We start from the raw sequence: 72,089 nt of genomic DNA on the forward strand, positions 1-72,089 counted from the left end.
ATTATAGATATACATGTAAAAATAATATTGAAAATATTTAGAAATAGCATTTATATCAAATATTAATATCATTAAATGGGTGAATTGGAAAAGATAGTTGCTCAACACATTAATTATGCAATAGAAAACACAAAAAGTCTAGACATTAATATGAAAGATAAAATACTGACAGAATATCAATCTTTTACGTCTAGAGTTTTCATAGGATTAAAGACACTATCTAGTTTACTTGTATTTTGGGACACTGGATTTGGAAAAACTTTATTAGGATTATATATAATTAAGAATATCACATACATATATCCTTCGTGGAGAATATTTATATTTGTAAAAGCTAGTTTACACAAAATTTGGGAGGAAGGAGTATCTGATTATTGTAATAAGAAAGTTGAGATACTACATTATGATGATAATAACGTTTTTTTAAAATTTAAAGGAAAATTAGAAAATTATAAGAACAAAAGAGACAGAGTATTAATTATAATTGACGAAGCGCACAATTTCATACTACGAAATAAAGAAAAGGATTACGACAACAAAGAGAGAAAAATAAACAGATTATACAGACTTATAAGTAATGTTTGTAATCAAAAATACAATAAACTACTTCTAATGTCTGCAACTCCGGTTGTAAACGATATAAAAGAGTTTAATATTCTTGTAAATTTCTTAGAAAAAATATTGTGTGTGTGTGTAAATTGTGACGAAAGATATTTTGATGACGAAAAGATAGTTAACAGAAATAGGTTGAAGAACAGACTACTTTCAATAGTTTCGTATCAAAAAGTTGAAAACAATTCGTTAACAAATACAATTGAAAATGATAATTTTGCATCTAAACGCATTCACATATACAAAATACTAATGACAGATTATCAAGAATCATTTTACAACGAGGCAGAAAAATATGAGTCCTTGAACAAAGATTTGTATAAATTGAAACCTATAAGGAGAATGGTTTCAACATTTGTATACGACGGTTTAAAGATCAGAGAGAAAATGACAGAAGAGGAATTTAATAACTTTATAAAATCAAAACTTTCTTTTTTTAGACGCAGTATAGAAAATATGAGTTTTGATGATAAAATTATCCAGAAATTTATAAATAATGATGATGACAATATAAACGATGAAAATTTTCATAAACTAAAACAATATTCATGTAAATACATAGAAGCATGTAGACTTATATTAAAGTCAAAAGGTAAATGTTTAATATATGAACCATTCGTAAGTTACGAAGGAATATCCACACACACACACACACACACACACTTAAGGAATATTTAAAATTATTTAAAATTAGTTTTATAGAATATTCCAAATTATCAAATATTAGGGAAAGAAACTTATCAGAGTTTAATCACATTAATAACGACAGTGGAAAATACGTAAAATGTTGTATTTTTACTAATGCTGGTAGTGAAGGAGTGTCTTTTACATGTGTTAATGATCTTGTTGTTTTGGATATACCGTGGTCAGAATCTCAATTAAGACAAATTATAGGAAGATCGTTGAGATATGGATCTCATTATAATATAGATAGAAAGTATGTAAATGTTCATATAATATTAGCATTTACAAAAAATGGAAAATCTTCTGATAACGAAATGTTTCAACTTATAAAAAGAAAATTAAATAGAATAACTCAATTGTACTCTCTTCTCAAAGAGTCGTCAATTGAATTTATTTATAACAAGTACAATACATTAGAACCTATAAACGAAGAATATATTTTCGATACTATAAAAAATAATAAAATAGAATATGTAAATGAATCTAAAACATATAAGATCAAAAAAGTTATCAAAATAAAGTACGTTATTTCAGATATTATTGAAGACGGATATTTTGATTCTGAATCAAAGTATATATATGACAAAGATATGAATTTAGTTTGTAAGGCTAAAGAAACTAATGGTATTTTGGATTTGTTCGTTAGAAATGGAGAATTGATTTATAATGTTGATAACTTATAAATAATGAAGAAATCACATTTTTGGAATAAATATAAGTTCAAAAATGTTGATGGTATTATAGATACAAATGATCCTTTAATTAAAACAGATAATAAAAATTTTATAGTTGAATTAGCATCTATTAATGATTATGTATGTATTTATTTATTTATGAAATACAACTATCCTATATTGTATGACGAGATATATTTTATGAATTTTCTTAAGTCAGAACATAACTTAGTACTAAAATTAAAACATAATAATAATATAATTGGAATTATAACTGGTAAATTGTGTAATCTTAATATCGGTAAATCATATATAATTAATCATTTATGTATTAAGAAAGAATACAGGAACATGGATCTCTGTACTATATTAATAAGCAAAATATCACGAATTATATATTTGAAAAAAAAATTTATCATTCAATATTTTCGTGTGAAAATCAAATATTTAATTTAAAGTCTTTTTCTATAAAATCGAATTATATATTCGTAATAAAAAAGATTAAATTAAATAGTAAAACAATTTGTTTATCACAAAAAGATAAAAAATTTAATTATAAATTATTAAATAAGATAATTTCAAAAAAATATAGTATAAATTTATATGATAGGAATTGTTTAAATGATATTCATAAAGAAAATATCATAAAAAATTATAAAAAAGAATGTAAGAACAAAAATTTATATTTAAAATTTGAAAGTTTTGAAGATCTAGACTTTGAATTTAAAGATTGTATATTATTATTTGATAATCGATATAACTTTATTTATTTATCTTTTAATACTATTAAGGATATCAGGAGGTGTTTTGCATCAATTTTTTACATAGATCATTTCACGTTTATAAATAAAGTAATATATCATTTAAACATTAATAACGTGTGTGATATTCTACAGTTCAATATTAAAGAAGATGAAAAATTAATGAAATATTTCATAAAGTTGGAAAGTGAATTATACTATTACTTCTACAATTATAATATGACATGTGAAGTACACGACAATATATATATAACGTAATTACAGTGGCATCTAATAATCTCAAGGATTGTAAAGTACTTGTTTTTTGAAAGAAGTACAAAGACTTTAATAATATTAATTTCTTATAAATTGTATTTATATACAGGGTGTCTGGCAATAATCGCCCCACCGGTCATATACAGGTAGAGGAGGTCAAATCGAGTAGAAAAGTCCTTTACCATTTTTTAATTTTCATAATAAGTACTGAGTAATTAACGAAAAAAGATCGGCGAATCCGCGCGATACCAGTAAAGCACGCGCGGTGAGAAGGACGTCCCACTGCTACGCGATCACTAGGACACAAGGATCTAGCGTTACGCGCCGCTCGTATGTTGCCATTGTCATTTGTAGAGCGCTCCTCCCAACGCTTCATCGCGCGCCTAGTGATCGCATAGCAGTGGGATGTCCTTCTCGCTGCGCGCGCTTTACTTGCACGGATTCACCAATCTTTTTTCGTTAATTACTTAGTACTTATTACAAAAATCAAAAAATGGTAAAGGACTTTTCTACTCGATTTGACCTCCTCTACCTGTATATGACCGGTGGGGCGATTATTGCCAGACACCCTGTATATATTTTAAAAGAACAACGAAAGTAATAACTTTGCCTAATAACGCAATAAAGCCCTTAAAAAACAAATGGGGCTAATTTAAAAATTTACTGGTTAATAAAAATTTTTTAATATATATTTATAAAAATGGAGAACGTGTGGAATATGGAAACGCGCATAAGCATAGCAATACATATGTTACCGTCTGCGACGAAGCAACAAATATAGGCCGTTCGAGAATCGCGCAATCGCAATCGAGACGCATCCTGGCAGATGGATTGGACACTAATAGCGAATTATTATATAACAATTAAAAATGAAATGCAAACAGGCGCACGCTTTCGATTGATTGCGCGATTGTGCGGCCGACAATAACCATAAGCGAACAACGGAAACTTCGAGCCGCTTGACATAAAATAATTCAGTGCTTAACAAGCCGAAAAAAAGAAACACTAATTATATCTTCACATAAATATCCTATAATATATTCAAAACCAAAGCATTGTAACCTTCTAGAGGCAAAGAAGAAATAGAAAAGTACCTAATCTTGTATGGTTTAGTTCGACCACTGATTTGTCCGTGTGTGTTCGTTACTAAAATATGTTTCTTTAGTAAAAAAATTTTGAAAAATTTTTATCAACGTGTTTTAGATTTTCCAGTTTAATGTTCCTCAATCCTTTCTTTGTTATGCAAATTTATATAAAAACAGATGGCAAATTGTTAATAAAGATTGAAGTTTATCTAACAAATAAAACTAAAATTGTAATTAATGAACGACAATTATTAAAATTAAATATTAGCAAAGAAATATAAGATATTTATATGTACCAGTTCTGGCCATTATATTTATAACTATTTAAAAAATTATTTTTTTTATAGTTGGAGATTGAAATATGTCTAGCCATTGAGACATTTATCTTATTACATTTTCTTTTAACAACAATTTAACAAATAAAATTTGAAAAAAATCTTTTAAGATGATGTTTCTTATATGCAAGAAACTTCTTCCACTCTCACAAAAGAGAATCTTGCTGAGAATCTTTACCTACCCACAGTCATTATTTTTGTCAATAAACTGCAATCTAACTGCCAAAGCAGAAGTTCCAAAGTTTATCGACAGCAAAAAATAAAAAAAAAATATAGAAATAATAAAAAGTTTTTAAATTCTTATATGCAAGGAACATCCGCTCTCGCGGAAAAAATCTTGCTGTTTGCCCACCCAAAGTTATGTCATTATCTTTGTTATCAATAAACTGCAAACTAACTGCCAAAGCAGAAGTTCCAAACTTTATCGACAGCAAAGAATTAAAAAAAAGAAGTGATAAAAATTTTTTAAATCCAAACTATCTGAAAATTCTAATGGAAAATCCTACCTAATAGAAATTCTACCTAACACAAAAACTTATCTATAAAAAAATTCTATACCTAGGAGTTCGTAAGAAACTATAAACCGACAAAGTTTAAGTTAGTAATTGTTCTAAAAAAATAAACCGGTTATTTTAACCGCTTTGATAGTTCTAGTTCTGTTAAGCCATAGGACCACGGATGCATGGGTAGGCTAGGAAAGATTACGAAGAAATTGGCGTATAGCAAGAATACAAGAATAAATATATTTCAAAATTCTTAATAAAAAATGTGCTCCTTTTTTTTAATTGATAAATTGTTTCAAATATACCATAATTTATCAGTATATTTACGTTTGTGTAAAAGAATTCTTTTTTTCATTTTTAATTTATATTTGTGATACGTACATATGTATGTATTTAAAAATTTTCTCATTTTTGCTTTTCAACGCCAATTTATATATTTAACCCTGGAAATATATAAAAAGATAAACCACTTACCGTAAGGAAGGAAGAAAAAAAGTACACATTTACACAGAAAAAAAGAATTTTGCTATTGCAATAAAATAATCGTTGCTATTGCATGTTAAATATGTTAGCAATAAAATTTCGCTATTGTAACTACTTTTACAGATTATTCGATATGCAACAAATCTGTTTCGTTCGATAAAATCGACAAATTTTAAAATGAGAAACAAGTTAAAATTTGCTGTTACAACAAAATAAGTTATTTTTAATAAATTTATTTTACTGTTGCAATGAAATTGTCGTCACTAATACAAATTTTGACAATAAGATAAAAATAAATTTTTTATTATACATATATTAGCAATATAAATTGCAGATTTAACAAAACTAATTTCGGTAAATAAAATTATTATCTATAACAAATCTCTTTGCTGTTCAAATAATAATTAACTGTAAGAAATTTTGCTACGATAGCTTATATAAAATTTACTGCGGCATCAAATACTTTTTTTCCATGTTTAACAAGTTTTTTTCTTTAATTTTATGTATAATCTTTTTTTAAATATTTTTTTTTCTATTTTTTCTCATATAAAAAAATATAAATAAATATATAAACAAACATAAGTACATTATTCAGAATAAAAATATATTGGGTTATTTAGAAAATTTGATATAATTTTTATAAAAAAATTGAAAACAATTTTTATATGTTTAGAGTCATCTTTGTCTGTAATATATGCACCATTATATTCGACAACTTTTGGCCATCTTAAACAACTTGTGCATACATTATTAAATAAAGATATATAAACATATAAAAATTGTTTTCAATTCTGTCATAAAAAAATTCTACAAACTCTCTGAATAATTCAATATATTATGTTCTGATCTGTCAATCATGAAATACATTTAGGAAATATTCCAGGATTAAATATTCATTAACGCATCTAAGTCCTAGCTTATCCATTTTAAGATAATGAATCGAAGAAATAGTGTACTTTTCATAATTTTATTCAAAGTATTCTGGTGTACGATTATATTTTTAATATTATATGATTAATATTTAATATATATGGATTCAAAGGGTTATTAGGCTGATGAAAGTTGTTTCAACTTCGGGCTTAATCAAAATCAAAATTAGAAACACTTTGTTTCTTTTTAATGTACAACGCATTTTGCAGGTTACATATTTTTTAATAATTTTTATAATTATAATCTAATATAACATGTATCTTTTCTAGATATATATAATAATATTGGTAACACATAATTAAATTTAATATAAATTAACTAAAAAAATAAGTACTTCGTTCTTTTAAAAACAAATACACGCACAACTCCAAATACTTTTAAAAAATACGAGAGAATAAAATTTTGATATAATTACTATAAGACAATAAAAATTATACGACCTGCAAAGTGTCTCGCGTCTATATATCTTCACACTATTATTCGATCCATTATCTTAATAATAGAAGACAAATTAAATTAACTCACCGATTGATGCGCAGCAGCGGAGTTGTCGTTCTGTTGATCTGCATAGTTGATCTGTAAAACACGAAATAAATCAAAATTATAGCAGCGTTCACAATACAAAATATTTGTAAAATCATAAAAAATATTGAGTACATTGAACTTTTAATTCGTTTTCTAAGCAAATATGTAATAAAAGAATTATTAAAAAAGTTTAATTATTTAAATAAAAAGTAAAAAAATATGCGAATAAATTCTAATAATGATAAAAATTAACTAATGTAAATATTTTGTCTTTCAAATATTTTAATGTACAATATTTTCAACAAATAAATGAATTATTGCTTACCGTAAAGTAGCTCCGCCGGCGCCCGATGCTTCTCCTGAGCCTCCTCCTCCTCTCAGTGGTCTATCGAAGCACTCACATTGAATCTCACGCGTTCGCGGCGCATGCATTGCTCGCATGCGTACCTGAATACGAAAATCGCGCGATACTTAAAACGGCACTCCCGACATCACAGGCGAATCGAACCGAATTGTCCAAGCTGTGACGTTACGCGCGAATTCCGTCCGCGTTTTAGACGACCACATTTACCAATTGGGGCACGATTCTCTCAAAACAGAAGGCAAAGATAAGCTCGAAGAAGATGAGGTGATTAGTCATCCAATCAACCGACTAGATACAAGACATCTGAAAAGCAATCGGTAGCGTTTGACTAACTCCGGTAGCCGTCCTCGACTACCTTCGACAGTCCGGCTATCTGTACAACTAGCGCGCTGCACGTAGAACCGAAGATTGCCCTGCCGTAGTGGAGATTTTATGATTGAAACCGACCTTTCCCTCCCCCGAGCCAAGCCTAAAGTAAAAAAAAATCGTGTCCCAATATTTGTCATACAGTAAAAATGCGTTCATCTATAGATTCGCTATAACTCTCGGTAAAAGTCTATAACTCCTCCTCCTCTCAGTGGTCTATAAAGTATTTACACGCGATCGCGACGCGAATATGAAAAGCGCACGTCACTTTAAACGGCACTCCGCGTTTTATATTACTGCGAAATTACAGCGGAACAATGTTACAATAATCATACGATATTTTAGCCGACACTCCCGACGCGTATTTTGTCATATTAGAATGAAATTTAAACTCGAATATCGCTCATTGCACGGAATACGCGTTCAACACGCTGCCATGTACGCAACAGGTAATGGTAGAAAGGGGGAGGAAGGTGAAAGACTGTGAAAAGTAATAAGAATTGGTGGTAGTTGAGGGGGGAGGGGGGAATAACGCGCCGATACGCTAACGGTCTGCCTCGCTCAAGTCCCGCCGTGCGAATAGTAACAATTCATAGGCAAGGATTCATTCGTATAAGGTCGTGTCCAGTGATGCCAATTCGAGCTTGCTGGTACCATGGGTACCGTAGTGGAGGGGATACGCACCGTGTGCTCGCCGAGCAACACGGACATGTGACGTCAGCGATTTCGCTTGTGTGGGTATCCCCTCTTCTACGGTACCCATGGTACCAGCGAGCTCGAATTGGCATCACTGGTCGTGTCGAAGGATTCAAGTGTGATTTAGGAGTAGGGAAAAGGAATGTGCGTGCCGATACGCGTGCGAGAGAGAAAAAGCGTGGAAGTGAGGGAGAGAGGACATAGAGCACATAGGCTACAGAGCGTATGTAAACAACCCCACCAAACCTTCCCTTGCCGTGAGTGAAAGAAATTCCTAATATGATATATAATATTTTGCACATTACAAGATATTCTTTTTGCATTCAGAATTTTAATTTCGTTAAATAATTTACTATTTTATTTTTCGCCTTCTATCGTATTTCGTGTCGTATTTTTTAAATTTTGTTTGTAGATTTGTCAGCGTGATCTAATATAAAAATTAATTTTACTTGATAAAAATTCTGTGTTTTAAAGCTTTTTGAGCGCTTTTCAATTCCATATTGTAGTACAAATAAATAAATATACGAGTAAAAATTAAAGATAAATACTCACGTAAAATAAATAAATGTTACAAAATACAAAATATCGTTTTACGTGAACACTGCTGCTCGCGCAATGAATTTCGATCGAAATAAACCTTTCAAAATACGCGATGTAATCGATGTACATTCCCGATGCGTCCCGACTTACATAAGAACAAAGACTATATAGTTTTTGGTATCACACGAATACACTCGGCATTCTGTAGAAAACAACAAAGGGTAGTTGTAAGAAATAATTGTATCTCATCAAGATAGAGGGAGTAATTTCGGAGGTTAACTGTAATGAGAAAGATACAAGGATGACCAGAATTATTACTGTCGTCAGCATTATTGCCCGCCGGAAAACTACTCAATCTAAGAATAATTGTCGAGAGCTTCTTGATATGTGTGGCATAAGATTTAAGAAAAAATGAAATTGCAAACACGCATAAATCAATTTGAAATCATTTACAATTTGTTAAGCGTCAATCCTAGAGCCCGTTGAACAAGCGATGTTACGTTTTATTTTACGTAATAAATTTATTTTTTATTATAAAACACAAATTTATAAAAACATACGTATCATTATCGACATAAAAAATAAATTCTATCATTACATTATTATGATGGCAGAAGGAAAACAAATTAATAGTAATAAATTGACATATTTATAAAAAAGAATATAATTTTAAATAAGTGTTCCGAATTAATTCAGCATCTGTATCTATATTCGTCATTAGTACCTGTGTTTTATTCCTCATCAAGTGCGCCGTTACAGCTACGGTTAATGCAACCAAGCGCATTAGAAATTGTGCTGCCGAAGTAATAAGTAAGTTCCTCTGTCATAAGAATATCGATTACTTAATGTTCAAACCTCATGAATTTTATAACAAACTATTATAAAATATATATATATATATTACTTATACAAAATATTGGTTTCTCTATATTTATAGATATTGTATTGAATTACGTATCACATGATTGGATATTTCTCAAATAATTTATTGCAAATAAAAATTATTGCTTTTATTGCACTTATGAGTGTGTCACATCGCCTGATTTGCATTACGTTAGAATGATGTTACAAGTGATTGATTTCGATATATTTGGAAACTCAATATTACTACTCAATAAATATTTTTTAACTCTTAATATTTTTTACCAACAAATTTTATTAGACAGAATAAATGTATAAAAATATTCATTTTTAATAATCTCTATCGCAATATATATAATTTTATTTAATTGTTTCTTTTCTTCGTTTAATTTCCATTAATTCCAAATTTTAACGTAACTTACAAGACATTACGAATATGCATAAACGGCAATTTTATATACCAACAATAATTATCCACATTTTGAAATTAAATTATTGAAAATTAAACTTTTACGTTTCCGATCAATGTTACATATTATACATATTAGTGATAAATTACATTTTATAAACTTAGATCTTATACCGTTATCGTAAATACTACATCTAAACTTTTAAAACATAAATATGGATTTTAAAACATAAATATTTATACATATACATGTAGCAAAGAGAGAATGTGTTATAAATGTCACATGACACAAAGGATATTCCTCATACGCCAGTTCGTGTTTCATACGCCATCATATCAGATATAACGAACTCGACAGTGCAAATGCGTGTGTGTAAATTATTTAATTAATTGCTTGAAACTGAAAAACTTATAAAATAACATGTTCTTTATATCGAAATTTGTGATAATAATCTTATTAAATAAAACTTACGCACATCTCACGCGAGATATGGAAACAATATTACTGCCAACATTAAGTCCGACAGGAGTAAAGGAGGTACGTACGTTTTGCAGTTATTATTCCATTTATTACTCGATCGTCGTTATTTAAGAATTTTAAAATTTTTTTCTTAATTGTTATCTATTTTACAGATATCTATAACACTAAAAGTTTTTGGACGATTGATTCAACTGAATCTGCATGGAAGTGATAGAGTTGTACCGCCTGCATTCGAAGGATGGAAATATAATGTTAAAAACGTTACAGAAAAATTGTTGGAATTAAACGTATCAAGTCATTGCTATTATTATCATGAAGATCATATCAGCTCTGCGGCCATCGACTTTTGTCATGAACATGGATTGGTCAGTAATATTACAAAAAAAACAAACTGTTTTAAAATTTTTATGTTTTTACTTGTATACTGCATTATACTTTTCGTTTTAAATACAAATATAACATGTAAAAAAAATATATCTTCTTAAAATTAGGAAGGACTTGTTTTTTTATGGAAAACAACACAATAGAGATTCGGCCCTTGCGGAACGAGTTTACGCCTATGTGCTTAATCGACGATTTTAGAGGACAATCAAATCTTTCATTTGGCAAACCTTATGTTATCAAAAGATCACTGCAATATTTTGCTGATTCAAAACTTTACCACCGGGACATGTTTAAACTGAAGCGACGTCACGTACGCAATGCTCGACCAAATTTAACTATAGAACTGGCCGTTTTTTTCGACGAAGCAGCATATCATATGTACATGCCTATTCTGGACAATGATGAGGATAAGTTACGCAATATGATATTAGCATACGTGAACCAAATTCAAGCCTTGTTGCATCATTCAAGTTTCGGTGCTCCTGTTGATATTTCATTGGTAAAGTTGGTAATAATGGATAAACAGCTGTCAAATTTGTCTGCTTTCGACGGTGACCATAAAAAGATGATCAATTCATTTTGCGATTACGTGAATTTTTTGTATTCTGAATACGGGATTGATTCGCTTCAGTGGGACATTGGCCTTTACCTGACCGGAATAAATCTATATGAGTCAGAAAAGGAACAAAAGCATTATGGTGTTGTAGGAAGTTCTTTCTTTAATTCCTCGTGTACACAGAATTCATCGTGCGCCTTAGTAGAAATCGGTTCTACCGGTCCTTACGCAGTCTCGGGTTTTGCGACGTCTCGTATTGCTGCTCATGAGATCGGTCATCTGTAAGTGTATGTATACTTTTTTTATACAATTAGGTATATGATATTTATTAAAAGAATTTTTATATTTGTGCAATTGAAAGATAAAACTGCTCAGAGTTTTTAAGAGATTTAGTTTTTTAAAGTGTAAAACTTTTGAGTAACAACAAAGTATTAAAAATATTGCAGATAAGGCATATTTTCAAACGTAATAATTTAATTGTTCAAAAGATTAGGAATGGAACACGATAATGGCTCTATCGATTCGACGTGTCCGAATGGCAAATACATAATGTCAGATTGGCAATATCTACGGGGACAAGTAACATGGTCCGCATGTAGTCGTAACATTACGAAAAATCTGTGGAAAGAAAAACCGTGTCTTTTTGATCACACGAGACGAGAAGAGACCGATGATCCATATGTACTGGGCCATTCACGTTATCACGATTTACCTGGAAGGGAATGGACTGCCAAAGCACAATGTGAATTATTTTTACGCGACAAAGATGCAAACGTAGTCACGTTGCATGATGTATGTCAAGTCTTACAATGCGAAACGCCTGACAGAAATAGGAATTTCTTCGCGGGACCTGCGTTGGATGGTATGTCTTTTTTGTAATTAGAAACTTTAATTAAAATTTTGAACTAAATTTTTTTCAGGAACTAATTGTGCACTCGGAAAGGAATGTCGCGGTGGAAAATGCATGGCCGTTATTACACCACCATACATTTTTTCGTATTGTGAAGACGATAATTGGAGTGAATGGAAAGAAGACTCTTGTAAAAGCAATTGCTTGACGAAATCTAAAGGCGTGGTAATCAAACGACGTTTTTGCAAACATGGTATTTACAAAACGGCTAGTTGTGATGGGCCATATTACGACGTGGTTCTGTGTAATGACTCCAGCCTTTGCACTGAAGAACGCTTTACGATTGCCGAATATACTGCTCTAAAATGTACTGAACTTAGCCTAAAAATAAAAAGACAGGGCAAAGAATATTTCAAGTACGAACCGTTAAATGAGCCAGGAAAGCAGGCCTCCCATGTCGTCGAGGAACCGTGGAGAGCCTGTACCATACACTGCCTACGTGAAGAAGAAATATCTGCTAATTACAGTCTGTTTTTTTCCTATGCACCACGCCAGGAAATGCTCGACTTAAAAATTGAACCATACTTTCCAGATGGAACGTGGTGTCACGAGAAAGATGGGCAAAATTATTATTGCCGCCAGCATTATTGTCTGCCGGAAAACAATTCAATCGAAGAATAATTACCGAAAGCTTCTCGACATGTGTGGGCAAGGATCTAAGAAAAAATAAAATTGCAAAACAAAAGTAATTCAATTTAGAAATATTTAGTATTTGTTCAGTATAAAATCTAGGATCCATTAAATTATCGTCGTTACTTTCTATTTTAAGCAGTAAATCCATTTTTTGTTAGCATATAGTAAATTTATACGAGAAGAAATACGTCGAATTATCGACATGAAAAATTCCATCCAAAATTTAAATAACTTAATAGTTAGTAATTGCATAAAGAAAAAAATAAATATTTGTTAGTTGACAGGGATTTGAAAAAAATATAATGATAAATCAATGCTCAGAATTAGTTAAGCATCTGAATCGATTTTCGTCATTGGTACCTGCTTTCCTTCTTCGTCGGACGCGCCGTTACAGCTACAGCCAATGCATTACATGTTGCTATCGAATTAATTAGTAGATTTTTCTTCCATAAGAAGATCGACTACGTAAACTTTAAATCTCGTGAAATTTAGAATATACTACTTAAATATATATGTATATTACTTAAACAAAGTGTTGCTTTCTCTATAGTTATACTTGTATATATATTTATAATTGTATTGTACAACGTATCACATGATTGGATATTTCTCAAATTATTCATTGCCAATAAAGAATCCCTTATTGCACTTATGAGCGTGTCACATTGTTAAATTTACATTACGTTAGAATGATGTTACAAATAATTGATTTCGATATATTTATTAACTGAATATTACTACTCAATATATATTTTTAACTTTTAATATTTTTTACCAACAAATTTTATTCGACAGAATAATTGTATAAGAATATTAATTCTTAACAATGTCTGTTGCAATATGTATATATTTATTTAATTGTTTCTTTTCTTTGATTTCTATTGATCCTGAATTTTAACGTAACTTACAAGATATTACGAATACGCATAAACGACAATTTTATATACCAACAATAATTATCAACATTTTAAAATCAAATTATTAAAAATTAAACTTTTACGTGTCCGATCAATGTTACATATTATACATATTAGTGATAAATTACATTTTATAAACCTACATTTTATACCGTCATCGTAAATACTACATTTAAACTTTTGGATTTAAAAACATAAATATTTATACATATACATGTAGCAAAGAGAGAATATACAATAGGTGTCACACTACACGAAAAATATTCCTCATACGCCAGTTCGGGTTTCATTCGTGATCATATCAGGTATAACGAACGCGACAGTGCTAGTGCGAGTATATAAATTATTTGATTAATAGTTTAATAGTTTGAAATTGAACGAGAACTTAAGAAAATAAAATGTTTTTTTTATTGAAATATATGATAATAATTTTACTAAATGAAACGTACGCGCAAATTACGCATGATATTGAAACAATATTACTGCCGGCATCGAATCCGACAGGCGCAATAAAGGTACGTGCGTTTTACAGTATAATTCTATTTGTTGCTCGTTATTCGAGAATTATCAAATTTCTTTTTTAATTGTCATTCAAATTACAGATACCAATAACACTGAAAGTTTTCGGACGATTGATTCAACTGAATCTGCGTAGAAGTGATCGAATTGTATTGTCTGCGTTCAAAGAATGGAAATATAATGCGAAAGGCGTGACAGAGAAATTGTTTAAATTAAACGTATCAAGTCATTGCTTTTATTATCATGAAGATCATATCAGCTCTGCGGTTATCAACTTTTGTCATGAACATGGATTGGTCAGTAATATCACATAAAAAACAAACAGTTTTTAAATTTTTATGTGATTACTTGTGACCTTTATTATTTTTCGTTTTATATACAATGACACATAAAGAATAAATATATCTTTTTAAAAGCAGGAAGGATTTGTTTTTGTGGAGAACAACACGTTAGAGATACAGCCTTTGCGGAACGATTTCATGCCTATGTGTTTAATCTACGATTTTAGAGGACAATCTAATCTTTCACTTGGCAAACTTTATGTTATTAAAAAATCAATAGAATATTTTGCTGATTCAAGTCTTTACCACTGGGACATGTTTAAACTAAAGCGACGTCACGTGCGCAATGCGCAACAAAATTTAACTGTGGAACTTGCCGTTTTCTATGACGAAGCAGCATATAATACGTCCATGTCAATTTTGAACAATGATAAGGATAAGTTACACAATATGATATTAGACTATGTAAATCGTATCCAAAATGCTTTCAGTCGTCCGAGTTTGGATGCCTTTTTCAATATTACGTTAATAAGTTTAAAATATCTGAAAGAACAGCAGTTAGATTTGCCAATTTCTGATGGCGACGCTAAAGAATTGCTCAATTCTTTTTGCACATACGTGAATTTTCTTAATCCTTCGGACGATAATGATCCGCGTCACTGGGACATTGGCCTTTACTTAACCGGAATAAATCTTTATGAATATATTCACGTATTGCAACCGTATTACAGAACCGAAAAGAATTATGATATTAAGGGAAGAACCTACCAAGATGGCGCATGCAATCCGCTTTTATCTTGCGCAATAGTAGAATTCCGTGATTCATCTGAAATCACATCATCTCTTGAAGCTATTTATAAGATCGGAAATCTGTAAGTTTTTGTATATTAGTTTTACGTATAGAGAATAAATTACATTTTATAATAAAATTTATTTAATTGTACAATTGCACAATAAAATCAACAAGTAAACAGTCATTATTAAAAAAATTTATTCTTTAATTGTTTACCATGTTAACTATTACTAAATCATAAGATAAATACGAATATTTCAATCAAATAATGCAAAGTAAAACATATATTTAAAATTAATAATTTATCTGATCAACAGTTTAGGATTAACACAAGAGCAAAGTTCTAGCGATTCGCAAAAGTACGTAACATGGTCTAAGAATAGTAACAAAATTGAAAAACTCTGGGAAACAAAAACGTGTCTTAGAGATCAAGCAAAAACAATGATTTCCAAACCGGAAAACATCAATAATGACAATGCGGGACAGAACTTAACCATAGAACTTGCCGTTTTTATCGACGAAGCAGCATATAATAAGTCCATGTCTATTTTGGACAATGATGAGGATAAGTTACACAATATTATATTAGCGTACGTGAATCGCATCCAGGCTGCCTTTAATCGTCCGAGTTTGGATGTTTTTATGAATATTACGTTAATACGTTTAATTATGCTAAGAGAACAGCCGTCAAATTTGCCAATTTCTGACGGCAATGCTGGCAAATTGCTCTTTTCGTTCTGCACATACGCGGATTCTCTAAATTTTCCGAACGATAATAATCCGCATCACTGGGATATTGCCCTTTACTTAACCGGAATAAAACTTTATGAAAATGTTATGGTAAAATTTAAAACGCATGACAGAGATGAGAAGAATTTTCAGATTACGGGATATACTTACTTCGATAGCGTATGTAAGCCGCTTCTCTCATGCGCGATAGCAGAATTCCGTGACAAATCTGAAGTCGAATACCCTCTTACTGCTATTAAGATGATCGGAGAGCTGTAAGTTTTTAAGAACTAGTTTTACGTATAAATTGAAAATAAATAACATTATATAATGGAATTTATTTAATTGTAGAATTGTACAATAAAATCAACAAGTAAACAATCATTTTAAAAAAATTTCATTCTTTAATTGTTTGTTATATAAACTATTAATAAACTAAAAGATATTTAAGAATATTTTAATTAAACAATGCAAAGTAAAGCATATACTTAAAATTAATAATTTATCTGTTTTACAGTTTAGGATTAATACCAGAGCAAAGTTCTAGCAATTTGGAAAGGAATATAACATGGCCCGAGTATAATCGTAATAAAATGGAAACACTATGGGAAAGAAAAACATGTCTTAGGGATCAAGCAAAAAGGATGAACTTTAAAAAGGAAAACATTGATAATACGCAAAAGAAATTGATCATAGAACTTGCCGTTTTTTTCGACGAAGCAGCATATCATATGTACATGCCTATTCTGGACAATGATGAGGATAAGTTACGCGATATGATACTAGCATACGTGAACCAAATTCAAGCTTTGTTGCATCATTCAAGTTTTGGTGTTCTTGTTGATATTTCATTGGTAAAGTTGGTAATAATGGATAAACAGCTATCAAATTTGTCTACTTCGACGGTAACCATACAAAGATGATCAATTCATTCTGCGATTACTTGAATTTTTTGTATCCTAAAGACGGGATTGATTCGCTTCAGTGGGACATTGGCCTTTACCTGACCGGAATAAATCTATATGAGTCAGAAAAGGAACGAAAGCATTATAGTGTTGTAGGAAGTTCTTTCGTCAATTACTCGTGTACCGAGATTTTATCGTGCGCTTTAGTAGAAATCAGTTCTACCGGTCCTAACGCAGTCTCGGGTTTTGCGACGTCTCGTGCTGCTGCTCATGAAATCGGCCATCTGTAAGTTTATGTATACTTTTTTATACAAATTAAGTATATAATATTTATTAGAAGAATTTTCATATTTGTTCAATTATAAGATAAAACTACTCAGAGTTTTAAAGAGATATAGTTTTTTAAGGTGTAAAACTTCTTAGTAATTACAAAGTATTTAAAAATATTGCAGATAAGGCATATTTTCGAAAGTAATAATTTAATTGTTCAAAAGATTAGGAATGAAACACGATAATGACTTCATCAATTCGACGTGTGCGAAAAGCAGATACATAATGACAGATTTTCAATATTTGCGGGGACAAGTAACATGGTCCGAGTGTAGTCGTAACATTACAAAAAATCTCAGGAAAAGAAAACCGTGTCTTCTCGATCATACAAGACGAGAAGAGACCGAAAATCCATATGCACTGGGCCATTCGCGTTATCACGATTTGCCAGGAAGAGAATGGACCGCCAAAGAGCAATGTGAATTATTTTTACGCGACAAAGATGCAAACGTAGTCACGTTGCATGATATATGTCAAGTCTTACAATGCGAAACGCCTCGCAAAAATGAGTATTTCTTTGCCGGACCTGCGTTGGATGGTATGTCTTTTTTGTAATTAAGGAGTTCAATCTAAAGTTTTGAACTAAATTTTTTTTAGGAACACGTTGTGCACTCGAGAAAGAATGTCGCGGCGGAGAATGCGGGGCCGTTATCGAACCACCATACATTTTTCCGTATTGTGAAGACAATAATTGGAGTGAATGGAAAGAAGACTCCTGTAAAAGCAGTTGCTTGACGCAATCCAAAGGCGTGGTAATCAAACGACGTTTTTGCACACATGGTACTTACAAAACGGCTAGTTGTAATGGGCCATATTACGACGTGGTTCTTTGCAATGACTCAAGACTTTGCACTGGAAAACGCAAAAGAATTACCGAATATGCTACCATAAAATGCACCGAATACAATTTAAAGGTGAAAAAGGGAGGCGGAAAATATTTCAACTATGATCCAGAAAATGGGCCGGGATGGAAGGTCATTCATGATAAGACGAAACCGTGGATAGCCTGTACCGTATATTGCCGACGAATTGTATCTGCTGCAAAAAAGCAATATGAATATGTGGCACGCCTGGAAATGCTCGACTTAGATATCGACCCATACTTTCCAGATGGGACACGGTGTCACTACGAAGATGGCCAGAATTATTACTGCCTCCAGCATTACTGTCTACCGGAAAACTACTCAATCCAAGAATAATTGTCGAGAGCTTCTTGATATGTGTAGAGTAGGATTTAAGAAAAAATAAAATTGCAAATACGCATAAATCAATTTGAAATCATTTACAATTTGTTAAGCATCAATTCTAGAGCCCGTTGAACAAGCGATGTTACTTTTTATTTTACGTAAGAAATCTATTTTTTGTTACAAAAATCAAATTTATAAAAAATACGTAACATTATCAACATAAAAAATAAATTCTATCAATTACATTGTTATGATTGCAGAAGGAAAACAAATTAATAGTTATAAATTGACATATTTATGAAAAAAGAATATAATTTTAAATAAGTGTTCCGAATTAATTTAGCATCTGTATCTATATTCGTCATTAGTACCTGTGTTTTATTCCTCATCAAGTGCGCCGTTACAGCTACGGCTAATGCAACCAAGCGCATTAGAAGTAGCGTTATCGAATTATAAGTTGGTTGTTCTTTCATAAAAACATCGATTACTTAATGTTCAAACCTCATAAATTTTATAACGAACTATTAAAATATATACAGGGTGTCTGGCAATAATCGCCCCACCGGTCATATACAGGTAGAGGAGGTCAAATCGAGTAGAAAAGTCCTTTACCATTTTTTAATTTTCATAATAAGTACTGAGTAATTAACGAAAAAAGATCGGCGAATCCGCGCGAGTAAAGCGCGCGCGGTGAGAAGGACGTCCCACTGCTACGCGATCACTAGGACACAAGGATCTAGCGTTACTCTGCAAATCCAAGTGTGTAATAAGTACACACATATATGTGTAAAATAACACATTTATGTGTGTAATTTAGTTTGGCGTGTAAAAATAACACACTATACTGTGTAAAAAAATAAATTTATACATTTAAACGTATAGTTTAACACGTTTTGCTTTGTATAATATGATATATAATATTAAATGTGGAAACGTGTACTTCTAAATAATTCAAATGTGTAAAAAGCACACACATAAAATAACTGTACACATTTAGATCTTCTTACACACGAGTTTCATGTGCAATTATGAGAAAATGTTTATTAGGTTAGGAAGAAAATTCTTAGCGTTTTTTAAATAGTTGAGCAAAAACACTACGGATTTTCTACTTAAATCTATAATATCTCGTTTATAATGTTCTCTATAATTAAAGAACACTGAATCTTCTAAATATTAATTACACAAATAACATGAATTTATAATACAATAAGTTTATTATTGCATACATTTATTATTACATTATTTGGATAATTACATTTAGAAAAAGATATTTTATCCATAAAATTCAATACGTTCATGATTTATCAACGGTACATATTTTCTATTTTTTGTTTGAAAAGATGAAAGTGGATAAGGAAACATTAAATCTTTGACATTTTTCACGAAATTTTGTACATTGCAAGTTTGCGTAACTTTATATGAATTTATTGTAAAGTCAAAATATTCAGTTTGCAATGTTGAAATAACTAATAAGATTTCTTTGTTAAAAATAAATATTTCATCCACTTCTCCAAATACTGGTAAATCATCTTCATCACATTCAAGCAAAATTATACTTTTACAATGATATGTGCTGCCATGCACTATTACTTTTGGTGATCGCATTATTTGGCAAGTCAGCCATTCAGATTCATTAATAATTCTATGAAATATTTTTGCATAAGGCAAATTACACAGAAGGACAGATACTCCAAGTGCTATATAATCCCCTTCATAGAGAAATTTTTTTGAATCGGTACCAGGATATGAAGCTAACATGGAACATAGGCGTGACTGATGTCTGTATGACATTGTAAGAGCCATATTTTTGAAATTACGCACAATCGGCACAAGTGATTTAAAATATGCATGACATGCTTCAAATCTAAAGCACCACTGTTGCTTGGTGGTCCAAACAATTTGATGTATCTTGGAACATGAATTAAAAAGTGAAACTTTGGTACAATGGAATCTGGATATAAATTAATAAATCGTGTAATGTATACTTCAATCATTCGACTCAATAATTCAATTGATTCTTCGTGTATCTCATAAGCAAGACAAACATTCATGATTTGCAATAGCATAATATAACAATTTATGTGCTCAATGAGATGTGGATTTTCACATTGTATCCAATTTGCAATTAACAAAGGCAACATGTGTGCTAGAGTGAATATTTGTGCTGCACTTTGTCGTAAGCTACCATCAACAAGATGATCACGAAGAATTAGAGCAGGTTTATCTTTCTTAAAATGACCATAATCAAAATGAATAATACGTTTATTGAATTGTTCAAGTGTAAACAACTGCAGTTCAAAAATGCAATACTTTAATAAACGACGAATGGCAATTTCTACAGGGCCTTCGATGAGAATATGCATACAATCTTGAGGCAGACATAGTGTCACATCTACATTAGGACTTTGCAACAGAGGACTCTTATTCATCACTCCATATGTTTTTTGCCAAAATTTTTTCGCTGCCTTTGTTAATGTACAGTCAGTTACAATTTCGATATGATTGTTGTGAATTGTTTTATTACGAATCATAAAACTATCATTACGAAAATGATTTTTATACTCTTCAGATGTCGTCAAACAGGAACGACAAAACCGATAAGCTGAAACCGATTCTTTAAAGCCACCTAGTAATGCAGCAGCAGGAGTATCTCCTGCGCAAAATAATAATGAGCCTTTAAAATTCTTTGTTTCTGTTCCAACGTTTATAGTAATACCCTCATTTTCTAATTTTACAATGTCTTTTATAAATGGCTCTAAAACCTTCTTCAAAGCTCCTGGTTTTTTCAAATATTCTGTTTTTAAAATCGCATATAATTGAATGGCATTCTTTGACGATCTAAATTCAGGATATATGTTCCCTAATGTCCAGTAAAATACTGACAATTTTTGACTCTTTGAGGCTGCACCCAAAGGATTGGCAATACCGAGATCATCATAATAAAAAATTATAGCTAACGCATTATTATGATTGCGAAAAAAGTCATTCTCTCGATAGTAACTTCCATCCAATACTGTCCGATAGATTCCCGATTTATGTGGCTTTGGATTCTCGATATTTGATCTGATTTCATCGTTTTCCAACAAATTTTTCAAATTTTTGAAAAAAGGCACGATGTAAGCATCACAAGTAGTTTCACAAATCTCTGTTACTTTTCCAATGGAACGTTTCTTCTTTTTCCAAACAAGCTTTGTATCAAGTATATATTTTTCTGCTGATACCATATTAAATTTTTGTATTAATATTTTATCTAGAGCTTTTTTCGATTGGACAGATGAAAATAGTGAGGATGGTGGATGTTTCTCAGTATATATCTTCTTAATATCTTGAAAATTCACTAAATTTGTATCAGAATCCATTGTGTTTTGAATTTCTTGCTGAAAAAATGATATAAATATTGAGTTTTATCTAGAAATATATAAAAGAAATAGATCATTCAAGATAATAATTATAACCAACTACTATAATCGCTGAATACATGTCCAATAAATGAGTTATTGTATCCATGATGTGCTCAATAGCCGTATGAGACATTTTACATTTTTCTCGAATGTTTACAAGAAAATGTGCGACGTGCCATTGTAAACGTTCTGTAGCTGTTTCTAATGTTGGTTCTTGACTTTCATCTAAGTGACAAAAATTAAAAACATATAGAATGATACTAAAATATTTAAATCTCTAATAATTCTCAAAGCTAAAGATATAATAATAGTAATCACAATAACAATCATTGAAATAAGAGTAAGCATTTTCAATATCTTGTATATAATTTATTAATTTAATGTGAAGAAGCTATTCTTGATATTATGTTAATATAAAAATAATGATAAATAATAATTAATCAAATTATGGAGATTTCAAAGTTACATTTCTTACCTTCAAATGATTCATCATGTATTATACTGGCATGACTTAACTGATTTTCATCTTCAATTTGCTGGGTTACCTCATTTAAAGTGGGAGATGCAGTAGGATGTTTTCTAAATAAATGCTGGCGAAAAGATTTCCATTTCTTAAATGTAGCACCGCAACCAGGTTGAACACATGTAATCCTGAAGTATGGGTCTTGTTTATGATTGCGAATGTAATGTTGCATTAATCGATAATACGAAATACATTTGAACAAACACATGTCACACTGAAATGTATTTCCATTCTCATAATTTTCCATCTTTATATAGAATTGGTATTGTATACGAGAATTTTCGCTAAATTTTAATAATTATGTACGAGTTCCAAGCGCGTGCGCGAAAAAACCATTCCGTTTAGCAACAGTTGATTGTGGCATCGGACTTCGATTGTTTCATCAATTGTTTCGACTGGGCGTAAATCGTGTGTGGATCGTACGTTGTACAAAATATCACAAATTTCAATATCACAAAAATATCACAGAGGAAATTCATTATTCGCAAATTTTAAGAAAAAATCGATTAGATTGACAATGGAAAAAAAGTATATTGTTTAATTGAAGGCCGTTGCAAATGCATTAAGTTTATGCCTGAAGAAAACACATCAGAAATTGAGATTATCCGACGCAAACTGAAGGAAGCCAGTAAAACTGACAATGTCCTTAATATGATGCTGCAACAAAAAATGATAATTTTACAAAAACCTGATCCAGATCGAGATAACAAGTTGTGTGATTTGGAAGACAACGACGAAGTTGCTGACAAAAGTGAGATTACAGTGCTACTGATACCAGTGCGTGCAAACACTACAACAGAATTAATAGACTCTTTTTCTTCCGTTCATAAAGATAATGAGTCTATCGTAAAAATATTATATACAGAGCCTATTGATGATGGTAATAGTTCGTCTAATCTAGTAGATATTCAACAATCAGCCTGCTACTCGGTAAGTTGTAATAAAATCTTATCATAAAAATCAGATTATATATATTTACTTTTTGCTTATAAATTCAAATTTGGTATAAAATTTAATTAGGATATAAAAGAAGAAAATGAAAAGGAAAAAGTAGATAAGCTTCTAATCGATTGTCCAAGCAGTTCAAAACGATCTAAAACTGAAGACAACATGATACATTCAGTAAAGCCACAAGTGACAGGACCTGGTTCCATTCGTTATCCAATAATTTTACCATCTATTACATCAGATTTGCAAAAAAAATTGGACAATATTGGATTATTAAAGGCTCAGAAGAACTTTATAGCATTCTGGGCTGCACATTTGTCTTATGTGACAAATCAGTGGCCGACAAAGTCGGATTATCAAAATTTTGCTCAAAGTATTGTTGCAGCTTATCCTGCACTTGCAGATATCGGTGGTGGCTGTGTAATATATATACTTATTTTTTCCATTATGACTTTTGCAATCTTCTTTTTGTTATATTTTTAAAATATTTTGTTTCTGTATTTTAAATATATCCATCTTTTCTTTTATATAGACCCTAGTCAAAAGTCAATTAAGTGTTTGGATTAGGAATCATCGGGCGCTAGAAAAACGACAATCTCAAAAGAGAAAGAAAGATGAGGAGGGAGAAATTCCATTTGTAATTGTTCAAGCTAGTATTGCTAAAAATGTTGATTGGTTAGAAAATAATTACATCTTTTACATTAATAAATTTGAGACAAAAAATCATACATAATATAATTAAAAAAATTTTTTTTATAGAGCGACCGATTATGTTACCAACACAGATATACAAAATGCTTTAAAAGAACTAGAGAAAAAATGTGTTGAGAAACAAAAACATTTCTCACATGAAGCATCTCCTCAAGATAACAATATCTCATCGAAGGCCATGGATTGATGAAGCGAAACGAATAGTTGACATTGTGCATAAGTATCCTCAATTAAACAATTATGAGCTGGTATGTTTTGTATAACATATATTTATTTATCAAATTCTTAATTGAATATTATTTATTTATATACTTTTTTCTATTATTGTGTACAGATACTTTTGGAATTTTTAGAGTTAAAAAATATTACAGAAAAAGCGCTGTTTGACGAAATTGAAAAAATGATTGAGAAATTGACGAAATATTACTTAATAAAAAAACCAAACCAAACTAATAATAATAAAGTCTTTATCATGCAAAATTTATGTGCTGATTTCACAAAGAGAAACAAAAACTTTCCTGCTTTATTTACTGTAAAAGACGTTAGTATTGATTATATATAGTATTGATTACTGTTATATGCTTTTTTTATGAAAAATAATTATTTAATAAAATATTTAACTTTAAACAAATTTGTTCTCAGGTATTGGGAGATATAAATAATTTAACTACAAATGAAGGCGATGCACCTCGTGTAGTTATGTACACAGATGGTCAAGATATTATAATTGCCTACTTGATAGCAGATGCTGAAATAAAAATACAAATTCCTCAACCTACAATAGAAAAAATCATCGCTGGATTGTTTGCTTCTTACTATGTGTGGAACAGGAAATTTCCGGCAGCTTATGTAAATGTTTTAAATTTTATAAGTTATGAGCTTTTGAAGTCTCCGCTGCCAACTACTACTACTACTATTCAAAAGTTTATTCGTTCTCGCGATAATATTTTAAAAGATTTAGGCACTATAGATAACTCACAAAATACCTCTTAACTTATGAGTTACCATATTATATATATTATTACTTATTCTTCATTTACCATTAATTTTTTTACCAAAGACTACAATAAAAAATCTAAGTCATTCTTGTGTGTACGATAAGATCATAACAAACAGTATTGTTTTTTTTTTGTTTTCTTTTTTTCTATATTATGTGAAAGAATTTGTTTTCAGATGTTCTTTATATATTTTAATTTCACATACATATAACATATAAAAGACATTATTTTATATATATATAATAAAAAGATATTAAATAAATAATTTATAAAAATTAATAACGGTTATTAATTTACAAAATTAATAATAAATAATTAATCAATTAACACATTAAGTTATATATTTAAAATGTGTAATTTTTTGATATTAGGAATACACTTATTGTCGTTATAATTTATAAAAAATTATTATGTTTTTATAAATTATAACGACAATAAGTGACCTATTTCTAATATCAAAAAATTACACATTTTAAATATATAATTTAATGTGTAAGCGTGTGAAAAATACGCATTTAACTGTGTAAAATTACACAGATAAAACGTGTAAAAAAATAACACGCGTACAAATGCGTAATAAGTGACTACATGATTTTACACACTTTAAGTGTGTATTTTTTACACACTTGGATTTGCAGTGTACGCGCCGCTCGTATGTTGCCATTGTCATTTGTAGAGCGCTCCTCCCAACGCTTCATCGCGCGCCTAGTGATCGCGTAGCAGTAGGATGTCCTTCTCACCGCGCGCGCTTTACTCGCGCGGATTCGCCGATCTTTTTTCATTAATTACTCAGTACTTATTATGAAAATTAAAAAATGGTAAAGGACTTTTCTACTCGATTTGACCTCCTCTACCTGTATATGACCGGTGGGGCGATTATTGCCAGACACCCTGTATAATATTAAATAAAACTCTGCTTCCAATTATTATGGAATAATACCCCAATAAATAATTTTTAAAAATGTTGGAATCAGTTTTACCTAAAAAAAAAAAAATAAAATACAATTAATTTTCATGAACAAAAAAATCCAATAAAAACTTTAATTAAAATTATAAATGAAAAAATTTTTGATAATTTTTTTTTATTTAAATACATAAATATTAACCCTAAAATTCATATTCCAAAAATATTTATGTGTTTGAATAAAAAGGAATTCATCAAAGATATTTTAATTTATAATTTTAATGAAAGTTTTTATTGGATTTTTTTGTTCATTAAAATTAATTGTATTTTATTTTTTTTTTTGAGGTAAAACTGATTCTGACATTTTTAAAAATTATTTATTGGGGTATTATTTTAGAATAATTGGAAGCAGAGTTTTATTTAATATTATATATATTATTTATTTTTTTGCTTTTATTAATTTTTTTTTTAATTTTTTTTTTTTTTTTTTTTATATTTTAATATTTTAATTTAAATTTAATAATATTTAATAATATATTATAATATATTATAATATATTATAATATATTATAATATATTATATTATATGAATAATTAAATATTTAAAAATTCTTATTAAATAATTATTTATATAATATATAATTGAATTTATATAAAAGATTTAAATCTATAAAATAATCAAAAAAAATAAATCAATAAAAGCAAAAAAATAAATAATATATATAATATTAAATAAAACTCTGCTTCCAATTATTCTGGAATAATACCCCAATAAATAATTTTTAAAAATGTCAGAATCAGTTTTACCTCAAAAAAAAAAATAAAATACAATTAATTTTAATGAACAAAAAAATCCAATAAAAACTTTCATTAAAATTATAAATAAAAATATCTTTGATAATTTCTTTTTATTCAAACACATAAATATTTTTGGAATATGAATTTTAGGGTTAATATTTATGTATTTAAATAAAAAAAAATTATCAAAAATTTTTTCATTTATAATTTTAATGAAAGTTTTCATTGGATTTTTTTGTTCATGAAAATTAATTGTATATTATTTTTTTTTTTTTTTTGAGGTAAAACTAATTCTGACATTTTTAAAAATTATTTATTGGGGTATTATTCCAGAATAATTGGAAGCAGAGTTTTATTTAATATTGTATATATTATTTATTTTTTTGCTTTTATGTATTGTAACTCTAATATTTTCAAAATAAGCTCTATTTTGTAGTTTTATACTATAATATATACCATATCCTATTTTTCTCTCTAAAATATCAATCATATAATCAGAAAATAAATACAATATCGAAATATTAGAAAGTTCTTTAATTATATCAAAAGGAGATATATGTAAATTATGATCATGAAAGATAAAATTTTGATTTAATGATGGTATAGATATATTATTGTTGTAAGTTGTTACAAACATTCTATTAACAAGTTTGTCACATTGGATTTTAAGTACATCAACAAACGACATTAAGCCATTAGATTTTTGTTCTTTAATCTCATTAAATATCGGTAAACACGCGGATTCCATATTTATTAATATTTGAACATATAAATGCTTTCTTTATACTTTACAGTATTTTTTTTCATAATAATTTTTAATTTACTATTGTCACACATATTAAGTAGACAGAAAGTTAATAACTTAATATTTAAAAAAGCTGAAGAGGCTGGATTAACTACAATCAATTGTAAATATGGAGCATGGTTTATCGTTAGTAAAAACTTAAGACATTTAGATATAGAATTTATTAAAAGAGACAATGATATTTTAGATTGTGAAAAACACAATCCATCAAAATCTGATAGGTATATATCATGCGGAAATAATGGTCTTTATAATAATAAAAATCATATATGTTATAGTATGATGTCAGAATTACTATTTAATTTATAAATGAAATTTTATAATTATAAAATTGATATCAAAATGAATTCAAAAATTAATGATTTAAAATTTATTAGAGAAATATTAAATGACGAAAACCGTTTTAAATCAATACTTTTGACAAGAAATTTTGACAAATATACATATTTAAGACAAATGGCATTTAATGATTATAATGCAAATAAAGAAACAATAAAACATTATATAGAATATGTTTTATCGCAACTTAACGATTTCGAATCCGATACACTTTACGGAAATATCATGTATTATAATGATAATTATATAATTTTAAAAAATATAGTTAAAAAAGAAGACATATTACTAAACAGAAGATATATAACCATACGAGAATTATTCAATAACATTTTTGAAATCAAAAAATTATAATATGGTTATATTATAAAAAAATATAATATAATTTTAATATATTATTTTAATATATATATATATAATATTGTGATAATGTAAATGTGATAACTGCAAAAAAATGATTTCTTAGAATATAGGTATATTTTATTTTTATTAAATGAAAGAACTGAATAAACTAATAGACTTGTTACTTAAAAATATACCAAATTCAAATAATGTAGATTATATTAGAAACAATTACAATTCATTAAAAAAATTACAATAATATATTAAAATTGACAAGATAGTTCCAAAGATAAGTGAAATATCAGAAAATAATATACTTAAATAAATATGACATTAAGGATAATTGATAGTCATAAGAATATAGGAGAAATATTAAATGAGCATATTAATAAAAATTATAGACATGTAATTTTTCTAGATTGGGACGATACTGTTATAAGTACAAGTTCACTAAATAATTATAAGTTTGAATTTCGAAATCAAAGAGAAAAATTTGATATAATTGAAACATTTAAAGCTTTTTATATAAATGATTCGTGCCTTGCATTATATATATTGACATACAGACAGAATCCATACGATGTTCAAGGAGAAGCTACAGAATTAAAAATAATGGAATATTTAAAATCAGATTATAAATGTAGAAGAACAGATACATATAATAGAATAGGTCCTATAATTTCTGTAGACTATGGATGTCCTAAAATAAACGTAATTCAAGAAATCATTAATGAAGATTTTAATAAAATAACTAATAATGTTCTTTTATATTTTGTAGATGATAACTATAAAAATATAGTAGGATGTTTATTATCAAGTAAATACGAAGATAACATGTTTATCTATTTTTTTCCAGACTCAAATGAAGACCTAACAATATCAAGAAATATAAACAAAAAAGCTAAAGAAATATTAAAATATTTAAAATAAAAATATATTAAAATCTATTGAAATTTAGTACATTGTTTTACAATCATTCCTAAGATATTTTCAAATTCTTCTATTATCATCTTTTCAAATTGATAACTTTCGTCTTTAAACTGTTTTAATTCAAAATTATCATTTTTATATACTATATTATTGATTGATTTTATTTTTAGATTTTTCTTCGGATTTGGTATCAACATGAAATTTCTTCCTATAATATATTCCATTACTGCTGTAGTACTATCAATAGATTCGATCTTATCGTCATTTTTCTCTTTTTTTACAGGCTTAAAAAATTTCAAGTTAGAATTAACTTTAAAGAATATAACAATGGGTCTATTTTTTTCACTGAATACAGTCGTTTTACTTCTCACAATTCTTTTTTTTCCTTTTGTATTGATTTGTTTGAGATATATTATATTTTTATTGTCTGTATTTCCAAAAATCAATGGGATATAATCCCCGTTAAATATATATTCAGAGATATGCTTTTCAGTTAACTGTTCCTGAGACAATTTAGCTTTGACTAAATTACTGTCGATAATAGCTGCCATTACAATATCCTTGCCACTAGGTTTAATACTTTCAAACTTATAGTTTTTAAAATTTTTCTTAAACGTAGGATTTTTCTTTATTTTATTAATAAAAGTCTTTACTATATCAAATTTATAACCTCCCTGTAGACATTCCGAATCTGATGTGTCGTCAACAGAATCTACAGAAAAAGAATTGTGATATAAAATATTCTTTTTTTTCTATCATTTTTTTTCTTTAATATGTTGCTTATCTTAATATCTTCAATTAAAATACTATCGTCTGATTCTGAAGTATATTCCTTCATAATTCTATTTAAATGCGAATATTTTTATAAAATCTTCTAGTAAAATTAGTTCCTATAGATCCGTTACTTGATTTGTATATAACACCAAATATATCATTATATCTCTCTTTAGTATAAAATATTTTAATCTCTTTATCATCGTCAATATCTTTTTTAAATACCGTTTTTACTGATTTTTTTAGTGAATTTACTATTCCTTCCATTTTTTGCTTATCCATTAATATAAACGTATTATTTCCTATATTTGATATGTAATTAAACGAAAGTTCTCTCTCATAAAATATATTTAACTCGTGTGTTTTTGTATCTTTCTTTGACAAATTTGCCTTAGATGTTAATATAATAGGTTCTGGATATACGTTTTTTCCAAATTCTAAATTATTTAAGCCTGTAACTTTATCTATAAATACATAATATATATATTCAAAATCTTTACAACGTGTAATTATTTTATAACACGTGTTCAATTTCTCTTTTTCATAAGTCATATCCGTAATAGTATCTTTATTGTACATAATAGTACTCAGTTTATCTCACATTATATCCCTTTATAATTTTAGTTTTTATTAATAAAATATCAATTAAATTATTTAGCAAATGTTTATTAACTTCCATACTAAAAACAGTTCAATTTAATAATTTATATTTCATATTTTATTTAAACTATAAAAAATCGGGATACAATATTTTCTCTTTCACAATTTTTGGTATTATAATTTTTCCCTTGCAATTTAAAGATTGTAAGAATACTTTACATGCATATGTAAAATTAAACTTATTCAATTCTGGAGAGTAACCCAAATTTTCACATCTGGTACACTTCCATCTAGAATAGTCAGGATTACTCTCATGAGTTGCGAAATCTCCGCATCTAGTACATATAAACGATTCAATTCTGTCTTCCACTGAATCTGATAGTAAAGAGAGTAATACATCTGAAGCTCCATGGCACGCAATTCCGTCTCCCTCCATTTCTCCGAATCTTATTCCTCCTTGTCTTTTTTTTCCACTAGGTGCTTGAAGTAATTTTGTCTTCTTTCCTCTGTTTCTCACTGTTATTTTCTCAATAGCCATCTGAGTGAGTAATAGGTAATACTCCATACCCATAAAATGTTTATTTCCACCATCACATTTTATCAATTCGTGTGTATAAGGATTGTATAGATCAACCAAACAAGATGCCTTTTCATCATACTCCTCGTCTGTAAGATTATCATTATATCTCTTGTATCTATTTATTATTTGAGAATGATAAGAATCTAATCCTGTATTTGTCAAAGGTTGATAATTTATAAGTTTAATACTTCCCTCGTTGTCTCCGAAAGGATTCGAAGAATAACTACTGGTAAGTTTTATCTGATTGTAGAAATTAAATGTTTTCCTAGATATAATAGAAACGCTGTTTATAATTATATCCGGAGTTACCCCATTAATAGTATGAGGCAACATATCGTTATCAATAATACATCCTATAGTACCTTTTTGGGCTGCCTGGTTTGTCATTTTATCTCCTATCTCTTTATATCTGAAACTACTCAAGAGATATTTTATAACTATATTACTGTTTCCTTCTTTCCTTATTCGTTCTACTCTAACAGGATAATTTGTAGATAATCCATCTGACACATCAAACGATATATTTGACTTGATGTTGAAATTTTCAGCACTTTTAAATCTACAATCTATATGTTTGTGCATAGCATCATCTTTCTCAAGTATAGTTCCAATCCTAGGGAGCCCGGTTGCTTCAAGTTTCTTGTGAGAATGAATCAATCTTGAAGGAAGAGGGGAATTTAAACCTAGAACAGGGACTTCTGATCTATACTTTGTGGTTGAAATCACGCTTAATTTTCCCGATTTGTAACAACTCGAGCTTAATATGATAGAATCTTCCAAATTCATAGCTTTCCATGACATAACAGCTACCATTAGATGAACTCCAAATCCTCTGTGGATTAAATTTGAAAGCTGCAAAGTATCGTTGGTTATACACGGAATTTCAAACGGAAGAGATAAATTCAATGTATTATCAAATTTATTGAAGTTGTCTCTAGACATTCCTGATAACGTATGCTTCTGTTGAGCGTCTCCCAATGTAACTCTTGCTCCTGCCATTCTCCCTATATCGGTTAGATAAGATGTTAAATGACTTACTTTTGATAATGACGATAAATCTATATAATTTATTTTTAATTTATCGTTATTGTTCATAGAATAAAACTTTTCTACGCTTGGACATATATTTGAATACAAACTTTGTTCGACGTCAATAAATTCTACAACATGCGGATATTTCTGCATGAATAAGTAAAAGTCATTAAGCACTTCTTTGTCGTTCATAATATCATTGTAATATTCTTGGCACACTATGGATCCTTTTTCTACTACCATAACAGGTCGTACCAACCTCTCTATTCCTAATGTAATTCTTATCTGTAAATACATATCATCTACAGGATAAAACAACAAGGTAACTTTGTCTCTTTTGTGCATTGGTATAACACTGATTCCAAAATCGTAAGACGAGAAACAATTTTCTCTCTTTAATTTTCTTAATTTCTTAACAAACGTCTTAACATATGTCTTACATATAGAATTTATATAAAATTCAGAGTGATCAACAATAGAGACAATAACTCCATTTTCAATATCAGTATGTTTTTTTGTATCGTCTTTAATAAACTTCTCTAATTCGTTAAAAATTTTTTCATGCAAACTTCTTGTATAATGCGTTACACTTACTCCGACATTCAAGGATTTTATGAGGCCAACATTTGGACCATGATCTGTTGTATTGCTAGGATCAAGCCATCCGTTTGTTGATGGATGAACATTTCTCATTTCTAAAGACTTACTCATTACGTCTCCAAAAAACGAGTACAATCTATCGAAGTAGATTTCTACCACGTTATAACATTTGTTGTTATAACATATTTTAATTGTTGCTTTATCCGACTCCATTTATTACAAATTATTTTATTCTTTATTATTAATTTCTTCAAATTCTTTTAAATATCTCTTGACATAATGTCTTAATTTTCTTTTTAAATGAGAATCTGTGTAATAGCAAAATGGTGTATTTATTATTGTTGATAATCCGTTTCTTTCTATATAATATATACTTTTATCATAAGATATGACAGCATATCTCTCTTTAGACAGAATATCACTTACAATTGAGTTTAAATTTTTTGAATCATATTTTCTTTTAAATGATTCAGTTATAACGTTGATATCTGTTAGAAAAACATAATGAACGGATGAACAATCAAATAAGTGATTTGTTTCATGAAGTAAAATTATATTACTTATACCTAAGTGTCTGCAATTTTGCAAGAGTCCTCCGTAATAGTCTTTATTTCTTTTTCCCAAATCATCCGATAATATTAAAATTTTTGATTTATTACATTTGTCTCTAATAAATTCTCCGATTTCATTTGCTTTTTCCTCAATTAAGTTTTTAGATTTTGATTTTTGTTCTAATTGTTGTCTAGTAAATATATGGTTTAAAGGTACATAAGGACTATAATTTTTTGCGTTATTTTCGTTATTTATGAAAAGAAAGACATAGTGAAATACATCTTTAAATTTTTCCAGCATATTGTTGGACAGTACTGTTTTTCCTGAACCAGATCCTCCTATTATAACTGAATTAAAACATCCTATCTCATCTATTTTTTTAATCATTTCGTTGAAATCAAACTCATCTCTTGTAAAGTTAAAATCAGGCATTGTAATTATTTACAGTATAAATATTTAAATAGTTAAATAATTTTTAATATGGATATTAAAAAATATTACGAAAATAAAATTTACAATGTATTATGTAACAAAAATAACTTTAGTGATATAAAAATGAAGATCACTACAATAATTAATAAAATTATTGACGATATATATGTAAATAAGTCTGTATCTAATTTATTCAGTGATAAATTTAGTGATTTTTACTTTGATAAGTACGAAAGAATAAAGCACTATTACAATTTAAATAATTATCTTTATTTAATAAATTCTGGTGGTTATGGAATAGTTTTAAGATGTGATAATAATTATTGTATTAAGTTGATATTTGAATATAACGAGGTTAGTTATACACACGAGTATGATATACCTATAACTATTAAAGAAAGATTAATAAAAAATAATCTTGGTAAGTACAACGAGTTTATATCTATTCCAGAGTTGCTTATAAAAGGTCTAGTTTGTAAAAATTTAAAACTTGTAATATCTATATATTCTTTCTTGATTATAACGTGCAAGAATGTACTCGAGAAAGATTTGGAATTGTCAAAGCTACAATCTGTGTCATTAGAAAAGCAGATATCTGATTTCAACTCTATATCAAATATATATAACAAATATAAGAACAACAGTAAGTTTTATATTGTATTTAGTAATTTATATAAAAAATATGTTAATGATCATATTAATATAGTTTTATTAAATAACTATAATAATTTAATGAAATTTTTGGATAATAATAGAGTTAATTTTAAAAAACCGTTGAAAGACAACATTTTAAAATCCAATGTATTGATAGAAAGATTAGCTTTGGAAACTTCAGATGGGTTGAGACTAGATAATTGTGGAGATATATCATCTTTTGGATCAAAAGCATACGAAAGAGATGTAGATTATTTGAGAATGTTGACGTTACAAGTTTTGTTGTTTGTGTTAAATGTTAATAAATGCTTTAAATTTTTCGTGCATAATGATTTGAAAATGAATAACATATTAGTATTTAATAAGGAATATCCTTTGATTATAGATTATAAGTAAAATAAAAGAATGTCTATAGAATTTTGTGTGTGTGTGTGTGTGTGTGTGTGTGTGTGTGTGTGTGTGTGTGTGTGTGTGTGTGTGTGTGTGTGTGTGTGTGAGAGATATATTTTTAAATCGAATGATTTTGATTTTTCCAATTTTGACTCATATAATAATACTAAGATAGAACATAGTAAATTTGCAAACAATGATCATTGGATTTATGATGTACATTTTTTTGTACATTCTATGATAGTGTTTATAACTGAAGAGAAATTAATGAAGATAGACAGTGTATTATTTAATAATCTAAAAAAGTATTTTTTATTTGGATGTACAGTAAAAAAAATAAGATGTAATAATAAAAATTTAGAAAAAAAAGATTTATCATATTTGGAGGATTTTATTTTTGGTAGTATGATTTTTAGTAAGTGGATTAAAAATTCTAAATAAATGGAAAATAATAACGAACAACATGTAAATAATAAAGATAGCTACAAAAAAAAATGATAATTATAAAAAAGACGACAATTATAAAAATATATATACTGATAAACTTGATATCTTAAGTAAAATAGAAAAAAATATTTCTCCATTTTCGAAATTTGCTAACTACAACGAAGAAAGGATAGCAATAGGTAAATTATGTCAAAAATATCTTGTCAGAGAAGATTTAAATCTCATATATTCATGTTATACCACAGATTTGTTCAACGCAAGAATATTTACAAAAAATTACATGAGTAATATAATAGTAAAATATTGGTTAAAATTTTCATCAAATGTTATAACAAATAGGTCTATAGGATTTCCTATTGTTTTTAAATTAATGGATGACGGTAACAAGTGTATCTTACTTTATGAAAATTTAAAAAAATATCTTTATAAAATAACTAGTAATGACTTTATTTTAAATAAAGATATATCAGATCAAATTATGTGTTTCAGAAACTTTTTATAATATATCAGATGTACTTGAACAACTGTTATTCAGACTGTTATCTTTTCATATATATATAATATTCCGAGAACTAAAATTATTTTTAAGGTAAAGGATATTTTTTTTGAATTTACTGTAACAAGACTTGTAATATTATCTGAAAATACAAATTTTGTAATACAGACGAATGTATCTGAAGATGTTTATATAAGTAAAGTATCAGATAGTGATTATACTCTACATGAAAATAATAGTTTTATTAAAATGTTCCTGTACACATTCAAGAATTATATCTCTTTCTTTTATATTTTATCAAAAATTCCTCCTATAATAGAAGAACAAAGACTAATGTCTTTTATTCCAGGAGAATATGCGTGTTTAAAAGTAAGGGATAATGTTATAAGTGTTATAATATTAAGTCATTTCGATGATCTGTGTGAAGTTATACAGCTGTCTCAGAGAATGCTCACATAATAATGAATGTTAATAAAGATCAATTAATAAGAAAACCGAAAACCATTTATAATAGAATGTCTAAAAATATATTAAATTATATCATAGGAGACGAAAATTATTAAATTATAGTTTAAAAAAATTTTAGATTAAATGGCTATCAAATCTATAGATAACGAAAAAACAATAAATTTCAATCCTACATTTATCTTTTATGAACTTTATAGTATTATCGGTTCAGATTCTGTATTAATATTATTATTAAATCTAATTCTTTTTGGATTTATAATTTTAATATTATATTTCTTTTTTCATATAGAAGTAATATATATATACAAATTAATATTCAATAAAATAGATGAAACAGATAAGGAAAAAAAATATAAAATAGAATATACAAAAAAAATTGAAGATTTGTTTACTTCTAAAATTGAATGTTTAAATGGAGTTGCAACAATATTCAAAGCAGACGGAACAAGATCTGAAGCAAGAAATTTAAAAGGAGATATAATAAGATATCCTTTTTGTAAAGATTAGTCGAGTTGTATTAATGGTTCATAAATATCATCTATAAGTGTTTTAGTTGAAGTTTCACCTTTAAGTCCCAAATTCCTTTTCAAGTCTTCGAATCTTTTTTTCAATAGTTTATTTTTTTTATACAGAGATTTTTGTAAAAATGTTATATCAATATCCTTTATATTTTCTCTAGTAACTTTTTTTTCAACTATGGATATACCGTAATTTGGAAGTATTGTTAAAAAATTTCTAATTACGTCTATTAGATTTAAATGCTGGTACAACGACAAAGTATGAAAATATATTTTTTCTATAACATCTGAAATATCGTCGTCAAAACCTTCGACAGTGATGTCTTTTTGTTTTAAAGAATGAATTTTATTTGAAAGACTGGATATATCATACATTAATCTATTAAGTTCTTTTTCATCTCTATCGTTCGTAATGCTATTTAACATTAATAACTTTTTCTTAAGAATATTAATATCGCAAACATTTAACGAGTCGCTAGTTAGGATACTACTAATAATATTTCTTATCATATTTTGTTGATCAATATCTTGTGTTTCCGTCAATTCTGTTAATAGTTCTCCAACATTATCATATACGTCTTTCAACCCTCCTTTTGGATTATCATCAATGTATTTCAGGAAATCAGATAAAGTCTCGTACACTTTTTTTCCTCCGTTGTTTTTTATTTTTTCATTCAGTTTATTTGTAAATTTCTTCTTGTAATATATATTTAGTGGAACTATATCAGATATAGTATCTATATTAATATTATCTGATTCATTGAGGTATTTTAGACCTTTATAAAAATCAATATCTTCAGATGCAAAAAAATTATATTTTCCTAAATCATCATCATTTATAAAATTATTGATATCTTTATGATTCAGATCATTATATAATGATATTGGATCATGACTTTCGTTAAAATGTAATTCTTCGCAAGTTTTATTTCCTCCTTTTTCTTCTTCTATAGTAGAAAAACTATTAATAAAATTTATCAAAGGACCCAATTTTTTTATACTATTGTTAATATCTGGAACATTTTTTTTGCAGATAAAATGTTTTTAAAGCAAGTTACATTTGGCAGTGGACTGACATCCAATTTGACTACTTCCTTGTTACATCTTATCATTTTAGTAGATTTAACTTTAAATCCAAGTTTTCTAAGTATAAATTCTATAAATCTTTGTTTTTCAACATTATTGCTGAATATTTCGTCGTTATTTACATTTTGATAATCATCGAATAAATATAGATATATATTTAGTATTTGGTAAGGAGATTTTAAAAGTTTTGCATTTTCTATAAATTTTATAGAACCTTTCTTATCAAGACCAAAGTTGTTTTTCGTACCGCACTTTATCTCAACAGGCTTTTCGATCTTGTCATCATATTTGTATTTTAAATTTTTAAAGAAATCAAACATTGTAATTTTATCATCGAATGGAATTGGAATTATAGATATTAGTTTAATATCATTTTCATCGCCTATCCTATCAAGTATATCAGAAAGAGGATATGTGTACGTAGAGCCTTTATGATTAAAAATAGCAAATACATAATTTACATTTTCTAAAAAATATCTAGTAAATAATATCTAATTTTTTATAGTCAGAATACTTCATTGTAGTCTGATTTAAAGTTGATGCTTTTCCAATATCGTCTCCTTCTATTTCCATACTGTATAAAAATCTTAACGGATCTATATATTCAAACATTTCACTTATATTCCTATCGTCAATATTTTTATAACTTTCGTATTTAATATTTGATCTATTATTCCTAATTAAATTTATAATATCGTCATTAACATTCAAATTATTGAAATGTTTTGACAACACTTCTCTCAATAAATATTTATCATTGTCTGACGTGGTAATATTAACACAATTATTAACATCATTTTTTTATTATTTTTTATATTCTGTATTTCCAATTTCGTTTTCGTGTTTGTTAAATATATTTTTTATGAAAAGAGAAAATAAATAAAAATCAGGATTTTCCTTTATATTATTAAATTTTGGATCAGTAATATATGACGTGATATTTTTTAAAACTTCTATGTTTACAGGTGCTAAATAATAGTTATCAGATATCATATCAAGAATAGATGTTTTCTTACTATCGAAAAAATTGAAATTCGGAATGATCTCTGGAAAAAGATCTTTTAAACATTTTCCGTCTGAATTATTTTCTCCCCAAGCAATTCTAGATATAGATTCAGGATATGTTGTTCTTACAAACTTTAAAAAGTTATTTGTATTTTCATCCAACAGTGTGTAGTTATCATCATGTTTTTTGTAAGGATTTATTATAGATAAGTCTGGATTTAACTTTATTCCTCCTCCTAATTTAATTTTGTACGGAAATATATTTTTAACATAAAATGATAGTGTGTTAGATACTAAGTTAGCTAATCCTACGTCATCTTTGTTATCCTCTGGATGACAATTGTTTTCATTTAACTTTAATAACTTTTCTATTTCATCAAGTTCGTTCCTTTTATAATTATACGATAATAAATTTATTTTATCACATATAAAATCTAGTTTTATTTTTTCTAGTTTACCCATTTAGTAAAGAAAAAAATACTAAATAAATAATTTATATATCAATATGTTGGACAAAGATAGTTATATCAATTCTGATTCTATAGATAATAAGACTTTATTGAAAGCTCATGATTTCAAAAGAGATGAAAATCCATTCAAATTGAATAAATATGATGTGGTTTACGGATCTCTTGATTATGAATATGTAAAGAATTGTATTGAAAATTCTTCAGACAATAACGAAGATCGATTAATTGGAAGAGATATGATAAGAAATTTATTTTTCAATTTTTATTTTTTATTCGGACTTGAAGAAAAGAATATCTTACGAGTCAAAGACTTATTTGATATATGTGAGATAAATACGGAACATGGTACTGAAAACAATAAGGTTCTTGATAATATAATCGATGATAGTATAACTGATGATAATATAGCCGATGATGATATAATAGATAATATAATTTTAGATTATAAAAATGAAGGAAAGGATTGTACGTTAGATTTTAGTGTATTGGAAGACATAGATGAGATAAGTAGGTTGTACGATGAAGATATAGTTGATAAAGTAATTGAAAAAAATGTTCAAATGATCGAATACAAAAATACTCCAAAGATAGAACAAAATGTCGATCCAGAAGCTTATATTAAGATTCAACGTAAGTATAAAAGCGATAAACTGAATAAATTAACAGAACTTTTAGAAAATCAAAGTATTTCTGAAGTTATAAGAAAGAAAAGAGATATTGTATATTTCTGCAAGAACAATAATCGTAATATGGAAATGTGTGATTTGGATGATCTATCAAATTCTGATATTAATAATATATACAACAAAATCTCAGAAAGCGAATCATCTGATCTTACAACCATATTAATAATAGGATCGATAAACTTGTTAGAGTTTATAGCTGTAAAAGTATTTAAGATAGAAAGTCTTAATGGATTTACAAACGACGAGTTCCTTAAAGAGACAAATAAATTTAGAACAAAATTTAAATCGACAGTTAATTATATAGATGATAAGGTAGGAAATCCTAATAGACCTGGGATGGATATAATTATATATATAGGTTTCAGAATTCTACAGAGACTAACGATAAAGTAATTGTTTACTTTTTTTTGTATTCCTTTTTCCTCCCCAGCTATCGATGTCTTCAACTCCATCTATTTCGTCTAGTACATCTGATTTTTTTGAAACTTTTAATCCTCCGTTATTTTCTGAATTTGGATGCTGTATTAGATCGCTAGTGATTATATATTTAGTACCGGAATTAGTTTTGTCCTCGTAGTACGAAAAATATTTGTCTGTACCTTTAACATGTCCCCATTTTATTTCTTTTCCAAATCCTTTGTTTCCTCCTTTTGTGAAGTTCATTTTTTCACGAAAAGCAGGCATCTCTGCTATAACGTTCAATCTCTTAATGGCCAATGATTGTTTGTCTATTTTTTCTTCCATTTATATATATTAAATAAGTTAATATTTAACTAGTCTCTCTTAAAATAATTTCTTCTTTCACAATCTTATTTACAGATGATAGAATTTCTTCTTTCATACTATTGATTTTTTCATTAATATCTTTTATCTCTTTTACAATATTTATATTAATCTCTTTCTTTAAACTATCTAGTTTATCATCCATATCTGACTCCTTGCTGCAGTCACTAATGTACTTTTCGTAAAGTTTGGGATTTTCTTTGAAAAATTCTTTTGTATGAACAAAATTATCTTGAACATTTATAATATTTCTTGATGTAATCTTGATATACAAGAATAAAATCACTGTTATTAGCACAACAATAGATACAATTAGTAAAATGCTCATTTATATAAATGAATAATTACAAAAGCTTATTTTTCCTCTAAAATTTTTCTTTTAAGCACATTAATATCGTCATTCTTTTCATTTATTTTAATTTCTATATCATTAACTTTTTTTTCTACATCATTTATTTTATTTGACACTTGTGTTATTTGAGATGTTAAATCTAGAGATAATTCATTTAAATCTTTAACCAAATCTTCCAATTCTTCTATATTTTCAACTTTAAAGTCAAATATTTGTGTCTCTTTTTGTCTTAAATCCTTAAAATATTCGTCGTTAAATTTATCTATTTCCTTTCTAGTTTCTTTCATAATAAGATGTTCATTATAATTAAAAAGAAATATTATAATAATTATGACTATGATTACTACAGAAGTTATTGGAATAAAAAAATTTTCATTCATATTATTTATATAAATAATAAGCTTCTACATTTTTACAGATCCGTATCCTATGCATAAATTAACGAACAAGAACATACATAATATTACTGATAATATATCAAAGTATGTGGCTCCTAAGAGATAATTATCTCCATTTTCAACATATTTATCGCATATTGCCATTATGAGTGTTATAAATATAGCTAAAATAATAATTCCTAATGTAATCCATCTTGTGTTTTCGCGTAAAAAATTTGATGATTTTTTTACATTATCAGATATAGCACTAGAGTACTTATCCATTTATATGATAACAAATTAGATTGATGTCATTCATTTACTGTATATCATAGGTACAATTTTATCATATTCTTTAACAATATCTAACTCTATTCTAGTCCCGTTTATTGTAAATATAACATTATCACCTACAATATCCATTTTACCATCAGAACTATGTATATTATCATTACTACTAAAAACTGTAAATTTTTTGACAATGGGTAGATTATATTTTTTGTTTATCTTATTATCCATATTCATAACAACAGATCTTACTACAAGTTCATAAATACTTAGTGGATATACACTAAGTATAATGAATATTATAGATATACATGTAAAAATAATATTGAAAATATTTAGAAATAGCATTTATATCAAATATTAATATCATTAAATGGGTGAATTGGAAAAGATAGTTGCTCAACACATTAATTATGCAATAGAAAACACAAAAAGTCTAGACATTAATATGAAAGATAAAATACTGACAGAATATCAATCATTTACGTCTAGAGTTTTCATAGGATTGAAGACACTATCTAGTTTACTTGTATTTTGGGACACTGGATTTGGAAAAACTTTATTAGGATTATATATAATTAAGAATATCACATACATATATCCTTCGTGGAGAAAATTTATATTTGTAAAAGCTAGTTTACACAAAATTTGGGAGGAAGGAGTATCTGATTATTGTAATAAGAAAGTTGAGATACTACATTATGATGATAATAACGTTTTTTTTTAAATTTAAAGGAAAATTAGAAAATTATAAGAACAAAAGAGACAGAGTATTAATTATAATTGACGAAGCGCACAATTTCATACTACGAAATAAAGAAAAGGATTACGACAACAAAGAGAGAAAAATAAACAGATTATACAGACTTATAAGTAATGTTTGTAATGAAAAATACAATAAACTACTTCTAATGTCTGCAACTCCGGTTGTAAACGATATAAAAGAGTTTAATATTCTTGTAAATTTGCTTAGAAAAAATATTGTAAATTTTGACGAAAGATATTTTGATGACGAAAAGTTAGTTAACAGAAATAGGTTGAAGAACGGACTACTTTCAATAGTTTCGTACCAAAAAGTTGAAAACGATTCGTTAACAAATACAATTGAAAATGATAATTTTGCATCTAAACGCATTCACATATACAAAATACTGATGACAGATTATCAAGAATCATTTTACAACGAGGCAGAAAAATATGAGTCCTTGAACAAAGATTTGTATAAATTAAAACCTATAAGAAGAATGGTTTCAACATTTGTATACGACGGTTTGAAGATCAGAGAGAAAATGACAGAAGAGGAATTTAATAACTTTATAAAATCAAAACTTTCTTCTTTTAGACGCAGTATAGAAAATATGAGTTTTGATGATAAAATTATCCAGAAATTTATAAATAATGATGATGACAATATAAACGATGAAAATTTTCATAAACTAAAACAATATTCATGTAAATACATAGAAGCATGTAGACTTATATTAAAGTTAAAAGGTAAATGTTTAATATATGAACCATTTGTAAGTTACGAAGGAATATCCACACACACACACACACACACACACACTTAAGGAATATTTAAAATTATTTAAAATTAGTTTTATAGAATATTCCAAATTATCAAATATTAGGGAAAGAAACTTATCAGAGTTTAATCACATTAATAACGACAGTGGAAAATACGTAAAATGTTGTATTTTTACTAATGCTGGTAGTGAAGGAGTGTCTTTTGCATGTGTTAATGATCTTGTTGTTTTGGATATACCGTGGTCAGAATCTCAATTGAGACAAATTATAGGAAGATTATTGAGATATGGATCTCATTATAATATAGATAGAAAGTATGTAAATGTTCATATAATATTAGCATTTACAAAAAATGGAAAATCTTCTGATAACGAAATGTTTCAACTTATAAAAAGAAAATTAAATAGAATAACTCAATTGTACTCTCTTCTCAAAGAGTCGTCAATTGAATTTATTTATAACAAGTACAATACATTAGAACCTATAAACGAAGAATATATTTTCGATACTATAAAAAATAATAAAATAGAATATGTAAATGAATCTAAAACATATAAGATCAAAAAAGTTATCAAAATAAAGTACGTTATTTCAGATATTATTGAAGACGGATATTTTGATTCTGAATCAAAGTATATATATGACAAGGATATGAATTTAGTTTGTAAGGCTAAAGAAACTAATGGTATTTTGGATTTGTTTGTTAGAAATGGAGAATTGATTTATAATGTTGATAACTTATAAATAATGAAGAAATCACATTGTTGGAATAAATATAAGTTCGAAAATGTTGATGGTATTATAGATACAAATGATCCTTTAATTAAAACAGATAATAAAATTTTTATAGTTGAATTAGCATCTATTAATGATTATGTATGTATTTATTTATTTATGAAATACAACTATCCTATATTGTATAACGAGATATATTTTATGAATTTTCTTAAGTCAGAACATAACTTAGTACTAAAATTAAAACATAATAATAATATAATTGGAATTATAACTGGTAAATTGTGTAATCTTAATATCGGTAAATCATATATAATTAATCATTTATGTATTAAGAAAGAATACAGGAACATGGATCTCTGTACTATATTAATAAGCAAAATATCACGAATTATATTTGAAAAAAAAATTATCATTCAATATTTTCGTGTGAAAATCAAATATTTAATTTAAAGTCTTTTTCTATAAAATCGAATTATATATTCGTAATAAACAAGATTAAATTAAATAGTAAAACAATTTGTTTATCACAAAAAGATAAAAAATTTAATTATAAATTATTAAATAAGATAATTTCAAAAAAATATAGTATAAATTTATATGATAGGAATTGTTTAGATGATATTCATAAAGAAAATATTATAAAAAATTATAAAAAAGAATGTAAGAACAAAAATTTATATTTAAAATTTGAAAGTTTTGAAGATCTAGACTTTGAATTTAAAGATTGTATATTATTATTTGATAATCAATATAACTTTATTTATTTATCTTTTAATACTATTAAGGATATCAGGAGGTGTTTTGCATCAATTTTTTACATAGATCATTTCACGTTTATAAATAAAGTAATATATCATTTAAACATTAATAACGTGTGTGATATTCTACAGTTCAATATTAAAGAAGATGAAAAATTAATGAAATATTTCATAAAGTTGGAAAGTGAATTATACTATTACTTCTACAATTATAATATGACATGTGAAGTACACGACAATATATATATAACGTAATTACAGTGGCATCTAATAATCTCAAGGATTGTAAAGTACTTGTTTTTTGAAAGAAGTACAAAGACTTTAATAATATTAATTTCTTATAAATTGTATTTATATATATAATCATTATATGTATAAATGATATTTTTCTTTTTTAATTTTCCGCATTTTTTGCATATCCTACAACAATAAAAATATTGTAATTTACTTTCATCGTTTTGTGATAAATACTTATTATCCTGATACTTTTTCATTAAATTTGAAAGTTTATCTTTATCATTCATTTATAGCCTTGAAATTTTGAAGTACTAATTTATTGAAAAATTACAAAAGTTATTAAACATTAAATTCTCGGCTTTGTAATTAAATAAAAATATTAATTTTGGTAATTACTTGAAAAATTAATATAAATAAGTAAATTATGAGTGACAATCAAACTTTAAATCACTATCTTGGAGACAGAAAATTGTCAGATAACGAGTGTACAATACTCCAGGGATATTCAAATAAGATTTCAACCATATGTAAGTTTGATAAGCAAAAATTAAAAAGTCTACTTAATAAATTTTCGGAAACGTTTTTTCAGAATGAAATGTCTATAGACAAAAATATTATTACTTATAACAGAATCAATGATAGAGTTAATGAATATTTTAATAGACAAAAGAATTGCAAGTATGATTATAGGGGGATTATAAATATTATAAAATATCAATTTATAGTTGTTACAAAATATACAAAACTACTGGGAGTTTTAACTAAAGAAGATAATCAAGATATATCAAGGACTCACGTAGATGTATCAAGTATTTATAAAACCAGTAAATCGAAAGAATACATAAAGAAAATATCTACTGAATACATAAATAATGTAAAAATAAAAGGAAATACTAATGGTAATGTAAAAAATGGTAATACGGACGACGAAGAATTCAAATCGTTGGAATCTATTATCATCAACATTATGAGAAAATCATTATATATACATTCGTATTTAATATGTTATGGATCGTATACAAATCACATAATACATAACGTAAAGTATGAAGATATAGATGTATATTTTCCAGAATCATTCTTCTATATGATTTTACTGATGTTTGCTGTTAAGATGATAACTGGTTACAATCTTCATATTCTTGGTTATCCATTTATTAAAGGACACTTGTCTTTGTTTTATAATAATAGAAAATTGATAGATTGCATATATCTTAGTAATTACACACTCGAGAAAATAAGAACAACAGATATAAACGGAATTAAATTTATAGATCCGTTATTTCAACTGTTAAATCAAATAAGAATGAATAACGAATTATTTAGATGTCATAAAATATATGAAAATAGTGAGAAATATATGAATCTGTTTTATACTCTTTTTTACTTTATATCAAAGATAAATATAAGAAGTTTGATCTTAAAAAAGTTAAAGAATATAGAAATTCTATTGACTTAAATAATATTAGTTATAAACTATATGGAAATAATATATGCATGCTTAATATTGACAATTTTATAGATATTGAAGATATAAATGATAGATTCGATAAATTAATTGTAATATTATCTGAACCCGAAGTTATAATAGATGAATTAAATAGCGTCAATGGAGTATATTCAATAAAATATAACGCGTTTCTAAATGAAATCTTTTTCGAAAGTAGGACTGAGAAAGGTGGAAAAAAATCAGAAAATATTAAGAAATCAAAAATCAACAGGAGAAACTTTGGTAAGTATAGTTTCTCGAATATAATAGATAACAACAAACAATATCTGATAATGTCTAACCTAACAAATACATTTTATATAGATGTAGACAAGAATAAAATATCAATAAAAAACATACAATCTATGTTGGCTACACTAGCATTATACTCTTTTCTAAAAGATAAAAATGAATACGGATGGAGAATATTCAATTATCTTATATCATTGCTTAAATTTAAAATTGAAGACAACTTCAGCGACTATCAAGAATTATCAAGATACAGAACAGATGGCAATCAAAAGCATATAAAATTGAACATAGAAAACAATACTTTTAACGACTTTACCACAGATAAAAATCAAATAACATCAAATTATTTAGATAAATCAGTCTTTATAGCTACATATGGAAATAATGGAGGATTTTAAATCGCTCTTTTATTATAAATAAATGAATAATGAAAAATATATATTTAGAATTTCTCGAGATGACATTTGTAACTGTAAAAATGAAAATACATTGGATAATTTTATATCAAAAATAAAAGAGAATGAAGAAAATAATATATATATATATATATATATATATATATAGATAATTCATTTAATCATTACCACATGTACGATCAATGTCAAAACAGATGTGATGTATGCAGAAAGATCTATATGCTCGTCAATAATATGGAGGTTTCTAATGAAGATTATGAAAAGGGAGGTAAGAAAAAACAAAAAAGAAAGCCTGAAAAAGAAATTGACTTCTTAGAAAAACCAAGTTATTTTAACATTCAAAATATAGACACTTCCAAGATAGAACGATTGGGGAAGAAGGCTATATATGATTTAATCAATCAGAATATTTTATTATCCGCAAACACCTTATCTAAAGATATCATAGAAACTATTTTAAGAAATTACAGTACTGATATAAATAATTTTGAATATGACGCGTTGGTAAAATATATAGAGGACAACACTCCTTATGTCTTGAAACAACAGATATTAAAAACACATCCATATTTTTCTCTTTCGAATCTTAACAAAATTGTTTTGGATAAACAAATGGAACTCTTGGAAGTGATATATAAATCACATTCGTATCAAACATGTAATTTTAACAGCAGAATAGTCTCAAAACAGTATAAAAATCTATCTAGTTTAGATAGTGGATTTATAAGAGATGTAGTTTCGTTCGGAAATAATAACGATTTTATAGAGCCTGTTATATTTTGTTTATTTGCAAATAAATTAACATTTTTGGACGATTTAATAAACAACGTTGATCCTCTTACTGTACTGACAGACATGATAGTTAACAAGAAAATAACTGAAGAGAATAAATTTAGAATGTTTTTGAAAGCGTCTGATCCTACAGATTTTATAACAGGAGATACTAAGATAATTAATGAAGAAGTAAGATTAAAACACGAATTATATAGATTAATATATCACAATATGTTAAAGATGATTGTTTTAAACTTGAGACAAGGTAAGTGGTACAGTCAACTGTCAGGAGAGTTATCAAAGATAACAAACAAAATAGAAGATCTTACAAAACCGAAGAAGAAAAAATATTATCAACAGTCCTATCGTGTGTTCCATTTAAGCCTATACTTGTAACAAAAACAACAGACCCTATATCGTCTGTACCTGAATCCGTTGAATTTGTAGAGTTTGATATCATAAGAAATAGATTAGGTAGTATTAAAGAATCTTTGAAGTTAGATAGTTCTGTATTTAATAATATAAGTTACGACTCTCTTACTAAAAGATTGTGTATAGTTAGAAAATCTATTGTAAAGAAGGAAAAAAATTGTGCGTATCTTGGAGAAATTGGTAATTTAGGTCCATTTTTAGGTAATAAACTGTCATTTGATATGTTTAGAAATATAAATAATAATTCTGTTCTATTTGCAAATGGTGTCTTCTTTATTAGTATTCCTAGAATTCACAAGAAATCTTTATCAAGATTTTATAATTCTGGTGCAAAAAACATTGTACTAGACGATCCTATAGATATACCTGATGATCCAACAATCGGAGGCGAAGTATTCTCTCTAATAGGAGCTGTATGTTGTAAAACACTAGAAAATTCAGGAATATACGAAATGTGTTCATCGAAAAAATATATCGGACGATATTCATTTAACAAAATTGATGACGATACGTGGATAAAGTATGACCCGTTTGCAATGTCAGTTCCGTATATGAAAAATAAGATCATAGAAGATTCTTTGAGAAAATTGTTTAGAGAACAAAATGTAGAAATAGAAAATTTCGTAATAGATAATGATACTCCTTATGCTATAAAAGAGAAAATTAAAAATATTTCTAATGACAAATTTTCAATAAAAGATTTTCTATATAATGGTGGTCATGTTAAAGACGATATTTTTCTAGATACGCAACATTATTGGTATACAACAATGCTGGATTTGAGAATATTATTTGTGACGTATATTAGGTTACATATTTAATTTTTGTTTAATTTCATTCATTATCTTCTTTGTAACTTTTGTTTTCCAAAAATTATTTTAAAAACAGAAATAATACATTTAAATTGAAAGATGGATTCGTCAAATAATAAATTAAAAATTTTATACTGCGAACTTTATTTCGACGAAACATACGTGTATAATTTGAAGGAAAAATATGATAAGTTAAGTAAAAATGACAAAGAAATTATACAAAAATGTTTGAAAAAAAAATTGAAATATAAAGTAAATGAATTATTAAATTGTAAAAATCTTTATGTTGTAGACTATATATCTAATATAAAATATGAAAGTATAGTAAAAAACATAAACAGTTTTAAAACTATATTATAGATTTATATAATAAATACTACAATGATAAAGAATATGTTAAATGTATTATACTATATATGAAATTTAAAAGTAATAGATTGTTCTATACATTAAAACTGGAAGAATCATATTACTATTTATTTTGTATTTCATGTAATAGTATATGTGAAAAAATAAAGGTAAATTCAGATTTGAAAGTTGTTATATGTAATATATTTTGTATACATCTCTCAAAATATAAATACTATTGTAAGTGCAACTATTAACACAATGAATTATCACAGATATATATATGATAAAATAAATTTTGATAAGGATTTAATACTTAAAATTAAATTAAATTATGATAATCTAGATACATCAAAGAAAAAAAATTACAGAAATACATATTTACAAACAATAAATCAAAATTATCAAATATCATTAATAAGAAATCAACAAAAATAATAAAAGCTGAAAAAAAAATAAACGTATTCTTACAATAGAGGAATTTATTACAGAATTTTCTACATAAATTAGTTTTATATTAAAAAATATCGGTTTATTTTTATTACTTATAAATGGCAGATTTTGATACACTACTAAATGGACAAACTAGTATATACGATACTTTATATTTATTCACTATTTTTATACTTCCATTTTTAGGATACATATCTTCTATCATATACAGCCCAGAGTCTGGGAGAAAATGGTACAAAAGTAATAAGTTTGTTCTTTTGAATTTATCCAATAGTAGTTATGGATTATTTTTTACATTATTCATATATTTATTCGCTGGAATGGGAATCATATATATAGCCAATCATTACCTAGAAAACGATAACTTAAAACTTTCTCAAGGAAAACATTTTACAAGAATTAACGATCCTCTTTTCAATATTAGTAAATTTTGGGACAGTATAATATTAAGCTTACTTCCAGTAGGATTTTTATTGATATGGATATCCCAACCTCTAATGTTACAATTTAATTCATTAACAATACCAGGATCTCTTTCTATAATATCAACAATTCTATTCCTATTATTTTCAATATATATGATTAAAATACATTGGATTATAATGATTTTATTCCTTCCGTTGTGTATATGGTGTATATATATGTCTGCATTCTACTTTCTCACTCAAGACGAAACATGTAAAGCTAATCAAGATTCTAAAAATAAAGATGAAAAAAAAATAAAGATGATAATAAGACAAAAGACGAATCTAACGACGAGTTAAGACAACCATAATTATTCTTTTTCTATAGGAGTTCCATCTATTGTTGCTTTCGAAACTGGAGTATAAAAGTTTACTGTTATATTTTTATCTAATTGATTTTTATCTAACTCATACAATTCTGATAAAGGAGTGATTCCAGTACCTATACTTTTTAAAGCATCTATTAAATTCAATGTATATAATATATCTATGTCTTTCTCAGTAAAATTAAATGAATTCTCGAAATTTTGATTATTATTTGAGTTGTTTTTTACAGGCGATGAATTATTTATATTATCTTTATAATTTTCAAGATTGTTAACAATATCGTTAGCAGACATATTATATTTATCATTAAATATCTTCTGTATATTTTCAGACGCTTTGTTTCCAAATACCACGTTTAGAATATTGTTTCCACTTTTAGTTACAAATTTTTCTTTATCAACATTATAAGGTTCTAATTTAGGAATTTTTATCTCTCCTAAAGAAACATTGATAGCACCGCATAATTCTGGGTCTTGAAGTAATTCTTCTTTTGAAATTGTTTTATTCTTTATCTTATTAATAATATCGTGAATACTTTTACTTCCTCCTTGAAATTCGTCAGTTATACTATTTGATATGCGTATGAAGATATTTTTGAAATCGTTTCTGTATCTTACATCATTTCTTGATATAAGCTCGTATAACTTATTTAAATTATCTACAGTCGTTCTCTCAACTATCATTCTACTTCCTCCTTTTTCAAGTGTTTTAGACATAAAATACAAACTTAATAATTTTGTTAATACTTCTGTAATTATAAGATATTCTATCCCGTAATACATATCTATGTAACATCCTAAAGAGTCATTTATCTTTCTTGAATCAAATTTTACAAATAATTTATTAATTTCAATTTCTCCTTCTATAGTTTTTATTATGAAAAATCTTAATATATTTTGAATAATATTAGATAGTAAAACCTTAACACAATCCAATTTAATATCTGATATATCACTAAAACTTAAAATTTTTTCAGATAATAATACATCTCTTATGTTTTTATTTTTTATTTCTTGTGGAATAATATTATGATACAATAGTATTTTTATTCTTTTAGATATTTCGATAAGATTAAACTTTCCATTATAATTTATTTCATTAACTATAAAGTTACTTAATTTCTTGTTGTCATCTGATTTTTTATGATATTTTTTTGAAAAGCTTCCAAGTATACTTTTTAACGAGCTATTTTTTATATCTTTTTTGTTATTAATAATATCACTATATATTTCTAATATTTCCTTGTTTATATTATTTAAAAAAATACCCTCCATTTATTTATAATATTTGTTTAAAATTAGAATTGATTAATAAATGGAAACATATAAGTGCCATAAATGTTTATCATACTTGTGTATTAATGTCAATAATGGTTATCTCTGTAAAGAATGTAATGTTCTGTTTTCAAGTACAACTAAAAAATCTAGCAAAAGTAAAACTTTCAACAATAAAAAAATCCATTTTAACAATGTTATGAAAGATATTTCAAAACAATATAATATTGAAGATATTATGGAGATAATATATGATTCTATAGAAGAAAACAATATAGAAAAAAAATTTATAAATCAATCATTGATATGTAGTATATTAAAGAAAAATTCCAACAAGTTAAAAAATTACAAGATGGTATTGCGATGTGAACTAGCCTCGGAATCACGCCAGATCCGAGGGAGCACGCCCAATGGAAATCGGTACTCGAGGCATCGGCAATAACTGCTCGACTCGGTAACTTACGGTATCAGAAGCAGATGCTTAATTCGGTAACTCGCGGTACTCCACGCTCGTCGGGAGCAAGGTAACTCGCGAAATCGGCAATAACTGCACGATTCGGTAACTCGCGGTACTCCACACAATTCGGGAGCAAGGTAACTCACGCGATAACGGTAACCGGAAATGGGCGCCAGGTGCGAATAATCGCACCGCGGTATCGGTAACTTTAATAGTTCTCAAAATTTGCTCGGCCGCTCCCCGCTCAGTATGGCAGAGGGGCGCAGTTCTTTTACTTAACGTAGATATCTGATGTGAGAGGCGAACACAAGGACAACTCAATACTTAATAGTTAACAATAATGTATTTCCATAATTTGGCTTACAAGGGTAAAGATGTGCAGCGTTCGGTCTGAGCCGATACGGCGGAGACGGTTCAATGCGGTAGCAGGGCCATTCGCCCAATTACTCGATAACAAGAATAAAGTTAGACAAATACGCGAAATCACGGAGATGCGATCACGATAGTTCGCCGCTGATCCGACTCTATCCGGTAAACACGGGACTTATACTCTGATCATTCGATACGGCCGGTGAAGGCCAAATAAACAGACTTCAAGCGACGGGAGCCTAACGGCCGGGACTGAGATGTCGCGGAACGGCTATTTTCCGCGGGCTTTCCCGTTTCTCGCCGAGACGCGAACTTGGCGGTAACCGCAATCTCGCGGAGAACGTTCCCGGATCAAAATCCGCCCGCAGACATTCACGGTACTTCCGGTACGGTGATAACGCGGCAAACGGTAACGGAGCGGTATCGCAAGAAAACGGTAGCAATCGGTTTTTCTTTTCTTTTAAAAGACGGTAACGGCAGGACGGTACGGTAACTAAACGAACGGTAACGAAACGGCAACGAGAAAAGACTGTCGGCGCTTAATTCCCACAAGACAGAGAGACTGTTACGCGATATCCGGGGCCGGCTGGACATGCGGTAATTGAGCGTAATTGAGCGCTCACGATATCAAACACTACGGTTAATGTGAGAGACACTACATATTAAACGAACTCACGCTACCAGCCATCACCGGACGGAACTCTACGGCTACCCGAGAGGCGGCTTACAACGATTGGACGTCCTCGGCGTCTTCGGTGTCGTCGGGCTGAGTCCCTGATGTCGTCCTCGCGCACTTGTGTCACACCGAACAGTGACTCTTCTCGGCTCTGCCTCTAGGTCCTTCCAGATTCGCGTCGCCTTCCTGCGCATCCTGCCGATTTTTCCGAAAAGGGGGGCCCCTGAGAACCGCCCACAGTTCATCCAGGGCGCCCCCTTCCGCTCACTGTGGTTTCCTCAAGTCTTTCGGCTGATAACGTGTCGGTAAGTCGATGTTCCCGGAAGAGACTGGTTAGGCTGGCCGGGCCATACTCCGGTCCTTCCGGGTGCAGCATCTTCGGGGTCCTCGAAGCCGTCTGCAGCCGGGCGAGGTCCGCTGCTGCGTGTCTTTGTGTTGCTTTTGACTTTGTGGCTGAAACCAAAGCGGAGTTAGATAGGGCTTGGATGGCGGAGGCGACGGAATCGCGGTACCTGACCTTTTTCGTGGGGTCACTAACGCGTGGCCCCTGCGGATGATCCCCCGGTGTCCGGCTTCCCTGGCGATGCTGTCTTCGCCCTGAGACACAAAACACGCAACGCCGCCCGCACGGGGTCTCGCCTTACAACTCAAAAACGGTATTACGGTACAAAAACAGGAATTACAATACAAACGACGCGCAAAAATTGTGGAGTCTCGCGGGTTGCTCTCTCCACGCGAGGAGCAACACCAGGGCTCCTTGCTCCCTCGGCCGGGCTATCGCCCTTGTGACGGCGCTCGAAAAGCGTCACGTCACAGTATATAATATTTTAAATAAGTTAGAAAATAACGAGAAGAAAATATACATACCAACTGATATGAAAAACAATATAGAGATATTATTTTTGTCTTTTATTAATTTCCTATATTCAAAAAATAAGCTTGATTCGATAAGCTATAACCTAATATTAAGTAATATATTTAAGCTTTATGGGTTAAATAATACTTTAAAGCCAACTGTAAAAAACGAAAAAGAAGATTTGTGGAATATGTTTATTTATACTATAACTAATAATTATTTTAATAACGTAATTGAGGTAGACAAAATAAAATATACCAATTATAAACCAAAAATGATAACCAACTCTTTATATAAAATTGAAAATAGCACAGACTATCAGTAATTTTTACCTTTTTGTCAATATTGTTATTTTTATTTTATTATCTGACGTTATACAATCCAACCCTCCATATATATACGTGTCAGAAACATTTTTTATTATGTTGATAATTTCACTGCTGTCTTCAAAAAATATTATTGGTGGTATGTAAATATTAATTTGTTCATCTATATATATATATTGTTCTAACAATTTTAAATACGAGCCTTTACAAATCACCGAACAAAAACTTATAAATAGATTATCACATTTTAGAATATTATGATTGTTTTCTATTTCACTATTGCATGATAAACACCTTTTATTATTATATATCAATACTATTTTAATTAATTTATCATATAGTATATTAAAATCTTTAAATGCTTTTAAGTGAAAATAATAATTATTATTATTTTCATAGAAATATCCTTTGAATTTAGAAAAATCTTTTGTGTCATCTATAAGTCTGAAGATATCATCTTTATTTTCTATAATATTTATGGGAACCAAATTTATATCTACTTTATCTACATAATTAAACATAGTCCATATATTTCCAAAAAACACTTCACTGCACATTATAGAGCAGAAAAATCCATACCTTTTTCTATCCCAAATATATTTCTCTATTTTCCTGTTACAGTACCAGCATATATCTTTATTGTAGTTAAAATTTAACTGAGAATTATATACTTCATCAAATTCACTGTTTTTTTTAATATTAATATAACTAAACACAGCTTCTTTTATTTCGTTTGTAGTAAAGTCTGTTCTGAATATATTTTTATTCATCTTAAATAAGTTTGTTTTATTTTCCGGGAATTTTTAAAATCAGTTTTCTTAATATAAATAATATTATAAAAAAAAAGAGTGAATTAGATACTTATAACCTTAAAAATATTATTTTTATTAATAATGTAAAACATTTAATTTTAAATGCTTTAGATGAAGAAGATAATAGTATACAGAAATATATATACAATACTTAGAGTTTTATAAAAAAATAAATAATATTATACAAGATATATTTACAAAAAAAGAAATGCAAGATATATCAAAACTGGAAAATGAATATTATAATTTTATAACAGAAATAAGGAAAAAAGGTATTGATAAAAAATTAGAAGACATATCTAATTTTTTAGAGGATGTTTATTTTAAAAAACATTTTAAGTATATTAAAAAATATATTAATAACGAAATAACACTGGATGATTTTACGAAAGAATTGCAAAAGCCTATTATTTCAAGTAATGTAATATTAAATAGTATAAGGAATATAGACTATACCAATATGATGAATAAATTGTTAAAATACAAGAAAAAAATCTATTATTTTGAAACGATAAGTACTATTAGTTATTTCTTTGTACTCGGTGATTATTGCAGAAAGAATAATATGACAATAAACAATTCATTTAAGTCAGTATATAACAGTTTTATATTAGATAATTTTGATAACTTTAATTTACGATATTATTATATTTTAAAAATCTATTTTAGTTTAAATGAAAATTCCAACCATATAGATAATATTGAAAAAGATATAAAAGAATATGAGAAATTAATTGATAACAGTATAATATCGAACTTGAAGGATAAAAATTACGAGTACTCTTCGATATATAAAGATAATATGCTTGTAGATTTATATGAAACAAATGAAAAACTAAAGGAAATGATTACCAAATATGATTTATATCCAGAAGAAATAAAGAAACTCAAGAATGACATCAAAATATATTTCGAATCAAAAAAGTCAAAATACAATAGTTTCTTATCATCAATTAGTTCGATAGAAGATATAAAACATATATCTGATCATATTAAAAAAATTAATAAAGATGAAAAAAAATTATCAGATAAAGTTGATATTCAATTTACAAACATAGAGAAAAAGTTAAATGAATTAGAAAGTAAATATGATAGTGAGAAACCAAGATTGGAACAATACATCATTGATATTGTAAGTGAAATAAATACAAGAAATAATTCTTATTTTGATAAAATATACAAAATTATAGAAGAGTTAAAAGACAGAGTAAATAAATCTGAAAACGAGTTATCTATTATGAAAAATAACATTTCAAACGTTAGTGAGAAAAATTTTAATTTATTAAAGGATATAAATACAGGGGCGAAGGAAATACAACGGATAATTGATAAAGACAAAGATAATAGTAAAAAAATAAAAATATTGGAAAAAAATATTGAAGAATGTTGTAAAACTAACAAATCTCTAGAAAAATTTATAGAAGAGACTTCAGATCATCATAAAAGAATAGATGAAAGACTGAAACTAATAGAAAATTTTATCAGAGTCAGATTTGGAGAGTGCAGTGATGAAAGTGATTGTAAAGGAGGAACGAAACATATTGATTATAAGAAGAAGTATGAAAAGTTTTATGGTAAAGATAAACTAATAACTGATGTAATAGATAAATATTATTTTATCAATGAATACAACAATAGAAAGAATTTATTTAACACCAAGTATTTTAATAACTGTAACTTTGAAAATTATCTGAACGTAAAGAAGTATTCATATATTAAAAATATAAATAACGAAATAGAAGAGGAAAAGAGGAAAAGATTTTTTGACAAAATATCAGATTGTGAAATTCTCGACCATTATGATGAAATAGTAGATAATGATGGTATAAAGAAAATGTCAATTTACGGAATAAAAATAAATACTATAAAATATGGAAATTATAGTTTTTATAAATATTGTTTAGAATTACCATTCGATGATGAAGAGTTTGATATCGTGAATATAGTACACTCAGAAAATATAAAATCTTTAGATATAGAATTATCTTACAAATATATTGATACAATAACTAGGAAGAGAATTTTCATCAGAGAAACTTTGCTGGTCAAAATATATAATAAATTTTTGATAAGATTGAATGAACATATTGAATATATTAAACAATTGAAGTGTAAATTACTTATTTTATATAAATCTGATGATATCGATGAAATAATAGTTTGTTCAAATGATAGAAAAAAAAAATCGTACATTATATAAGATGTATAAAGAAATCATTAACTTATCCAGTAAAATAATATCTTCAAGTAATCTTAAGGACAAGAGTTTTTTTTTTTTTCAATGTATACAACTATTGCCTAAAATTTATTAAAGTAGACAATGACTGTGTAATCACTGACAAGAATAAGTATTTTAACTTTATATTCCTAAAGAGTAAAGAGAAAACAATAACAAATAATATTTCTAATATAATAGGAGGATCATACTCCATTTATGTTTTTAACGAAGAACTTCCATCAAACGAAAATGAGATAGATTTTGTAAATATGACAACTTTAGATATTCCTGAATATTCTGATTACATAGAAAAAATTAAAGATATTAACTTCTACTTTCCTTATAGAAAGGATTTCAAACTTTTAAAAAATTACTTTTTGTACAAAAATGAATATTATTTATATAAAAATAGTATGTACAATATAAAAAAGGAAATGATAGAATTACACAATAAAATTTAAAAAATACTACTAGATACTAAAACGAGCAATATAAGTGACTTTATTTCATTAAAGAATAAGTGTATTGAACTTTCAAAAAAAGGAAATTAATAAATAATAAATTTTATCAATTAAAGGACGAAAAGAATAAAAAAGATAGATATATATTTTTAAAATACATAAATAAAGAATATAATAGCAAAAATTATTACATAGAACTTTCAGGACAATTTAATGAACTTATTGAGAAGTTATATCTGTAATATATTCCAAATATTTTGATTTGTTTCTAAAATATTCGTTAAAATTAACCTCATACATATTTATATAGTATCTATACCTATATATAAAATCTTTATCTATTCTATAGTATAACAAAACATACTTCCAAGGAATTATGTCCTTAAAATTATATATGAACGAGTTTGATATGTTTTGGTATTTTAATACTATTCTCCAGTCTACATAATCTATATTATCTACAATAAAGTCTTCAGGCATTTTATGATATTGTAAAATATCATTAAGTATAAATACATTGGAATGTTTCCTTAAAAAATTAACAGAAAGTTTTTGATTACGTATAATTTCGTAAATATACAACTTATCAATATTATTTTCTATAAAGTCTTCGCTTAAAGAGTATTCTCTACTGAGGAACATATAATCTATAGCATAATCACTGTTTTCTATATCACATAATTCTAATTTCTTATTTAGGAACAATAACTTAAATATAGTGTGATGATACTTACGCACAGAATTGTCGTTTAAAATTTCTTTAGTTATGTTATTTCTTTTGATAAGCATATCTATATCTAGATAGTCAATACTTTTTATAATATTCTCATATGGCACTGTATAATCTAATTGACTAGTAAAATTATTATATATATGACAATCTAAATTAAAATATAAGTAGTCAAAATATATATATTTAATAAATCTTAATAGGAACGATTTATCAATATTTTTATAACATTTTGACAGGTTTTTCCAGTTTATTTTATGTCTAAATTCGTATATAAAATCGTGACTTAAACTATTATCAGACAAAGATATATAATTCCAATTAACTTTTCTTTTAAATTTTCTTATAAAGTTTTCTGATAAATTTTGATATTTTGATATATATTTCCAATTAACTTTATCTTTAAAACTTTCTATAAAATCTTCTGATAAAACTTGATATTTAGATATATAATTCCATTCAACTATATCGTAAAACTGTCGTATAAAATTTTCTGACAGATTTTGAAATTTACACACATCTTTAATACTTACTCTATCTATTTCGTCAATTATAATACTTTCAGGTAGTTTTTTTATTCTAGATAGTAAAGTCATATCAAATTTACTTGAATACTTTCTTAAAATACATTCGCTTATATCGAAAATTGACAATAAGTTAAAATCAATATAATCGATATAAAACTCTATGAAATCACATAAATATTTATAGTTTGTTTTAATCATAATTCTCGTTAGAGTCGTGTGTATATTATTAACATCTACTAAGTCTCTTAAATACTCATATTTATATGCGTATACATAGAGCGACACATGAGCATTTTTTATATTTTTGGAATGTGAAAATAGTTTTTGTAAGAACACTTTATTATTATCATTGCAATCATAATATTTTATGTATGAATTTATAATTGCACTCAAACATATATGACTAAGCTCCATTATTCTTATTTGATAGTTAATTATATTATTTCAAAATTTTATCTCTTAATAAAAAAGATAAAATAAAAGATATACTTATTAAAAACATTGTAGTTGATAATAAGAATAATGATATATACAGAATTCCTATAAAAGATTTACCAATTAATTGTCCTCAAATAGTAAATCTATCACAATCTTATATAAGAGGATGTAGATACCATTTCAATATAATAGATTCGAGATTGGATGGTATAGACTTTCCTTGTGTAGGTATAAAGATACCAGAGATAAAAGGCAAGGGATCAATAAGATATACGGATTATCCTGGGTTAAAACTTATAAAGTCTTTTGAAATCAATATCAATGGAAAATCTATATTAAAATTGAGTGGATTCGATATATTTAGTTCTTATTTTTCTCCAAATGTATATAAGGACGATACTATAGTAGGACACAGAGAGGATTACTGCAATTACAAAAAAGGTAAACATTTAGATTATACAATATTTAACCAATTAGACTTATTTATACCTATATTCACGCAATTCGATAAATCTCCTCCTCATTCGATACTAAGAATTCCAAAGAACAACAGAGTAGAGTTTGTAGTTGAAATTGGTCAATTGACAGATATAATAAGTTATTATAGAGAATTTGCTAGCGAGTCACTTTCTCTGATTGAAAAAATTATTCCAGAAGTTAAACTGTTAGTCAGAGTCTACAATATTCAATCTTCATATCAAATTGAAGATAAGTATATAGAGGAAAACAACTTTTCCCATATAAGACACGAATATTATTCTGTGAATCCTAAAGAAGAATTCTTTACAAATACATTCAAAAAAATTACTGAAATAGGATGGTTTTGTAAGACATCACAATTCAATAATATGTATTTTATATCTCATCCAGGCTATAATGCTACAGAAAAGATTATATAATTTCTTTTAGGAATAGAATTTTTCCGGACTTAATTAGAATATCTGAGAGTTTTGAAAATTTCAAAGATGAATATCCGGGAGGTTCCGTTTTTGTTAATATTGAAAACAACACTAGTTATAAATTTGATAACCTAAATTACTGTAAAATAATTATAAGAAATGTCCCAAAAAATAATAAAATATGGTTTCATACTAATGTACTTGAATTTAATAGAGGAGGAAGATCGGACAATTATAACATTTCAAAGAAATTTAAATATATATTAGGTGATTATATTAAGGAAGAAAATAGAATAATTCCTCTAGAGATAATCGATGAATTAAATATAGAAGATGTTAGTATTCCAGTAGATTTATGGGATCACACGTATAATACAGCAGGTAAAGATCTAAGAAGTTACAAATCAAAAAAATACGATGTTTTAATATACGAGCCATATATATTTGGATTAGATTTTGTATCGAAGAACATAGGTTTTGAAAAAGATACAACAGTAAAGGCTGGACCTTCAGAAAGAATAATAGAAAACAATAAATATAATTTCTATTTACCTTATTTTGGTTATAATCATTTCAGAAACTATTACTTTTTAGAAAAATATAAGTATCCGTGTATTGGAAACGCTAACTTTAATATAGCAAATATTCTTCTGAATCAACCTTCGTCGTTAGACTTTAATAAGGAAAAAAATATACTCAATTGTTCTGTTGAAGTAAAATGGAAAGATTTTGACGAAAATCATCCATTGAAATTGGTTAAAAAATCTCTTAATGTTTTTATTAAGAAAGTGAAAAAACTAAGATATACTAAAGATTGTATCGAAGTGATTGAATAAATAAAAATATATAAGGAAAATAAAAATCTATAATGGAGTATAACAAAGATCAACAAAAAGTTGATTATATTAAATATAAACTAGATAAAGATGAAACTTTGCTTTTATTTATACACGGAATGGCTGGTACTGGCAAGTCTTTTTTAATAGAAAGAATAGAAGAATTATTCTCTAACAATCTTAAAATTATAAGGACATCTTATACTGGAGTATCTGCAAATAATATTGGAGGAAACACATTACACAAGACATTTCACATTAATGTTAAGTCAAATACTGATGAAAAAGAGAATTATTATAACTTTGTATGTAATTTAGAAAGTAAGAGTGTAGTGATAAATGAAAATACGATTAGGTACATATATACTTTACGTATCATCATTGGTACATTAGGTATGACGTTTAGATATAAGGTTCCAATCCACTCTGTCCTCGAACTCTCTGATAAAATCTTCTGATAATTTAAACATAGATATTGATTCCTAATTAACTTTGTCCTTAGGTACATTGTATAATTGGTACATTAAGGTCCATACACGTCCTTGTGTATTATATCGATATCAAGCAAATCAGATTGTTTATATTCGTAAGAATCTCTGCTTACTTTTAATTCGTTATTATCTTTTGTACTTGAAATTTTATAGCTATTATCTTTTATCAACTCTTTAAATAATAGTAACGATTTCTGTCTATTTCTCATAATTTTATTATTAATAGAGTGTATGTAAAACGGGTATATCACCTTTTTGTTTTCTACTTTTACATATTCTCCGACACCAACTAATTTTATGTCTTTGTTAATGTTAGTCTTCAATGTATATATTATATTATTTAGTATCATGTAACATATACCGTTTTTAACTTTAAATTCTACTTTCTCTCCGTCTACTTTTGTTGTTATCAAAATATTAGTTTCATTTTTCTGAAGCAGATTTTTAAACGTAATGAATTTAGTCTTCAAAATATTAAGCATTCTATTTTTTAAAATTGAAATGTTAAAAATATTAGAAACCCCATAAATTAGAGAAAAACAATCTATTAGATTTTTCCTAAATAAGTCTTTATCAAAATGTTTTACATTTCCAATATACTCTAATTCTATGTACCATGAAGTATTATTAGGAATTCTAGTATAATTTGTTACAGACGGAATAATATAATATAATTATGGACAAGGACAACAACAACGAACCTGTAGATGAGAAATTCAATCTCGACAATACAATAGATGTATTAGCATGCATAAAACCAAACTTAATACTTATGTCAGATGGTATATATATATAGAAATAGAATATATATATAGAAATAGACTTGATAAAGTTTTCGTCTACAGGAGATGAAGTATTTAAGAAGATAAATATAAAAAACAACGAAAGTTTCTATTTTGATGAAATATTATCATTCGTTGTAATACAAAATACAAAATCGTTAAATCCTAAATTTTATGTAACTCCTTACTGTTTAATTTATAAATATTCACTTGCGTACAACAAACTTGTAATACCTAGATGCATAAAAACCAATAACTTCTTTTATCACAGTTATTATGGAAATAGTTATGAAGTTATAACTAAATCTGAAGACATCCATACTTTAAATAAAGTACCTCCAATAGAAACATTTAAAGAACTCGGAAAGAATTTCGATTTAAATAAAATTTATAACTTGGCTGTTACCTCAAATGAATATTTAAATATAGATAAAACTAAATATTTTATAGAAAATAATAGCAAAAGAATATCATTAAATTTTATAACAAATTTTATTAAAACACAAGCTATTTTAAATTCGTTTTCCCCTCAAGTTAAAAGTGTCAAGTATGATAGGAAAAATAATAATTATTTATCCATAGATATAGGAAGAGGAGGAGATATGCAAAGGTATTTTTACATAAACGCTAACTCTGTGACTGAAACAGATCCAAGTGAATTATCGCTTGACGAATGTAGATCGAGATACAATAAACACGTCAAGAAGTCAAAATCATCATTATTTAGATTATATTTGTTTAAAACATACTTCAATGACAAAGATTATATATTTACAGTTAACTCTTCGGGGATTGGAAAATATATAGGTATAGATTGGAACATGGCAATACATTACAGTTGGAAGAAAAACAAAAAAAGTGAAATAGTAAAAAAAATTAGAGAATTATTGCACGACAACGGGAAAATTGTAATCACAACAATAGACGGAGAAAAAGTTAAAGACGAGATGAAGAAAAGATCAACGGAAGAATTAAATTTTATGATAGACGATGTAAATATAAAAATTGTACTATCTCAGGATTATGAAGGAAATAGTATATTTAAAGTATACATACCAACAATGACATCGGAATCACAAGACGAATACGCAATAGATATAAATGAAATGATAGATGTATTCGAATCGAACAAGTTTGTTCTTCTAGACTGCTATCATTTTGATTTAATAACTTCTTATCAGGATATATTCGATACGCTAACAGTAGTAAGAAACGAAAGAAAAGATTCTAGACATTACTTCTTTAAGAATTTATCCAATTCAAATATAAAAAAGTGTTCTGATTTGGAAGTTTTGTGTTCAATGTATGTATCACTTATATTCGAAAAGATTTAACTTCATTAATATTTTTATTTTAAATGCAATGGTCATATGACAATTTTGGAACTATTGTATTATTGAATAAAGAAGCATGTAATTTTTTAGATTTTTGTGTGAATCACGAAACATGTTCTCTTTTGTATAGAAATTACGATGAGAAAACTTTCGGGTCTGTATATTACATAGATTTTAATAAAATGATAATGTATAATGAAAGATATAGATCTAAATTTTATCTAATTAGAGATTACGTTTCTAAAAATAATCAAAACAAATTATTTTTAAAAAATAGTAACAAATTAATAAATACAGTGTTAAACAGTAATCAATTTATACCTTACTGTAATTATACACCATATTATACTGACGATTATTTTAACATACAGTATCCTGATATTGCCAGCATTGTGATATTAAAAACTTGTAATCATAAAGAATGTCATCTAAGGACTTGTAAAACACATAATGGAGAGTTGAATGACTGGAATAACGAATGTCACGATTATTTAAATATTTCATTGATTAACAAGGAAAATTGTAAGTATATATATAATATATAATAAAACTGAAATTTAATACAGTCTAAGTATTCTAATGTAACAATATTTACTTACATTATAAATCGTAAAAATGAAAATCTTTGATATTTTATCAAGTTCATTATTTAATATAATTATACTATACATTATTGATATTTCGTTTATTTGCGTGTTAATTATAGATAAATATAAACATAATGATGTGTGTATTGCGAATATGAACGAATCTGAAGAAAATAATAATACTATAGAATTACAACAAAATTATACTGAAAATTTTAACAAATATATTACTTTAGAAAATATTACATATTTACACAAAACTATATATCTACTGCATGATTATAATATACAACACAATATAAAACTTTTACACGACGAGATTTATCATTTTATTAATAACAACGGAAGCTTTGGAGAAAATGTAGATCAAGACGTGTTATATGAAAAAATGAATACACTTTTATACATGTTAAAATATATAGGAGGAGATTTCGAACTGAAATCCCAAGACGTTAAACATCTTTGTGTTGTACTCAGAAGATATGTTCTAAATGGATATCCGCGACCAAATAAATCAAATATAGAAACTATTAATAAACTATTAGAAATGACAAAAAGTAGAAAGGTATATCAGTTATTATAGATGTAGTATATTTTATATTTTACTATAGTATATCAAGTTGTTGTAGTTGTAGTATTTTTATATTGTACTATTAATATTTTTAATAAATGAATTTTAAAAAAATTTGTTTGAATAACGATACAAAAATTATTGTAGGTAATTTTAGTCCATATGATATTTTTATAGGAATAACAGATAAAGGATTCGATTATGATTATAAAAACAATACAACAGGATTATCACATTTATTCGAACATTCCATTTTCAGACACAGAGGAGAGAACGATAATATAATATATAACGGTTCAACATGTTTCAACTTTATGACATTCTTTAGTAAGAGAAGAAACAATAGTATTACATATAATGATGTATGTAAGAATCTAATTTATAAATTCTATGACAAATTTAGTAATATCCCTTTTATATACAATTTTGATTTCGATGATAAATTAAGTAAAATAGTAGATGAATTAGAAACTGAATATTATTTTAGAAAAAGTTACGATATTGACGGAATTTCTCTATTTTTTATAAACTATGGAAAGAAATATTTAGGAGGCACGTCTATAGATCTGTCAAACGAAGAAGTTATAAAAAAAAAATTAATAAAATTATGGGAAAATATAGATCCGTCTGATATCTTAATAATATTAAAGTATAATAATGATGAAATAATAGATATTATTAATCATAAATTTGGTTAAAAAAAAAGAATAAAAAAAAATCTACGTACAAAAATTCTACAAACGAAATTCAAAAAACGTTAAAGGGATATTCGTGTATACTAACTAAGTGTGAAAATGATTTTAATATAAACATTAGGGTGGACAACGATAAAAAATTGTTCAAAGGACTATTCCTGTTAACTACATTTGGTATAAAAGTAAATTGCATAAATGATTATTTTTATATATCAATTAGTTCTGATAGAAATCCATTGAATATAGTTAATTATATTCTAAATGAAAATATAGAGTCAATTGTTAATAATATATTAAGTAACAACGATAGAAGAATATATATAGAGGACGTTTTTCATTTTTACAAATATTTTGATATAACTTCTCTACTAGAAGACTATTTGTACAGTGACGATTATGTAGATAAATATTCTGAATATATATATATATTTATCCGGTCATTGAAAATATTAAAGAGAATGTTTTAACATACGGGAATTTAATAATTAATACTCCTCCTGACAATATATTAGTAAATATGATTGACTTGAATAACGACAAGGTTTTCGTCACAGAAGTTTTATTAGATATAGATTACAAAAAAGAAGAAAAGATTAATATAAAAAGAAAAAAATTTAATAATAAGGAAAAAAGAAAAACAAAAAATTACGTAGAATTTCCACAAATAATTAAAAATGTTGAAAATTACGAATTGGATTTCAACAAGACTTTAAACAACTATTGCTACTTAATATTGTTTTATGTTCACAATTCGGTTTATAATATAAAAATAAGTAATAATGTAAAGATAATAGAAGATAAGTACGAAATAAAATATATACTAAAAAGAATCAAAGGAGAAAATATTAATAACGAATACTTGTATAGAGATTTTTGTCCTTATTTTTACGAAGCTCTGTTTCAATTTTATTTGTTCGACAGGGAATGTCCAGATATCAATAGTATAGTAAAGTTATTCAAAAGAGAAAATGAATTAAGATATATTATAAAGAAAATTCAAAACGAAGAGAGAAAACGTGAGCTTATCTTGAACAGTAAGATATATAGTATAAAAACAGAATATAATTTTCTTATAACATTGACATGGACAGAAAACAAAATATTACATGGATATATGTTGAACTACTTAAAAGATAAAGGATTGATATATTCAATGAACATATACGAATTAGATGATTATGCAATGTTCTTTAATTTAACTACTGATCCAGATAGATGCGTATATGAATTAGACAGATATATATCGTCGTACGAAGATATAGACGTGCTTTATATAGTTTCTTACAAATCTAAAAATTTAGATTTTAGTAGTATTTTTTTTATTTGAGAGATATTAGTGGAAGAAAAATATTCGGAGATATCATATAATAATTTTTATATACGTTTTAGAAGTCATGGTTTGCCCATAAATAATATCACATCCATCTACTAATTGATTTAAAACTTCAACTGATATGCTAATCAATTTATCATTTTTATTTGGTTGTTTAATTTTTTTTAATTTACATACAAAATTAATACTTGTAAGATTTTTATATAATACATTATTACTCATAACATATTCTATTTTTTTTTCATTACTATCTATATTTTCAAAATATTCTAGCATTTTGTTAATACTATTTTTTAGATAAATAGATATATACTCTATCATATCACAAGGATATGTGTTATATATTCTATATATATGCTTCATAAATTTTCTGTTGTCTACAAATATATCATTTTGCCTTAAATACTCAATAGTCCTTTCGAATCTTGTAGCATCGTCTGGAATTATAAATATATCATCAAATTTTATTTTATACATTTTAAGAAATATTACATACGGATATAAAAATTCATAGTTAATTTTCTTAAAATCTTTTTTTAATTTATTTTTATCATATAATACTATGTAATTACCCGGAAGTTTTCTACCAACTCTACCTTTTCTCTGTTCAGCCATTCCATAAGTGATATTATCAACTTCTCCTCCAAAAAATTTTTTAGAAAAAAATGTTCTTGTATCGTAAACATATTGAGCATTGCACAAAGTAAGCGACGATTCCAATATATTAGTTGATAATGCTATAACGCTTTTATTATGACTTGATTCTATTTTCTTAATTATATCAGATGCAGATGGGTACACTTTACTATGAATAGGTATAAATACCAAATTTTTATCATTTTCAAATACAGATGATAAATGTTTAAACGCACTTGAAATATCAGATATCCTAGAAAAGAAAAATATTCCAGCTTTTCCTTTATCGGGTCTATGTTTAGTTATTACATCCTCGATCACATATCTATCTCCTATTATTATCTCTTTTACAGGATGTAATTTATCTCCCTCTATATGAATAAATTCAATATTTTTATTAAAATATTTATATATTCTGTCTTTATCTTCGTCTATAGTAGCACTCATAAGTATTATATTATTATATCTTTTTTTTTTATTCCTGAGGATTGTTATACATATATCAGAAAAAGTTTCGTGTTCGTGTATCTCGTCAACGAACACTGATGCCAATCTATCGTCATTCAATTTAATTGACGCAGCTATTTTATTGATACAGAAATTTAATTCGACGCTTTGAGGGTTTTTATTATAATATATAGTGTTTGAAACATTCTTAAAGTTCATAGTGACAGGACTATTTTCTATTATTATGTTACTCTCGGTTCTATAACCTAAACTTCTTAAGAAATGTTCTCTATTTGACACAATTAAAGCCTTTCTGGGAAATATTATCATAGTTTTGTCTTTTTTGTTAAAATTATCAAGATCGACACTTGATAGATTAAAATCGTAACCTCCGAATAAAAAATTGTACCAAAAAAATACTTTTGGAACTTGAGACGTTTTTCCAACTCCTGTACTTCCGGTAATTACACAATCTTTTCTATTAACCCATATATCAAAAAATCTAATCTGGTTTATAGGTTCCAAAGATTTAAGACTTATTTTTTGGAAATACTTAATATCGGAATCAAGAGGATTTACTAACTTTTGTCTAAATGTTATATCACCTTTTTTCTCTATTCCAGTTGATAGAAAACCAAATCTTATTGCAGCTTTAACTGTTCCAAAAACTTGATAAAAAGTAAGATCATCGAATACTACTTTTCTTTTTATTGATAAGTAAGAATATGCTTCGTATGAAAATATATATCTATCATCTCCTATTCTAATCGAAAGTTGATTATCTGGAATGTTATGGTATATTATATTGATATCATTCTGAGGAATACTAAAGAACGTTCCTTCTGTTATTTCATAATTTAGATAAATATAATTTCTTTGAGACACTATCACTTTTTTTAAGTAAGAATATTTCCAAAAATGTTTATATACAGGTACTATACATAATTTGAAATACTCTTTATTTCTAAATATAAAATCTTCATCAATATAACCTACTTGATGAATAGTTTCTAAATTTGGAAATAAAAAAAATTGTATACATTTCAAGTTTTCTATAATTTCTCTGTACATAGAATATTCATTTTTATCTACGTTAAATAAGCTAAAGAAATCTGTATCCATTATTTAATAAATTATTTTTTATCAATAATTTAATAATATAAATGGATATATCACCAGTATATTGGGGAAGAGGAGCTTGGGCTATTATATTCACGACAATTTATCATTATTATAAAGATTTTGATCAGTTAATGTATTATTTGGAACATTTCTATATTCCTTGTAGAGTATGTAGGGAAAACTTATCGAAAAAGAAAAATGATATTGGATTCAAATCATTTTCAGGAGCTAATAGTTTAAGAAAATTTTATATAGACATATATAATGATCATCATTCTGATAAGATAAACGAAAAAAATTTATCAAATTTACGCTTGTTACTTTTTTTACTTTTGTTATTTTTAAAAGTAACTGATTCTGATGAACTGCTTGGAACGTCATTATCTACGAAATAAAAATATCAATTATAAATGTATAAATTTACGAATTTCAAACATGTTTACAAACAATAAATACCTTCTTCTATTTCCGTAATTTTTTCTTTTACAATTTTTTGACTTGAGAACGATTGAAATTCTAAATCACTGATATTACTTGATTTATCTGATGCTGTATCTGACAATTCTTCAGCATCTATATCAGATACTTCACTTGAAAGTACAACAGTGTCTTCTGTAATGCGTGTCATACGACGTAGTCCCTGATCGAAATTATCTATAATATAACGTAAATAATTCAATGCATTTTTTATTTTACTTTTTTTAACTTGTACTTACTAGCATTTTTCATTAATTTAACAGGATATTTCTTCCATGTTAATTCTGGAGTTTTATTTTCTTTACTCCATTCTTGTACTTTATCGTACTCTAATTTTGGCGGATATTTGCAAAACCATGTGCGTTTAAGTTTTAATAACCATTCTTTTGGTACAAGATCTATACATAATTTTTTATCTTGACGCCGAATACTAGTAAAGCAGACGACTACGTGCGTAACATTATCACTTAGTTCAGTTCTATATAAATTACATAAATAATAAATTACGATTATTTTTCTTTATTGGTAAAAAAAGCTTTTAAGTCAATAATATTACGTATTTTATTTTGAAAATTAACAATAACATAATTACCAATAAATTGAAAAAATACGTGTACTCACAAATATGAAAAATCATTCATGGTTGATGCGAATTATAGCACTGCACTGCACTAGACTTAATAATACACTGGACTAAAATATAGTTTTACTTTTTGTCACGTAAATTAAAATATACAAGAAAAATATACAGTTATACGCTATATATTATATATATATTATATATTATATTATATTATATATATAATATAATATTATATTATATTATATATATAATATATTATATTATATATTATATATATTGATTAATAACAAATTCAATTTCTTATATATTTCGATAGTACAGAGTCTGTAAATTAATTTGGTACCAAACACATACGAGCAACAAATTTTTGAACTAATTATAACGTTTTTAGTCCGCGCCGTATCAATTCGCGACGACAAAGTGTCGCTTCTCGATACTTTAAAACGAGCAACAAATTCAGTTTCTTATTTTTTTGATTAGTATATTGTTCGTAGATTAACTTGAGACCAAAAACATACGAGCAACAAATTATTTAAACTAATTATAACGTTTTTAATCCGCGCCGTATCAATCCGCGACGACAAAGTGTCGCTTCTCGATACTTTAAGACGAGCAACAAATTCAGTTTCTTATTTTTTTGAATAGTATATTGTTCGTAGATTAACTTGAGACCAGAAACATACGAAGAACAAATTATTTCAACTAATTATAGCGTTTTTAATCCGCGCCGTACCGGTCCGCAACGACAAAGTGTCGCTTCTCGATACTTTAAAACGAGCAACAAATTCAATTTCTTATATATTTCGATAGTACAGAGTCTGTAGATTAATTTGGTACCAAAAACATACGAGCAACAAATTATTTCAACTAATTATAACGTTTTTAATCCGCGCCGTATCAATCCGCGACGACAGTGTCGTTTCTCGATACTTTAAAACGAGCAACAAGTTCAGTTTCTTATTTTTTTGAATAGTATATTGTTCATAAATTAATTTGAGACCAGAAACATACGAAGAACAAATTATTTCAACTAATTATAACGTTTTTAATCCGCGCCGAATCAATCCGTGACGACAGTGTCGCTTCTCGATACTTTAAAACGAGCATCAAATTCAGTTTCTTATATATTTC

General features: G+C 27.0%; 4 protein-coding genes across 4 annotated transcripts; 2 read left to right on the plus strand and 2 right to left on the minus strand.

Moving 5' to 3' along the window:
- Nucleotides 1-11,072: 11,072 nt before the first annotated feature.
- LOC136998225 (A disintegrin and metalloproteinase with thrombospondin motifs adt-2-like) lies at nucleotides 11,073-13,086 on the plus strand. The gene is made up of 3 exons (XM_067350675.1): nucleotides 11,073-11,785; nucleotides 11,993-12,366; nucleotides 12,425-13,086. The coding sequence occupies exons 1-3, from the start codon at nucleotides 11,073-11,075 to the stop codon at nucleotides 13,033-13,035; spliced, it is 1,698 nt and encodes a 565-aa protein (XP_067206776.1). The 3' UTR covers nucleotides 13,036-13,086.
- Nucleotides 13,087-14,220: 1,134 nt separating this feature from the next.
- LOC136998224 (uncharacterized) lies at nucleotides 14,221-19,046 on the plus strand. Its single transcript, XM_067350674.1, has 8 exons — nucleotides 14,221-14,479; nucleotides 14,567-14,779; nucleotides 14,903-15,636; nucleotides 15,875-16,561; nucleotides 16,804-17,191; nucleotides 17,272-17,477; nucleotides 17,686-18,059; nucleotides 18,119-19,046. Exons 1-8 carry the CDS (start codon nucleotides 14,363-14,365, stop codon nucleotides 18,718-18,720), a joined length of 3,321 nt encoding a protein of 1,106 aa, XP_067206775.1. The 5' UTR covers nucleotides 14,221-14,362; the 3' UTR covers nucleotides 18,721-19,046.
- Nucleotides 19,047-20,459: 1,413 nt separating this feature from the next.
- LOC136997887 (uncharacterized) lies at nucleotides 20,460-22,067 on the minus strand. Its single transcript, XM_067349286.1, has one exon. The coding sequence runs from the start codon at nucleotides 22,065-22,067 to the stop codon at nucleotides 20,460-20,462; it is 1,608 nt and encodes a 535-aa protein (XP_067205387.1).
- An 8,833-nt stretch (nucleotides 22,068-30,900) lies between these two features.
- LOC136997888 (uncharacterized) lies at nucleotides 30,901-33,101 on the minus strand. The gene is made up of 4 exons (XM_067349287.1): nucleotides 32,985-33,101; nucleotides 32,498-32,675; nucleotides 30,998-32,362; nucleotides 30,901-30,905 (listed from the first exon to the last, which is right to left on the minus strand). Exons 1-4 carry the CDS (start codon nucleotides 33,099-33,101, stop codon nucleotides 30,901-30,903), a joined length of 1,665 nt encoding a protein of 554 aa, XP_067205388.1.
- Nucleotides 33,102-72,089: the final 38,988 nt, after the last annotated feature.

The sequence above is a fragment of the Linepithema humile genome, chromosome 2 (genome assembly GCF_040581485.1).
Source record: "Linepithema humile isolate Giens D197 chromosome 2, Lhum_UNIL_v1.0, whole genome shotgun sequence".
Taxonomy (NCBI): domain Eukaryota; kingdom Metazoa; phylum Arthropoda; class Insecta; order Hymenoptera; family Formicidae; genus Linepithema; species Linepithema humile.

Bases quoted from the DNA above. Each gene is read 5' to 3' on its own strand.
- LOC136997887 (XM_067349286.1), bottom strand. From the start codon at position 22,067: ATGGATTCTGATACAAATTTAGTGAATTTTCAAGATATTAAGAAGATA.
- LOC136998224 (XM_067350674.1), top strand. From the start codon at position 14,363: ATGTTTTTTTTATTGAAATATATGATAATAATTTTACTAAATGAAACG. The intron at 15,637-15,874 runs GTAAGTTTTTGT...TCTGATCAACAG, and splicing joins ATTTATAAGATCGGAAATCT to TTTAGGATTAACACAAGAGC. The intron at 16,562-16,803 runs GTAAGTTTTTAA...TCTGTTTTACAG, and splicing joins ATTAAGATGATCGGAGAGCT to TTTAGGATTAATACCAGAGC.
- LOC136998225 (XM_067350675.1), top strand. From the start codon at position 11,073: ATGGAAAACAACACAATAGAGATTCGGCCCTTGCGGAACGAGTTTACG. The intron at 11,786-11,992 runs GTAAGTGTATGT...ATTGTTCAAAAG, and splicing joins GCTCATGAGATCGGTCATCT to ATTAGGAATGGAACACGATA. The intron at 12,367-12,424 runs GTATGTCTTTTT...AATTTTTTTCAG, and splicing joins CGCGGGACCTGCGTTGGATG to GAACTAATTGTGCACTCGGA.
- LOC136997888 (XM_067349287.1), bottom strand. From the start codon at position 33,101: ATGAGTAAGTCTTTAGAAATGAGAAATGTTCATCCATCAACAAACGGA. The intron at 32,676-32,984 runs GTAAGTGTAACG...ATGTATTTACAG, and splicing joins TAAAATCCTTGAATGTCGGA to ATAAGAATTACATTAGGAAT. The intron at 32,363-32,497 runs GTTTGTATTCAA...TAACCGATATAG, and splicing joins ATTTATTGACGTCGAACAAA to GGAGAATGGCAGGAGCAAGA.